Genomic DNA, 72089 nt, shown 5'->3' with positions numbered 1-72089 from the left:
ATGAAGTATGGGAGATTCTTCAAGAAGGAGGTTTGAATGTTTTTAGGGAAAGGCTTTGTGGCAAAGACCCTACTGTCACTAATCATTTCATAAGAAAATGGAAGAGTGGTAAGATTCTTGTTGGCACCCAGATGATGCAAGTGGATGAGGATGTCATTGCAGAAGCTATGGGTATGGTAAAAGAAGGTATGCAATTTTACAGAGATTGAAGTGTGTCTAACAAGGCTGCGGATAGGTTTCTTGTCATGGATGGTGAAAAAAGTAAATTGCTGAAGGTGGATAATCCCTACTATTCCCCTAAGCGTATTTGAAGGCCATGGAGGTTTGTGTTGTTTGCCACCATCAGCTAGATTACTCTGGATGGGAGATTATGGGCATCACTTTGTGTTTCTCAACCACTTTTGCCATGGTGATAAGGTTAGTCTTCCTTACTATCTTGCTTGCTCTATGGATCATATTATTTGTGAAATGTAGAAATATTCTCAAAGAGATCACACCCTTCACTAGGGTTTAATGGTTTTAGTTTATAAGATGTTGAAACAAAAAATTATTGAGAAACCCATCAATAAAGGAAAACAAATTAGGGATGATGATACTGAAATTGAGGATAGTGGGTTCAATCTCTATTATGAAACTGAGGGTGAGTCTGAAGATTTTAGCAACAAGGGGAAGACCAAGGGAAAGAGAAAGGGGATTGTTGTGGACTCTAAGGAGGAGTCTTTTGATGATAAAATCATAAAAAGTAAGAAGAGAAAGGGAATGGGTAAGCAAACCCAAAGGATCAAGAAGACCAGTAAGGGGATAAATAAGGTGAAAAGGAAGATTATTATTTCTTCTGATGAGGATTATGAGGTTGTAAAAATGGACAAGAACAAGAGTAAGGAGGAAGATGAAATGTTGGATGCTGACCATGGGGAGAACTTGAACACACAGAGAATGTAGAATGAGGGTCAAGAGACCAACATGGGCAATCAAAATGTCTGCTAAGGTGCCATAGGTAATGATAGCATCAAGGGTTTTTGTGAGGTCATTAGCAAAATGGTGAAAGAGATTGGTGATTTGAAGACTGATGTCAATATGATCAAAAGGGCAACCATGGGTGAGAAGCCTTTCTCTGAGAACATCGAAGAATTAATGGTTGCTATTAACAAGGCTGAGGCTATTGAGGCAATGGTTAGTAAAAGTCTGGAAATAGAAAAGAAGGTGAAGGAGCTGGAAGGAATCAAAGATGATAAAGGTCTGGAAATTAACTTGAACAACCTGGTCAATAGAGTGGATAAAATGGAGCTTACTGTGAAGAGGATTGCTGAAATTTTTTTCCAGATCCTTAAGGCCACTATTGACCATGTTAATAGGCTGATAAATAAATTTGAATAGATTAAAGGTAGGGAAGATGAGAAAGATCAGACAAAGAATATTGGTCATGAAAAAAGAACAAGGGCTAATACTTGGAAGTAGGTGGGCATCAAGGAAAAAGAGCTCGATGATATAAAGAACTCTGCGGTCAATATGAAGCAGATGGTGGTTCACATAGAAGAACTCATAAGAAACATCTAGTTGTCTTTGTCTTTGCATTGTCTCTGTGCTATCTTTGTGTTGTCCTTAGGTTGTCTCGTGATCCCTTTTTGTTTTTCTGGGATCTGATCTTTGTATGGGTATCCAGTCACTTTTATTTCTTTCCACTTTCATGCTTTCTCTTTCTCCTGATATGTAATCAAGGTTTCGGGTTCCTTCAAAAACCTATTTTTAATTAATCAAAACCTTAGGATGAGGTTGATTGATTGATTGATTGTATTGATTAGGATTGATTAGGTTGATGTGATAAGTCCTCAAAGGTGGAAGGATAATTATTATGAGAGAATGAATTGATGAAAGGCAGAAGAAGGGGAAGGTTAACCGAGATTGGATAAAGATATTGGTTGGGGATTGATGATTGTTTGGATGGAGACAAGGGGATAGGGATTTGATAGTTTCAAGGTGGAATTTGAAGGGTTCAATTAGATATGGGAATTTTGGACTTGTTTGAATTGGCAAGAGATATCAAGCAATGAATACATATTGACCAAGATAATGCTTTATGATAAGCGTGAGAGGGATTGGGTGCCTAGATTAGCCCAAACAAATTTTATAGGTATATCACAAATGAAGACACTTGAAGTCAACACAAACTAAGGTTGGAAAGTGGAAACCACTTGATAAGAAATACCTCACTCAGGCGGAAAAATAGAGATTCTGGTAGCACTAGCTCCCCTCCACAACACTCACTTCTTGGGCATGCCAGATTCTCTTACCCCAAAGATCCAAGGATCTATTAGATAAGGACTTTATGTCTCATCTTGAGTGGATACATGAGGAGTAACTTTGAGATATGATCTGCATCCCCTACACTATCAAATGTAGGATTTTGGCTACTAAAACTGGTGTCTAGTGTAATTTTTGAGGGATCACCAATCTGACGACGAATTCTCAAAGCAAGCCACTTAAGGCTCTAACTGAGATTATCAATGCAGGGAAGGCCACCACATACGTCAAATTCACTCAACACTCCAACCGCCCAATGAACTTATTTATATAGCAGCTCAAAAAACCTACTCGAGATCACACCAAGAGAGTTGATATCCTTGACATGTCCCAATTCGAGATACCCTTGTGGGGTGATGAAATCTCAAATCAAGAATACCCCTCAACTACAAAAATGAAAAAGAGGGTGTTGTTGATCAATTATTTTCTTACACCCAAGATCCACGAAGGCGAGGGGAGAGGATACTAGAGTGCAATGGTGGGTCCACCCGCCACTAAATGTGCAAGCCCACCAAATACAAAAGATAATGGATTATTTTAGTCCTGCATGTTCATAATTTTCTAACTAGGAATGCAATAAGCAAACTAATCTAGTGGGAAAAATATGTCTTGGACCAACGTGATGCAACAAAACAATTAGTAGTTTTAGTTTTTTAGTCTTGAACAAATGGTGCAGACTTGCAGGACTTAAAATTTGACCAAAATACAGAAAACCCTATGAGCACAATAGACGCGCTGATATGCAGGCAGACGCGTAGAAGTGCCTGAACATGCGCTAAAATGCCTACATATGCATCAAAGTAGTGTTTGCCTCCTAAAAAAAGGAAATATAGAAATGCACGATTTAAAACAATTAATAAAAATTATACCTGAGCAGTTGCGCTGAAATAGAAGTGCCTGTGCCGAACTACGAGCATATGCGTTGTAACATAAATGATTAGTAGGAAACATAAAATTTCAAAAATTCAAATTTTAAAATTGATAGAAGGCGGGAAATGGGTATAGTGGACGCATTGAACCAAAACACCCACGCACGCGTCGATTTCACAGAATTGTAAACAAAATAGAATTACAAAAAAAAATTGATTTTTAATTGATTTTCAGATTTTTTTTAATTTTAATTTTTTATTTGGATTTTAAGTGCTTAAAATACAAAGTATAAGAAATTACAATCTAACAATCATGATTTTTTTTTACTAAGGTGGACATGCTAGAACCAAATCAAACGCACCAAAATACAGCCTGCAAAAAATGGCGGGTTAGCAAATTTGAAATTCAAAACACATGCGCTGATTTGTAGACTATCACACTGATCCATAACCTGCGACTAAAAATCATGAAAAACCTACAAAAAATGTTAGATTTTCGAGACATGGGTCCCACCAGGCATGCCAGAATGAACCAAGGGAAATCATGCAAGGCATTAGAGGGTAAGTTTAAATACAAATAAGCATATAAAACCAAATGAGAGAAATAAACTAACTAATTTATACCTTGCAAGAGAAGATCTCTCTTGTTCCTCCGATTGAGCGAATGATGAAGTAGAAGCGCCCTTGTGCTCCACTTGTTTGGATATGCTCTTCTTGATGGATGTGGAATGCTCTCCAAATGCACAACAAGATTAGTGGATTAGGATTGGATTTGGATTATGATGGATAAGGAATGGATAGATCTGGATGAAAAATGATTTGTCTTGGATGAGGGATTATTTGGATATTATGAGGACATTATGTGGATATGATAGAAGAAGATAGAGGAAGATAGAGGCAGCATAAGATTAGATTAAGGTTCCATGTAGTAATTTGTGAGGAAATGAGACTCCAATTTATAGATTGGAGGAGGCCAATGGAGGGTCAAGATTGATTTTGATATGAAGGGTTGAGATTGATTTGGGATGGAAGACATGGATCAAGGTGTATTGGGAAAATAAAAAGGAATATAAAATTCCTTGGGGAAAGGGGAGAGGAATTAAAAATTCCAAAATAAAGGATGTCTGGAAAGACTAAATGGATAAAGGAATTAAAAATTCCTTAGGAAGAGGATGCATAGGGAGATTCAAGGAATTTGAATTTCCTTGAAAGGATCAAAGGTGATGTGACATTAGAAGAAGAATACAAAATCAAAGAATAATGATAAGTATGATTAAGGAAGAATTAATTAGGCTAAGTGGGGATTAGGAAAGGTGATTTGTAGGAATCACATGACTTAAGTTAATTAATTAGAGTTAATTAACTAAGAGGAATTTAGAAGACTTAATGATTTGGTTAACTTTAGAAGAATAGGGAAATAATTAATTTATTTGATAAATTAATTATTGGACTATAGTGACAAGATTGATTAAATTTGATTTAATTAACCTTAAGAAGAAGGGAATTAACACAATTAAACTAGTTAATTATGATGATAGGCTTAAATTAATAAAACCTTAATTTAACTAATTTGAGGTGTCTACAGGTACTATCAAAGATAGGTGCTTTAGAGGAGGATTCACTTCTAGCCATTGTGTTTAGAAAGCATGATCTACCCAAACCTAGAGAAAGCTTTTACACTAAGAGGGGGGTGAATCGAAGTATTTTAAAAAACTTTTAACTATGTGTGTAATTACTACTACTGCAAATTAATTGAGAACACACACACATAAGAGCACATCACATAACACCAGATGTATGAGGAAAACCCAATTTGGGAAAAACCTAGGTGAGATAGTTGTTGGAGTCTTCTGCTTCAATCCAACCTCACAATGAATAATAGATTACAATGTTTAGGGCACTAACCCAAGGAGAATCAATGCCTAAAACTTTAGGGCACCAACCCAAGGAGCACCAACCCTTGATTTTATGAGAACCTACTCAAAGGAACACCTACCCCTGCCCTAAGCATCCACTCAGAGAAATATAATAATTGTTCAAGTTTACAATACAATAATGAAACCTTGTTACAAATGAGTTTTGTAACACAAATTTCTAATATCATGAGAATGACTTTCTCTACCTGCTGAATTTTTTCCTCTATTTCTCATCCATCCTCTGTCTGGTTATCTCCTTCTCTCTGCTACAACATTACTCGCTAGAATGCTCTGTTCTTACTTTGTTTTCCTCCCTTTTTATTTTTGCAGCTATACACTCTACCTCTCTCTATCACTCAATAATCACACTTCCTTCAGTAACAACAACACAACTCTTACAATCTTATCTCTTTTTTATCGACTCCTAAAGATATCTTCATTTCCACCTTTGTCACTATTTCAACTACCACACCTTCCAAACTATCAAATCACATTTTTAGCTACTGCTAGATTAGATTGACTCTATACACATAAGATTCTTTCTTCTACAACAATCTTCATTATTTTATTCAAGTCGATTGTCTTGGAGGTCTGCAACTCTAGAGATACCATTCTTTGTCCAATTTTTCTTCTGATCATTCTCTGTACTAAGTTGCTATTTTTTGCAAGCTTGATCTGTCCAACAGATCTAATTTTTCCTATGTTGATTTCCTTGAGCCCATCAACCATCTACAACTCGATCACCATTAATGCATTCTTCATCCTCTCTGAAAAGTTTGACAACTACCACACTGAAATCCACTGACGCAGACATCAAAATATTTGATATCTTCTTCGATCAGCCAGGGAGCCATATGTCTCCATTTCCTTTGTCTAGATCATTTAATCAAAGTCAGTTTGCCACCGTGTAGATTAGTTTGCCTATCGACATGCAAACATTTTCTTATTCAGCGTCCAAGTCACTTGGTCAATCCTGGTCAATTATCTATGTGGACCTCTAATTTTATCACACATGGCCACAAAGTCAATCACAATCTTCAATTTTCTTGGCAAAATACCTCTTTCATCATTTTGATAGGTATCCATTGATTCGCTTCATACATACCATGTCGTCAGGTCAAAATTGGTCAACACCCAGATGGACTATCGAGTTTCTCAGATCCTTTGAACTTCATACTATGGCTGATATTCATGTTATATTCCTCACGAGATAAGATTCAAGAAGCCTTCTTCTTTCTTTGTTAACCCACATCTCATTTTCATGGTCTCTCAGCACACGCGGGATAACACTTCAAACTTTAATCCTTTGCTTGTCCTTGTCTCGCACTATATTCTTTAACACCATTTTTCTTTGTGGGATAAGCTTTGTCTTCCCTTGACAAGCATCTTCTTGTCTCATTTCCCTTTCCTTGTCCTCACAAAGACACGTGGGATAAGGAAACTCTTCTTTTTCCTTTTTACTCTTATCCCATAGCAATTCTCTCACTTTTGTGAACCCTCGTGGGATAAGGGTTTCCTTAGCATCCCTTTCTTTCTCTTTGTCTCACGAGACCACCGCATAGCCATCTGTCTTATGTAGGATACAATTTTCTTCACGACATGTTCTCACTTGTTTAGCCCGCACAACATTTAATATGCATCTTAGCCTATGCGAGATAAGGGAATCCACAAACTTCCCTTTAACTTCTTGTCCCGTGCACCGTTTGTTTGCCACTCTTGACACTGCAGGATAAGAAGGAACAACTCCTCGCTTTGACCACTTCTGAATTTCTTATCCCATACAACCTGTTAGGATTCCCAAAGATACTGAGAGGGGGGGTGAATTAGTATCTAACCGATTAATGGATTTTCTTAACTTATTAAATGAATTGCATGCCAAAATAGTGTACTCATTAACCAGAAATAATGTAGTAAATAAGATCAATAACCACAACATAGAAAGCACACCATAACACAATATTTTTAATGAGGAAACCTGGTGTGGGAAAAACCTCAGTGGGGTTTGTGATCCACAATATTCGCTCACTAGCCAACAAGTGAATATTACTTACAATAGGGGCATACACATGCAGGAAGGCCAACTGCCTAAAGCTCACTGCTTAAATACAAAAGGGAAGTCTCATTGACTTACAAAAATGGATTATGTAAATCCAATATCATGTACTGCTTTGGTTCAGCATCTGCTATGCCAGGTTCAGTACCATTTTAAGCTCATACAACTTCCATAAACATTATTCCACAATCTGCCTATTACTCCATACATCCATTACATTCCTAAATGATCTATAAGATCTCATAATTATATGAGTCCTATTACAATTCTCCTTGTCGGATTTACAAAAATATTTTACAATTCAATACAAAATAAAATCATGTCGGTTGGGGTGCCAATAAACATCTTTGTCGGTGCCTGTGCCTATGCCTGTGCCTGTGTCGATGCCTGCCGGTGCCATAAGATTGTAAGGTTTCCATAAATGACAATACCTTCAATCACCTAGAATTTCTCATTGGAGTATGCATTTTCCAACAATCTCCTCCTTTGGCATTGATGGCAACACTCATGAGAAAAAGCCAAAATTGTATCCAAAAAGTGTTGTCCAAAAATCTTACCAAAACTGTGTGCTCCCCCTAAGCAGATAATCTCTTATGTCATTCTCCTTACTCTTTTTATCATCCTCTACTACTCTCCCTTTGGCATCAATGACAAAGGTTGTCATTCAATGTCAATTGAGTGTAGTTCTTGTCGGGATCCCTGTAACCGGTTGGTTACAATCTGATACAGATCCGCTAATGCAAAATTTAGGTTGTTATAGAACCTCTCACTATCCTTTAGTGTTGCTTCTATCCTTTGGATTGTACCAGTGAGTATGTGCATTTTCTCTTCCAGTGTCTTAATACCTAGAGCAAGAGCCTCAGAAATCTCTTTTCTCAAAGAGATGAGGATATCTAGTTTAGGACCTAGTCTGCATTTCAGTTCTTTTGCCTTCAACTTTAATCTCTCCTTATCTTTTTCAATTTTTTCAATTTTCTCCTCATAGCCGGTGATTTATTGTTCTAATACCTATTGGGACTCATTAAATTTGAGTGAATTTGAGAGGCCTATTTTCAAATTTTTGCTCTGCATTTCCAAATGATCATAAAATGAGCGAGTTTGAATGGCCTAGTTAGAGAGAGGGTAAAATGGAGCCAGTTGATTTTCAAAGGGGAAGGCTTGGGAAATATGTCCTACACCTTTCATTTGGCCTATGTAGTGTGTTGCAACTTTCAGTTTTCAGTTTGGATCAGTCTATTAGGTACCCATTTCAAGGGGTGAGCTGAAAGTGCATTTTAGGGGCAAATGCAGATTTTACTAAGTAGCCTAATTTGGGTGTTTATATCTTTTTCCCTGTTGATTTTCATGATGAAATTAAAAATGGATTGAATTCTATGCATAAAAGTGTGCCTTTGTGCAAAATTTCAATTCTCTAGCAATCCATTTGCTCATTTTACCAAGCTTAATCTGTTTGCAGTTTGTATGGTTTGACAAGTCCCTATTTCAGGACCTAGTTGGAGCCCTGTTTTGTATAAATGTAAAATTTGCCTCAGTGAATGTCATGCTAGAATGTTTGTCCTAGGCTATTTTTGGTATAAATGAAAAGCTATGTTTCTAGTTTCAAGCTCTTGCCAATCCGTTTGATCGGTTTTCAAAAGGGTTTCTTAGGCCATCTGTTTCAGTGATCCGTACTTTCATTGTCGTATCAGTTAAAGTAGCCGTTTTCATGAGCACACCATTTGCACCTAGTCAGCCTTTTGGTCAAACTGAGCATTCAAAGATTTGATATGTACTTCAAGGTACCTATGTCTCAGATTTGAGGGTCTATAGAGATTGTTTAATATTTTCAAGAAAGACATCATGAGTTGCCTGCGCATTGACTTCATCAGGTCCGCAGTGCCGACAAAGTCAATTGGTCATTTTTGACAATTAATATCTCTTCACTCAAGATTCATCTTGAAAAACTGTTTGGTAGAGTTCATGCTTGTATATCAGAGTACACGCCTGTTAGATGGTGAGGTCCAGAAAGGTGTTTTGACCGGTTTGAAAATTACGTCTTCGCGATTAAATGCGATAATGTGGCGTAAGTGCCTGAAAGTTACAAAACTCAGTTCGGTGATCCGAAAATGGTGCCGATCGATTCCAGAGGTATGTTTAAGGTTCCTGAGGCATTTCTAAGGCCAGTTGCATGAAAAAAAAAAAATTAGTCCGACCCACTTTGGGGCCCGACCTGGCTCATGCCCATGCATTATTTTTATGGCGAAAATGTTCTCAAGTAAATGACTTCATGATGCATAAAGATATGGGATTTTATAGCAATGTTATTATAAATTCTTATTGAATGTTCTAGGCCTGATATGGAAGAGGAAGAGATTGACATGGTCAATAAGATAATTGACAAATGAACCTTAGACTTGAAAACAACATACTGTATTGTCATTAAGAATGTAAAAGATTGAGGTTTGGAGAAGAAGTTAAATATTTTCAAAGCTAAGTGAACATTAACTGCAAGAAACCAATAGATTTGCTTCAATAAAATAAGAATGGAATGCTAACAACAACAAATGCAATGGGCATCTAAACTTCAGCAAATGCATTGGCTGCTGAAAGCCCAAATTCCATTACTTTTTTAAATTTCTCCCAGTGTAGCAATGAATAAAATCATTAGAAAACAACAAGAAGTTGCAATTGACAAATGAATGCCAGTCAAATCCCTCTTTCACATGGCAGCTATGTTTGGAAAGGGAGCATTAAAAAACTCAAGAAAATTCAAATGGTGTTAAAGCATTCCTCCTTGTTGTGCATTGAAACCCCAATTGCAATGTGGCGTGGCTGCTAAAAGACCAAATAAACCTCTCCAACAAATGCAATGGCTAGCAAAGAGCCAAATTCCACAAATTTTACCAACATCTTCCTCTGTGGTGAAGGGGATTAAAACATTAAGCAAATGCACATAGACAACCATTGAAAACTCTCAGCAAATCCAATTAAATGGATTAGAACCTTCAGCAAAATGGTAAATGGGGCATCATAGAGTCATTAAAATTTCAAAGCAGCTGTAGTTGGAAGATGTAAAGCCAATCCAAAACTAAAAGATACTCCAAACAAGTGCACTTCCAGGCAAACTTGAAAACCCCCAAATACATGTAGCTGGAGATGGGGCAGAATGTTGTTGGAAGGGCATTTAAAATCAAAGAAAATGATGTTAGTAGGTGTATAACCATCCTTTCCTCCCATGTAGCAAGCAAGAAAGGAAAAGAAACTTCTAGGCAAATTTCATTGGCAGCCATTAAAACACTCAAGAAAGCTTCAGAAAATGCATTTTTAGGTAAAACACATTATCCCACATTCGCTGTGGAGGGGAAAATTTTAATATTTAAATACAACACTCCACACTACCATAGTGTGACAGCCTCAAAGGATTTTGATGAATGGTGTCGGCTGGGCACCCAAGTGGACCCCACGCGCGCACGTGCTTCTCGAGGTGACTAAGGAGGCTGACAAGTGGTGACTAGGTGGACCCCACATAGACATGGATCCCACGTGCTCAAATGACAAAGGTTAGGCGAAGGTTAAAGAGTGAGAAAGTTCAAGATGATCCAATGGCTCGCGTGACTTCGTGACCCAAAAATGCAAGCTTGTTAGCCATTGCGAAATGGCAAAAGGCAGGTGGTAGGTCCAGGTGGAGGTCCAGCTCACAGGTCCCACTGACATGGCAATGAGGTGGCATTGAGGTGGCATACAGATGGCAGTCCAGTGGTGCATAGGTGGTAGTGACGAGGTAGTCGAGGTGGCTAATCAGTGAGGTGTCATCCCAGTGGATCCCATCAGCCAATCGAAGACTACCATGTGGCAGGACGTCAAGGCAAAAAATGAATGAAAAATCAAAGTTAAATATATAGTGCAAACTATATAAAAAAATTGAAAAATTTAAATGATGGAGGCATAAAAGGATTAATTCGCCCAGGGGCTATTTTTGCCTAAAATGACAAGTATTATATACCTTTGGAAAGCCCTCGAAATGAGGAATGTAGTTATGAAGTTTGTTTCAACAAATCTCAGATATTTTGAGAGAAGTTTTCATGGGAAAGAAGGAGACATTTTTGCAGCTAGGGAAAAAGAAGACACTTGGCATGTTCTGATGAATTCTGATCTTTTTCCCTCTCCTTCTTATTCTCAATTCTTCTCAATTGTAAGGGTTCTAGTTTTTGAGAGATTTTCTCTAAGGGAGAAATTCAAAATTGCAGGTTCTAGTTTTATGCATTTTGATCTTCTTGGTTGCAATGGTTGATGTTCCTATTCTTTGTCATGGAGTAGATATATTTTGCAGGTTGTATCTTAGTTTCAGGTCACATATATGTAAGACATATATGCAATGTAGTAGATTGTCTTCAGACATTTCTTCAAATTCAATAATATATGTCTTCAAGGAAGTTTGGGTTTATATTCTCAAAGTGAGAGTGTAATTCCTGTTCTTAGGCATCCTTTACAAAAGGGATTTAAATTCTATGAGTAAAAATTGGGGATTTGGGTTAATGTTTGGATTATGTATGATCCTTTGATGAATTCAGAATGTGTTAATGTTAGGCTTTAATATAGGGAAATCTTTTCAATAAATTTGATATGCAGCTTGGATTCCATCTGTAGTTATTTGTATTGACTCTATGCCCAGGATGAGGCACTGATATGTTACAGCTAGAGGTTGGATCATTTTAAAAATCAAATCAGAATTTAATGTCTTTTCTTTCTATTTTGTGGTAATGACCCACCTATCTCAAGCTCCAATGTAGTTGAGAGTCAATGTAAATGTAGCTAGTTTGCAGTACTTTCCTTATTGTTGAGCTATGTTTGAGATTTCTGCTTTAATGGTGATGTTGTGCATGAGTTTAGACTGTATTTGAAGTGCATCATAGGTAAACCCACCTAGGCCTTGTAGAGCTTGAAGAGAAGAAGGATTAAATATCCTTGTTAAGTTGGTCCAGTTAGTCCTTTGAAATCATAGTTGAGGTTGGCTACCTTTCAAAATTTGGTTGTAGATTATACTAGTTGTTGATTTTGTTGTTCAGCATAAAAAAGAGCCAACACTACCGATATGGAGTCTGATGAACCTATTACATTATTAGCAATATTATTGATTTCCTTCTATGCTTTGATGATCTCTGTATCTATATCCTCTGTCAAAATGTTTGTCTTACATGTATCTTTGTACAATTTCTTGAAGTCCAAAATTGTCTTTCCTAGTGCCGGTAATAATGTATCAATATGTTCCTTACTCTTCTTTACTGTCTCCTCAAAGAATTTTTCCTTCTCTTTATTTATTTTCTCTCTAAAGGTCTCCTCATTGATCTGATAAATTGTTAGTAGGTTTCCGGTTATGTACTTAGACAATGTGTCTAATTGACTTAAAGAATCTTTGTTTCTATGTTACACTTGGGTGCAATCATCTTCAAAATTGGTATGGTGTCATCAATTGCATTGCAGTCAGTTATTTTCTTAATTGAATCAAGCAATACCTCTATTACATTGATTGGCCGAAATTCTGTCAGTGAAGAACCAAATGGTTGACCAACTGCCTTAACGATCTATAATCCGCCGGTGAGAGGAGAGTCTTTGTTTATGGTGACCTCTGGTAGGTTAGTTTGAGTCTACATTTCTACTAGCAAGGGTTTAGGTTTCTCAGCTGATGCTGGTGGCATAGTCTTTGCATTAACCTTTACCTCATCCTTCTTCTCTTCTGATTTCTCAATGTGTACCTCAGTCTATTTCTCAAAACTTTCCACTGCCGGTTTCTCTGATTGTGACTCTATGTTTTCTACCTATTTCTTTGTGTTTACCTCTGAATTGTCTACAATCAGTATCTCAATAGATTTGAGAGTGCTATCAGTTGCTGGTTTCTCAGTAGGTACATAAATCTAGTAACCAGGGGATCAGTTGACTATTCAATTTGTTGCTCAACCCCAATTTCAATATTGCCAACTATGTCCTCAACATTTGTCTCAACTATAATGTCTTCTACTGGTGGCTCAGTTGCCACATCTCTCTTCTCAGTTGTTTCCTTTTCAACCATAATGTTGACTTCCTATGTGTCAATATTCATTATAAACAACACCTCTGAATCAGGATTTTTGTCCTCATGTGTTGTCTCCATACTCTCAACATTATTTGTTACCGGTGGTATATCAACAGTTTCTGTCAGTGGAGTATCAGAAGGAGGTGGGGGCAAGTCATCTATTATCTTTATGCTCGGAGGTCCACCTACCTTACTTTTACCTTTATCCATTTCCTTTTGATAGACTTTAAAGGTCTTTGGTCATTTAAGCTCTTCTTGTTTTTCTTTCTCAACAAAGAATATATCCCACTTGTCTGTTGTTTCTTCTGATATATCATTAACTCTACTAGCCATTAATGCTACATGTCGGTGACCAGTTGAAAATACTATCCGGTTTGCCTCACTTATTAATTCATCAATCTCTTGGGTTGAATTCACTGGGTGAACTACAAGTAGTTTTTCTATCTTCATCTTTTTATCTAGTTCAACAATTGCTACTCTTCTTGGTTCTAACCTTCTATACAAGTCATTGGGTAAATCATCTACAACCTCAATCAAAAATTTCTTGTAGATATCCAAGAGTAGGATAACACTATTTTCTATGCTTTCTTTTTCTTCATTTGAAAATGTGTTATACAACTTGCTAATGTTTGATAAGTTACCATCTTCAGTTATTCCATGTAGAAGATTGTCAAGTGGAGGAACAACTTTTTTTACTTTCTTCTTTCTTGGAGTCATCTTCTTTGCCAGAGGCCTAACTGCCTGTTGTTTCTGTCTTGTTCTCTTAGGTGTAGGAGCAGGTACCGGTGAAGGTTTTCTTTTTCTTACTACCCTTTTAAATTCTACCAGTATTTCACTATTAGAAGAGGTACCAACTGGTGAAAGATGTGTTTCCGGTTGTAATCCTTCTAAGTCTCTCTCCTTAATACCAATTTTGTTCAATATGTCTTCCTTGATTGCTTTTGCCTGCCTTGTTCCTTTTCTAACTATTTGTTCAGTTTTCTTTATTCTTTTTTGTGATTGAATTTTGCTTTCAATGGTTTCTGCATTTCCAAATACTTCCTTTGTTGGTTCTTTAGGGGCTTCTAGAAGTTCTTTAGCATAAGTCTCTATTATGTTCTCATCAGCCTCATTTCCCATTTCTGTAACCCAAACAGTCCTCAGAACCACTGCCTCCATCCAGATTTCATCTTTCTTTATCAGAAAGCATATCTCCTTTTGATACTTATCAGCTATAGCTTGAGATAGCCTTATCTTGGTTTTCATCCTAGCCTTTAGTGCCTCAAAATGTTCATTTATGTTCTTCTCCCTATCATCTCCCATGTTGTTTAGAATATCCAGAAGTTGTTTTCCTACCAGTATGTCAAATCCAAAATCATTTCTACCAATACCAGGAACTTCCTTGGTGATATATAGCAATAGGCATACAAGTAAATTGTCAAATTTGAATGTCCCTTTCTTAACCCCTTTGATTTTCTTCAGATTGTCTATTAGCTCATCTTTTAACCATTCGCATATGTCAATCTTTGTATTGTTGTTTACCATGTCATAAGCACTTTTGATACATAAGCTAGAGATAGAGTTTAATCTGTTGGCATGTGTAACCTTGTATCCAAGAATCATGCTAATTAATTTTACATTGATATCCTTTACATCATTGACTCTCAGGGATATTTTGTCAAAGTTTACACCGGTTAGGGTCATTATAGTGTCATTTGGAATCTTTTTAGTTTTGTTAGGCTTGCTACCGGTGGAAGGTAAGCCTGTCACTGCCCTAACTATTTCTTTTGTTATCTTGTGAATGAAATCCAACCAAAAGAACTCCCCATGTACTCTACTTAATACAATCCTTATAACATCCTTTGGAAAATCAGGGATACTAAGAATCTTCACAAAACCTAGGGTTACAACTATCTTATGTTCTGGTTTCACATTTCCATTTTCATCATAAATTACTATTATACATGTTCATAATCTCTTCAACTCCTAGTTCTTCAATATGACAATGTATGTAAATTCTAGGATCCTCAACATAAGAAACTCCTTTGGGTATTTTTGAAAATGCTCGTAGGGTATCGTCTTTCTTCGCAATTTCAGGAATAATTTTAAATACAGGCCTAGGGAATTTAATCACTTCAATTATAGTAGGATTTGCAATGAATTCAGGTGCAGAGGAGGAAGCCATTGTATAAATACCTTAATCTTCCCTTTAGGTATGAATGCTTGAATGATTTGCTTCACTTGTCACTGTGGATGCCTTCACTCAGAATTTTTGCACTCTAAGGAAATTTGAATTCTTGGTGAATGAAAAAGAGCCAAAACACTTTCTTTATAATGTCATTTCCTTCAACTACCACATTAAATGCCTACCGGTTAAGTGAAACTTAACACATCTACTGGTAAAGAAGTAATTCAACTTCTCACCATCAACCAAGGGTAAATTAGCATGTTTTTCAATTTGTTGCCATACCCCCAAAAAGGTTCTTTTCAGTTAGATGAAGAATCTCCTTCTAGTGGAGTGATACTCTATTCTACCGATGAAGGAATAGCTTCATTAACATTCTAATTTGACTTTCTAATCCATTGTTTTGAGAATTCTTGTATTACCTCTTCAACCTTCTCTTTACCTTTCAAACTGGGTCCTTTGTTATTTGCCGGTGATGCCTTACTTCTACAGAATTTTGTAACATGTCCAATCTTATTATAAGCATAACAAGTCACATTGTTTTTCTGAATAGCTTTTCCATATCCTATGCTGGTATGTGTTCTGTATTGATTAGATAAGTGTCCAAATTTTCCACAAACATAACATCTTACATTCATTCTATAATTTTATGAATTATGACCAACTTTGTTGCATTTAGAACATTGACCAGTGGGTGCATTGGTGTTCTGATAATTTTTAGATCTACACTAATTTTCTCTATGACCATACTTGTTACAGTTAAAGTATTTTCCATTGAATTTGTAGGCATTAGGTTGTCTTACCAGTTTACTGTGATCATGATTGTTTGCAGTACCAGAGCTTTCACCAACTTCAAAGCCGAGACCATTAGTATCTCCATTAGGTTTTTGATTTTTCAACATGTCATCAAGTTCCTTTGAACTTTTCTTGAATTTCTCCTTGTGTTGATTTGCAGTAGCCAACTCATTTTCTAAGATATCTTTATGTCTCATGAGTTTAGTTTTATCATGCTCCAAGTGAATTATATCTATCTTCAACATATCATTTTCATGAGTGAGTCTTAGATTTTCATTCCCAGCATCATTGATTCTCTTAGTCAAGTCATCTTCATTCTTCTTTCGGTCTTCAATGTCTTTACAAAACCTCATAGTCATATCTTGTAGCTCATTCCTCAAGGCCATGTTTTCTTGCTTCATCTTGCTTACAAGATCATTAAGAGTTTCTTTTTCATCATCATCACTTTGTATCTTCTCATGAAGTTCTCTTCTTTTGTTCCTAGTAATAGCGAGATTTTCTTGAAGTCCTTGAATGATTTCTTGTGCAGCCTTTAGATCATCTTCAAGTTTCATATTCTTCAACTTTTCTGCATCATAATCTGCAAGAGTTGTTTCCAATTGCTTTCTCAGGTTTTCCATCTGTATCGGTGTCAGAATCTTCCTCAAGCTTTTAGGCTTTTGAAAATAGAGGACCGGGCTCTGATACCAATTGTTAGGATTCCCAAAGATACTGAGAGGGGGGGTGAATCAGTATCTAACTGGTTAATGGATTTTCTTAACTTATTAAATGAATTGCATGCCAAAATAGTGTACCGGTAAACCAAAAATAATGCATTAAATAAGATCAATAACCACAACATAGAAAGCACACCATAATACAATATTTTTAATGAGGAAACTCGGTGTGGGAAAAACCTCAGTGGGATTTGTGAGCCACAATATTCGCTCACTGGCCAATAAGTGAATATTACTTACAATAGGGGCCTGCACATGCAGGAAGGCCAACTCCCTATAGATCACTGCTTAAATACAAAAGGGAAGTCTCACTGACTTACAAAAATGGATTATGTAAATCCAATATCATGTACTACTTCGGTTCAGCATCTGCTATGCTAGGTTCAGTACTGGTTTAAGTTCATACAACTTCCATAAACCTTATTCCACAATCTGCCTTAATATTCGCATCTGCCTATTACATTCCATACATCCATTGCATTCTTAAATGATCTACAAGATCTCATACTTATATGAGTCTTATTACAATTTGCCTTGTCGGCTTTACAAAAAGACTTTACAATTAAATACAAAATAAAATCTTGTCGGCTAGGGTGCCCGTAAACATCTTTTTTGCTGCCGCTGCCATTGCCTGTGCCTGTGTCGATGCCTACCGATGCCATAGGATTGTAAGGTTTCCATCAATGACAATACCTTCAATCACCTACAATTTCTCATTTGAGTGTGCATTTTCCAACACAACTGTCATTGATCACTTTTGACAACGCGGGATAAGAGGAACCTACACTTTTCTTAACAAAATTAAGTTATCCCACACGACATTTGAGGATTACATTTGATACCATGGTATAAGAGAAATTGCCTTGTTCATTGAACATATGTTATCCTGCACGGTCTCTTCCCTCCTCATGAACATAACATGGAACCCCTGGAAACACATGAGCCAATAACTGCTGCCACGTGGAAAATGACTTGTTGACTATTGCCAACATGACCAACCTTTGAAGACAATGAATTTGGTTGAGACCACAATGAGGAAACTGGTCGAAACCCCTGCACAATATAACATGTATGTTATGCGTGACCTGAAACCTCTGGACATCCCTTGACATCTACTTGCTTCTCTGCAACCATTTGACATCCTTTTGACATCAATGACAATAATGCCAACATGTGGTGTCCTCCCTTGCGCACACTATTAGAGGTTCGAAGTGAACATGATAGAGACTATACTTAACACAAAATGAGGGCCCACAATACTCAAGATTGAGAATGACCACTATAGACATCAACAACATTAGAGAATGTCCAAAAAGAAAGGATCATCAAATTCAATGTTAAGTCATGAAAAGTTGTCGGCAAAATCAACAAGAAATAAAGTGTGACAATTGTCACCATAAAGAACAAAATAGATGAAGAAAGAATTAAAAAAATAGAAGCCAAATTAACTACAATGACATTTCATTCAATCACCAATTGACTCAAGGAAATATAGCCAACTCATCCAAATCTACATTACGAGTTGACCACTATCGGTCACAACAAAGGGAATAACTGCTAAACAGTCTCCAAGGGTATAATGCCCTAAATCTATTATAGAGTGCACAACAAACATTTAAGACTATAAATTTATTTTCATATCCTTATTACTTTATTATCTTTTAATGCAATGCCACCTGTAGACGTATAAAAATGACCACTTTCCTAAAATGAATATTTAATGTTCATTTTATTCTCATTCTTCTATTTAATTAAATCTAATTTAATTAAATCATCCACATTCATCTATTTGATTAAATAAGTTATTCAATTTATTTAATTAAGTTCACCTAGGCCTCTCATATCATTTAATTGAATAAATCACTTTATTGAACTAAATCCCCCTTTTACCCTTTTTAATTAAATTTACATTTAATTAAATTGTTCAATTCAAATAAATAAATCTAATTTATTTAAATCCCCCACTTGCATCTATTTTGTTGAAATAAAGGAATTCATTTTAATTAAAATTACCCTCCATCCACTTGCATTCTCCTACATCTCCCACTTGCCTCTCTAAACCCCTTCTAAATTCTTCTAATCCCTTCTAAATTAGCCTAACCCATCTACTAAATATTGTCACAATCCTAAGCAAAGGGAAGTCACTTCTAAAAACCTTTAAAGTCTTCAATAACCATTAAAGGCTTTATGTCCTCAACAACTTAATCATTTAAGTCTCTTACATAGCCATTAATGGTTAACTCAACCTTCTTACATGGTTGGAGACCTTTTGCCTAACTCAACCCTCATCTAACCCTAGGGTCTCATCAACAATTCATTGCTTTGACCATGGTTATTTCTTTAACCCTTGCACAAGAGTTTATCCTTTAGGTAAAAGCTTTATCCAATGGGTAATCTTAACCTAACCTTAACCCTTACCTTCTAAGGTAACCATGAGGTCTTCTCAAGCATTTAATGCTTCTTGCATCTCCTCTCAAATAGTCTTATGTTGAAAATTGTCACCATTTCATTGGTGAGAATTGTAAACATGGACTGATAACTTTCAATCTTGACCCTTCATTGCCCTATTTTTCCTATAAATAGAGCTCTCTTTTCTCCATTTATCATCCAAGTCTTTAGCATCAAACTTATAGACATTTTTCTAAGCATCTAATCTAAATCATTTTAATCAAGCATTTAGCCTCTCTTTGATAATCTTCATAGCATTTTAAAATAGGCATTTGTATTATTACATAATAATCATCTTAAACTAGTATAGCATGTTAGGATAGTTTTGTTACTAATCCTTTCATATTATCATCATATGCATGCTAGTTTAGTTCATCTTTTTTTAATATCATGCACATTAGATTTGCATTCATGTTAGATTGATCAAACATCCCTCATTCTCTTGATTGTCATCCCTAAGTCACTTTACTCAATGATCTGAGAGAAAAGGCATTGGCTTAAGGGGTCTTGTGAGATAGAGAACAATGGAGCATCCCTTGGGAAGTTGAGCTATTCCATATAGCTCCATAACTTGCACCAAGAGTCCCATTGGTGTGTGGACTAGTCCTGAATTCATAATATTCATTTCAATGAACCACTTTTCTCGCATACATTTCTGGCGCCCACCGTGAGGCATAACCCCATTTATCAAATTGTTTTTGACGTAGGACTAACTTTGTAGGTACATGGAAAACTTGAATCAATGTGTGGATACCATTCTATAGCGCATCCGGTCTTTACTTTGGCACATCTGACTGACTGTTTAGCACGTTGATACCATACCATAGCGCATCCAAACTTAACTTTAGCACATGTCATTTCTGCTATTTCCTATAGGTCTTGGCGCTTTAAAACACCAGTGTAGCGCATTTAGACAACAACGTAGCGCATTTGGACTCTTTGCTAGCGCATCTAGTCTGTAGATTAGCGTGGGACATACACAGAAAGAAAAACAGAATTGTAACAAAAATGAAAAAATTAGACTTGTAAAAGTCTACCTTAAAATTATTGTTTTCTAACTGGTTTTTGTTGCAGGTAACTAACGTTTGTTTGCAGGATGTGGAGATTTTCCTTTTAATAAGTTAGGCTTGTGATTAATTTTTTCTATTTCTAACTTGGTTAAGTTAGTTATTTAAAATTTTTCTTCATTTCCTCATTAGTAAAATTGAACTCATTCTCTTTTGGAGTACTTAAAAAGAACAATAAACAAAACCTTACTTTGCTTTCATAGGAAGAGAAAACACTTCATTTTTGGGTTTTAAAAAGAACAAAACAACTTTTATTTGTGCAGAGTTTAAAAATGACCTTCACCATCCTTTGGTGTTTAAAAGGATCCATTTCATTTCTTTCATAAAGTTAAGAACCTCATTTTCAAGTTCTAGATAAAGCAAAAGAGGGAAATTTTTTCCCTATCAGATTCATTTTGTTAACCATCTCAAAAATTTGCTTTGTTGACCCGGATTTCATTACTTAGCTTAAAAAATCATTGATTTGGAAGTTAAAAAGAACACCATGCCTTTTTGGAGCAACATCTCCCACTAGAAATAGCAAATAACTAAATTGTGGGATTAAAATGAATCATTTAAATGGTCGGTGAGAGGGGAATGACCTAAGTGGGAATTGGCTTTATTTCCAAGTGTTCCAACCCACTATAATCAAAAGTGGAGGGTGATGAAAGTCCCTTTCAATGGTTTCACACAATGATTAGCCTTCCCTCAATATCTTTACGATACATAAAGCCTTTGTTCTAAAGGTTGGGAAGCCTCCCGAGGGAGTTTATCACTGACGACTGAACAGAAAGATTGATTACAAACCTTAGAAATAGAAACCTTGAGCTGAGTCAGTATCCAGACATCTTCAATATCATAGTGCAAGGGTGGGGAAGAATCCACCCCCAAGATTACTCACTATATATCTCCCAAGATAGCTACTCAATTGTGAATCAATTCACTTTGGGTTAATTTCTAGAAAAAGGCAAAAAAAATGGGCGCCCCCTAGGGGGGTGACGTAGCTGTTTGAGCTAACGGAGTAGCGAGACTAGTGGGCTATAATATTGTTGATGACCCTTGAATAAAGAGTCTTCTTGAATTGTATTATTTGTATCCAAACCTATGAAAACATTGGGGATTCGAACACATCCTCGTAGAACATACACTCTTTGTTTAGAATAAGAAAAAATGGTTGTCTTTTTCATGTTGTGTTTGCATTTTATACTTCAAAAAATCATCTATCAAACTTCAGAAAGTGTTAAAATTTCCAAAAAAACCCACAAGAAAAATGAAACAAGGCAGTTTAGCGCATAGGAACATCATCCTAGTGCATCTGGAGAAAACTTTAATGCATAGAAGCTGAAACTTAGCGCATTCATTCTCAAAACCAGTGCATAATAGTCTAAACATTTGGCAACTAAACATTAGCACTTTGGGGGCAAATTGTAATGCTTTGAGTCTAAGCTTTAGCACATAATTAGGACAGATTCGCGCATAACCATTCCTGAAATAGCAAAAGTCAAAACATTGGTTTAGCGCGTAACATAGGCAGCTAAGCGCATTGGTGGTTTTAAACAACGTGTTTGAGTCAAACTTTAGCACATCCAGTCTCTATCTTAGCACATAGATAAAACTATGAAAATAGAGAGCAAAATTGAACCTTCTTGAAAAATTTTAAACATCAGTTTCAAACACCCTTTTGGATCTTTAGTCGACTTCATCAGGCAAAACTTGAGTCAGAATATCAAAACTATTCCAAACAATCAAAGAAGTCATTCTTAGAACAAAAGTTGTCAAAAATCCAAAACTAGCTAAGGATAACACTTTCTCCTATCAAAATCGAGTAACATCATCACACTGATCGAAAGGTCCACCAATTAAAATGTATTCCATCATCAAAACATACCTAGTTTAAACCAAAGTTGTCAAATTGAGTTTCCATATCGGGAAGGCTCTTATTCCATATCATTTGACGCACTTTATCGTGAGGGGGCATCTAAACCTTCATTTGATAAAAGTAGGCTTAAGTTTTCAAACAAAGTATCATAATCCAAACAAATCAAAGGAAACCATTGATCACCTATGTATGACAACTCATATTTTGAGAAGAAAAAGTCTTCATCACAACACTAAGTTGAAGAAAAGACAACCTAGTTCCCCGAAACTTGCTAAATGAAACAGATTTCTCTACATCGATCGCCAACTCTTCAAATCTCATCGCACATTTCTCCATCATATGCGCTTATATCTTCAAGACAAGTCAAATGAATTTGACAAAGAGCCATTGAGAAGTAGAGCTTTTTGCCAAAAATCAGCATTCAGCCAACACTTAAATCGTCGAGGAAAGATCAATCCGCTTTCTTCCCAGAAGTTTGCATCACTTATAACATACCTCGATTTGAACCACAAACTCTTGAACAACACATAGATGAAGAATTCATCCCCTTTGTCACAAAAATTTTCTACTAGATGCCCGTTGTCACTCGCTCTCAACGAAACAAGCAAAGTGAACCACAACCAGAGTCCAGTATGGGTCGAAGATTATCAAATCCTTTTGAGTATCCAAATCTAGAAGACACAAAGATTTCTGAGGAGCTCCCCCAAGAGTTCCAAGAAAGCGCTTCATTTCAAAAACATGTGGAAAAAATCATAGAGGCCGGCAAAGAAAAATACTTGCTCATGCAAGCAAGCAAAGGAGCTTGGATCCTAGAAGACTTTGATATTGATATTTTTAGAACAAGGTCTCAAAATTATACTTATCAAGAACAACAAAGAGAAGAGGAAGCATGTGACCTTGAGCAAAACATACCTGAGCCAAACATACCAGAACACACACATACCCGAACTAGGGATAACGAAAGGGAAGAACTCTTCCCTCGACAAACAAATGCACCCTTGGTTTCTCTCACACAAAAAATGTGAATGCTGCAAAGACAAATGCAAGACATGCAACAGGGTACAACAATACGGTATTCCTTAAATGAAATTTGTCCTTACCCTTTTGACAGAAGGTTAAACATGATACCTTTTCCCCCAAATTCAGATATTCCCAAATTTGACAAATATGATGGTAAGAGCAATCCTCGCGATCATGTTCGGGAGTTTTGTACCATGAGCCTTGAATTTTCCCATTATGACACCTATTTGATGAGGCTATTCCCAAGAAGCTTAGGAGGGCAAACAATGGAATGGTTATCCAAACTCACACCTCCTGTCAGATCTTTTGATGAGTTAGTCAACAAATTTATCACTCAATACGCCTACAATATTCAACATGCAATCACCATGCTGGATGTCTGCAATACCAAACAGAAAAACAATGAAACATTCATGGTGTTTCTTCAACATTGGAGATAGATGGTTTCAAGATATCCTCGAGATGTGCCTGAAAAGGAAAAGATGGAAATTTTCATCAACAATCTAAATAGTGAGATGAGTTACATAATCAAGCTCCAATGCATACTGTCTTTTGCCAAATTGTTCAAAAATGGAATCCAAGTAGAGGAAGCATGTATCAAGAAAGGAACATTGAATTTTTTTAAAGAAGGAACTAATTCATCCAACTCTCATTTCAATAACCAGAACAACAGCAACAACAACAACAACTTAGACAAATCCAGGTTCTGGACCAGAAACAAAATACTGGAAATGAAGGAGGAAATGATGCTAATGATGTAAAGTCCAAAAAACCACTATTGGCTTTATCAGGTAATCCTCAAGCTACCAAGAATCAAAAGGGTGCTAACCAAGGCACTAACACTTATGCACCGAATACTAATCCAGAACCTTCAAATACCAGCAATACCAACAATACCCAAAACAACAACACAAATCGAGGACCTAATTTGAATTCAAGGGTTAACACCAACAACTTTCCAAATAAATGCATTTACACACCATTAGGGCAATCATTAGAATCTGCATTTAGAGAACTCCTAGAAAACAAGATTATCGCATTACCAACTATAAACAACTTTGAACTCCAGGTCAAACCACCTTGGTGGAATGACTCACACTTCTATGAATTTCATCAAAACAAGGGAAATCAAACAAATGATTGCATGAGGCTTAAAAACATTGTTCAAGACATGATTGATAGAGGTGATTTAACGGTCGATGGTCTCAAGACAAATGGTGATCATGGTGCCTTTAAGAATCCTCTTCCAAATTACAACAAAGATAGAGCTTCATCATCAAATGAAACACAAGGAGCTCACATCAATTACATATACAATAACACCATCAATCATATATCAACATATGACAATCAAGTAAATGTCATTAAAATCAAGGACAGATGCAAACATAAATCAATCAATGTAACCACCAGAGCTCAAAAATGTGTCTTGAAAGGGCATACATCAGTAGCAACCACTTTCCCCAAGACTCAATGTGATTTGGTAAGTCAACTGCACAGAACTCTTGCTCAAATATGTATACTTGAGTTATTAAAACTTTCACCAAAACATAAAGACATCTTGGAATAAGCACTATTGGAAACAAATGTACCTCAAGATCTAGATATTGACAAATTTCAAGCCATGGTGGCTCACATGACAGGGCATCATAATCTCACCTTTTCTGAGCATGATAATATCTCATTGAGACATCCACATAATACTCCCCTTAACATTGAAGTCTTGGTCTACAAACATCAAGTTAAAAGAGTATTAATAGATGGAGGAGTTGGGCTGAATATCTATACCTTAAAAATTATCCATGCATTAGGCTTCTTTGAGAAGTCTATTGATCCACACAAAAAGATCACCATCATTGCATATGATGATGAAGAAAGACTATCCAAGGGAACAATAATATTACCTATTCAGGTAGGACCGATAAAAAGAGACACTATGTGCTAAGTCTTAGACATAGACCTCACATATAATATTTTATTGGGTCATCCTTGGATACATGAAATGCAAGTTGTACCCTCAACTTACCACCAATGTGTTAAATTCCCTTATAATGGGCAGGAGATTTCTATATCAACAGATAATAACCCCTTTCAACATTGCAATGCTATGGGGGCAGCCCAAGACAACTTGGTTCCACATAACAGGGAAAAACAAACTTCCTCAGTGCTAGATCATCATCAAGAAAAGCTCAAATCTTTATCCATGGATTTCAAACAAAAGATGAAAATCAAAGAGAAAGGCATGGGAAAATACTCTTTTGATCCCATATGTCTAACCAACTTACCGGCATCACCAAAATCTCATGGGCAACCTTCTGCATCAACACATCAAGAAACACAACCCATCACCAAGTTTGATGGCAAATTTATCCAATTGGGTACACTAGCACATGAATAAGAAGAAAATGACATCCTTAGTTGGGTATACAAGGATGAAGTAAAGTCAGAGCTACTAATATGGAAGTAGCTATACCAACACAATAGTATGGGAAGTGATACCTGATCATGCAACAAATGGGGTACAATGGCGAAGGACCTATTGACAAGTGTCAAGAAGACATCACAGAGCCATTGGATCCTTCTTCATAGTTTTCTACAGACAAAAAAGGATTGGCCCATGGACACACTCTATCCCCAAAGAAGAAACCAAATAAATATCAAAAACCTCAGTGGAAAGCAAAGAAAAAATACAAGGAGGACTCATGGTAGGAGGCACTACATGAATCAACAGAAACAATAAGGAATGAGAACACCAGGAAAAAGAGAAACAACAAGAGGAGTTGGCCATTCAAAGAGAAGAAGCATCTTATGCAGAAGTACATCACATTCACGAACCTATTCCAAACAAGGTAGAATCACCCCCTAAGGAAATCACTACTCCCCAAGGAGAGACAGTATATGAATAGATGGAAAGAGTACAAGCGAGATACAAAATCAACGAAAACTATCAGACTAGTATCAATCATCAGGGACCCCCTTTCACCCTACAACATACCTTTCAATAACACTGAAAGACTCTGGGACAACACTTCTGAGATTGATTCTAATGACTATGAATGGGGCAGTTGTTCAAATGTTATTGAAGATATTCCTAAGAGTACTAATCATACACCCCTTTCTCAAGAAGGACAAGGCACAAAGTCTAGACTACTTGAATTTGGTCCACAAAATATCTATGAAGCCAAAGAAAACGAGCAGCAGCATTACAAGCAAGTCTACACTGAAGATGATATCATCAAAGACATCGATAATATCATTAACTTATTCAATATCCTAACCGACCTTAATGATACCTCTATCATGACAATTACCTCAGTTGAACTCGACCCACCCAATGACTCTTTACCACTCATCTTTCCTGATCTCATAGACTGGGATGAACCTGAAAAAACATGACATACCTATTTTCCCAGATGATGAATCCATTATCCATTACCTATGTACTGTGAACCCAGAAACAGACTCTACTAATGAACAAAGTAATGACATCTACAATCAAGAGAGTGCCAAGTCTCTCAATTGCAAAAATGAAAGAAATAAAGGATCTACTGCTGAAAACTAGTCAATGGCAGCACTAGATCGCAAAAAAAGTAAAAATAAAGGACACATTTGAGGGCGAAAACCTTTTTAAGGCACCTAAGGATGGGAGACTTGATAGTATTCCTAAACACTATTGGGAGCAATCACCCATATTGATTGAGCCCACTCAATCAATCAACATTGGTACAAAAGAAGCAGCCAAAAAAATACACCTAGCAGAATCTCTGACAGATGAAGAAAAACCAAAATTTATCGAATTCTTCAAAGAAAAGAAAATTAATTTTGCTTGGTCCTATGCAGATATGCCCGAGATTGATCCACACTCAATCATGCATCACTTATCTATTGCTTTAGGAGCTAAGCCAATCAAGAAAAAATTGAGAAAGATGAATCCACATGTAGTACTAATGGTAGGTGAACTAAAGAAACTATTAGACATCGGATTTATTTGACCTATAGACTATGCTGAATGGATTTCAAACATTGTGCCAATTTCAAAACCAGATGGTAGCATCAGGATATGTACAAATTTTAGGGATGTTAACAAAGCTTGTCCAAAGGATGACTTTCCTTTAGCCAGCATCGACATAGTTATAGACCTCACAACAGGCCATGCAATGCTATCATTAATGGATAGTTTTTCTGGCTATAATAAAATCAAGATAAAACAACGTTCACCTATCCTTGCAGAACATATTTTTAGAATGTCATGCCTTTTGGCTTAAAGAATTTTGGGGCAACTTATCAAAGAGAAATGACGACGATATTTCATGATATGATGCATACCTTCATGGAGGACTATGTGGATGGTTTACTAGCTAATCCATTTACTTGGGTAGAACATCTAGGCATATCAGAGAAAATATTTGAAAGATTGGATAAATTCCAAGTCAGGCTCAACCCTAAGAAGTGTGTCTTTGGGGTAACATCAGGCAAATTATTAGGCTACATCATGTCAGCAAAAGGCATTGAAGTGGATCCAGCAAAGGTACAAGCCATCGATTACATTAGCAAAACTTTAAATGGATATGAGCTGAATTATACATTCATTGAGAAGGCTTGTTTAGTGGTGGTATTCGCCTCTCAAAAGTTCTGACATTACATGCTAGCTCACACAATCAAGCTAGTAGCGAAAGTTGATCCTCTCAAGTATTTACTCAACAAAGCGGATCTCACAAGAACACTAGCTAAATGGGTCATGATTCTCAGCGAATTTGATATCCACTACACAAAGCATCGGGCTATCAAAGGACAGGTAATTGCAGATCAATTAGCTGAAGCACCACTACCAAATAAACAACCAATGGAGGTCAAATTTCTAGATACGGATGTCCTTATTGTTACCACCAAGCAATGGACCCTGTACTTTGATGGCTCCTACACTCAACATGGCTTAGGTGCTGTAAAGCGGAAAAAATCGAACCCTAGTTGTTCTCCCCTCCCCAACTCCAAGGAGAGAGAAGGGAGAGTCACTAGGGTTGATGGTTTTCACTTAGGGGAGAATTTACATTCAAAAGAGGTGTTGAAACCCACAAGATCCAATCCCATGCAATGCAAGATTGGATTCTATATGAGTTTCAAGGGTTGTGACATCAAGGATACCCTCTTTTGTAAAGAATGTAGATAGAAAGATTGAACTAGGAATGCATGTAAAGTAGGAAAGATTCGCTTATAAATAGAGATAGGGATATGGGATGAAGCTGCGGACCTAGAATTAGTAGTAAAATGTCGAGACAGTGCTATTCTACAAATTTGAGCGAAAGTTGATGGGACGATGGCGCTCGGCGTGCACACGGTCCTCCGAAAAATCCGCGAAACGAAGGGGGATCTGTTTGTCTCTGCACAAGGATTCCAGATCTTCAATTACAGCCATGTACCTGCAACCTACACACAGAAAAGAGAGGACGATTGGGGGGTTAGAGATGAGGGGTTTTCCTTTAGGTCAAACCCCAGTTTTGGAATTAACCAAGAAATGAGAATGTTGTAAATGTAAATGTTTGTAATGTAAACAAGTACTAATACCTTGTTGTAAGAATGTTTGTATTCTTACATGCGAAGGTGTAATGTATGTAGTATGTTGTATGTTGTATGTGATCTCCTCTTCAATGGTTGAATCCTTGTCTTGAATGCAACACTTAGCCTTGAATGGAGACTTAGAATGCTCAATTGCTTGAAGGAATGCTTGACTACTTGAATGTTTGAATGTTTGAATATCGCTTCCGCGTCTTGTACACATATGTCCTTCCTCTTTCCGACCTCCTCAAATGGGAGAGGAAATGTAGTTTATATACTTGTCAGTTAGGGCTGATAGACTAATTTTCCTAACCTTAGGCCAACCAGGAAACATTATTTCCCGAATTGCAAACTTAAAGACCCAATGCCGAAAAGAGACCAGGCCCAAAATAGGGCCAGGGACCAGGGCACTAGGCGCCATGGTCCTGGGGGACCAGGGCACTGGGCGCCATGGTCCTGGGGGACCAGGGCGCTGGGCGCCATGGTCCCACCTCCTGGGACAGTAGGGTGCAAGGAGGGATCAAGCCAAGGTGCAGAGAAATGCAGTTTTTGATGTCATGAACAAGTTTCGGGGTCTCCATTCAGGTTCCGTGTTGCATCACCATCGTGAAGACCCAAATGCAGTCAAAATTGCAAGTGTCACAATTTTAGGACGCTACATTTAGCCCCCACTTTAGCGGGAGTATAAGCATACCCTCATACTTCCGGTAAAGTACAAGGAAACAACATTGAAAAACTTTCACCACATCAAGGAGGCAAGATACACCAAGCCCCCAGTGGACTAAGGATCTTACGACTTCGATTGACAAAGTAAAAGGGAAGATCATGAGGGAGAACCATGACTGTCAGTAGTAAGGTTCCCTCACTATGAGTCATGCAAGAAAGATATCAAAAATTTTCCAGGCAAAGCTAAATTTGTCAAGAAATTTTCAAGTATCTTGAAAAGATATGAACGGGATGTATGCCCCCCTACGTTAAAGCGATCGCACATGCCTCACCAGGGGTGATTGCTTTAAGGTAGTGATACATATAAGAAAATGAAAAAGGGAAAGGAGCAAGTTATCACAAGGATTTAGCCCCCAAGTGTGAGATAAGCCCAAGGATAATAGACACAAAACACAAAGCACAAGGTGACTTTGCTTTCCTCGGGGTCAGTATGCTGTATGATAATTCATGTATATCATATGTATGTATGCATAATTGTTCTTCATTCCCCAATCAAGGAAGGTCACCTAGAAGAAGGGAACACATGTGTCTTTTGAGTCAACATGAGAGAGACCAAAAGAGATCTCAATGTTTTGCATCATCCTCAAGTAGACAACACTAAGGACAATAAATAGAAGAATGAGAATAACACATAGAAGAAGTAACAAAAGAGCTCAAGAGAGGAGGAGAGAGTCTGCTATGCTAATGAAACTAGTCTAGCATGTCATCTACCCCCTGATCTTGCTAATCAATATTTCGGGAAGGTAGGAAACACGTTAGAGGAGGAACATCCAACACAGCAGATGGAGCTATCACAAGATCTAAACAAGGGCTATGTTCATATCCCAAGCCACGGTGTTCTTGTCTAGGAGCTAGGATAAGTGCTTTAGAAAATTCGTTAGATAAAAGGTTATCAACATCAACATATTCATACTCACTATCAGAATGAACAGGAGTAACATTTTCATCTATATCATCATCAAGATTTATTAAAATAGGATCTTTAACTTGCACAAGATCAAGACCATCATGCATCTTATGTTTAGGAGATTTCGGCTCAATCGTCGGCTGAGGAGAAAATGGAATAATACTGGCTGAAGGTGTTTTTGGGGATTGCAAAGTTTGAGAAGCAGCTGCCTGAGCTCTAAGATGACGCTTTCATCGGCGTTCACGTGCAGAACGATTTCATCTAGTCTTAGTAGGGAGTTGAGAAGATTGAGGAGGAGGAATGTTCTCATCCTTATCACTTGGGTGTTTAGGTTGTGGTCTCTTAGGTTGAACAATAGGAGAAGAGGAAGGTCTCTTCTCTCCATAATAGGAAGGAGGAGGAACTACTCCATATAAGGGAGGAATACTTGGTTTAGGAAGGAGACCAAGTCCATCATGACGAGGAGGTATAGGTCTACTTTTAGGAAGTTTATTAGATATAGGCATAGTCACATCCATAGGGATGGGTTGGGAATCTTCTTGAGGAAAGACATTAGTTTTATCTTTGAAAGGAAGAACTTCCTTCTCAAGAACGATAGGAATGTCAAGTTTGGGTGTTCTAGGTTCACTTAGAGATAGGATCATATCTTTTTTCCACTTTTGATAAGATTTGAAAAGATGATCACTTCGCGGAGGAAGAGATTGGAATTGTTTAGGCCAAAAGTAATCAATAGGAATGCTAGAAGTTCTTTCAGCTGGTTTAAAGAGACTATGGTTGACAGTAACAACTTCACCATTATGGAAAAATTTCAAACACTTGTGAATAGGAGAAGCAATAGCTTTCATGGAAGATAGCCAAGGATAGCCTAGCTTCACACGAAATTGTTCGGACGATGGAATAATAGCAAAGTCCACATCAAGGGATTTGTTATGGACCTCAATAGGTAATGTAATAGAACCAAATGCAAGAGAAGAAAATGCATCAAATAATTTCACAACCACATTTGTTTCATCATAGATCACTTGATTCAATTGCAAAGTAAAAAGAAATTCTTCAGTAATGATATTAACCATACAAGAAGGATCAATAAGCACTCCACAACAAGGTGTATTCTTGACTTTTGCAACTATATATAAAGGACCATCAGGTGCCCTGATAGTTTCACTGGAATCAAATGTTATAGAAAGTTCTTTAGGGATTTTCTACTGTTCCACAAAGTTAATCACATTCAGAGTCATGGACACAAGATCATCAGGTGAGACAGAGGAATCATTAGTATCAATCGCATTAGAGGTATGAGAAGGTAATGGATTAGTAAAAATCTTAAGATTTTGGTTAGGAGGAGCTAAAGATGTGTTGCCTTTATCATTCACTCCAGAAATAGAAATAGTATTATTATCAATCAAATCTTGAATTTTACCCTTTAAAGCGAAACATTTTTTAGTATCATGCCCAGGTTGAGGATGAAATTGACAAAAAGATTTGTTATCAAAATAGGGTGAATTAATCTTTGTAGGATCTATTTGCTTTATAGGAGGAAGAGTAAGCACATTTTGTTCCAATAACTTATTCATAATACTATGCAATGATTCATTCAAAGGAGTGAACTTTCTTTCTTTCTTGAAAAACTTAGAAATAGGAGGCACACCTGATGCCACATTCACATTGTTGTTGATGATGTTTTCATTGAATTTAATGGACTCTCTATTCGGTTTAAACTTCCCAAATGGTTGTTGACTACTATCACCCTTATCACTCGGAGCCATAGGATTTGCTTGTTCCATTTGACTCATAGTCAGTTGATAATTGTGAAGAGTTGCGCACAACTGTTGGAAAGAAGTAAACTCAAAAAACAAAAGTTTTTCTCTAATATCTTTTTGTAAATTAGAAATAAAGATCCTTTGAATGTCATTGTCAGGTTCTGGAAAAGAAATTTGAGCATACAAATGCTTATATCTACCAATGAAATCAATCACTTTTTCTTTAACACCTTGTTTACAATGCATTAAATCAATCAAAGTAACTTTAGGACTTACATTGTTTTGAAATTGTTGAATGAAAGCATTTGCAAGTTGTTCGAAAGAAGTAATAGAATAAGAAGGCAATGAGCAATACCATTGTAGGGATTTATCTCTTAATGTTCTAGTAAACAGTTTTGCAAGCAACCTTTGGTCATAAGCAAAATCAGTACATATTGTTTGAAAGGTCTTAACATGTGTTAGAGGATCACCCTTACCATTATAAAGCTCCAAATGTGGAATTTCAACATGTTTAGGGGGGATAGCTCGAACAATGTCAAGAGAAAGTGGGCTCACAACATCAAATGTGGGCACACTAAACTTAGATTGATTCATAGAGGCAATTTGTTGTTGTAAAGAAGAGACAGTTTGTGCAAGATTGTTAATGGTCACTTCAGTTGAAGAGTTCATATTAGACGTGTTAGATTGTGATGGAGGTGTTATGTTATTGAAAGAAGGTAGAGAGTAAGGTGGTGGGACACTATGATAGTTAGTCATAGGAGATGATTGGAAAGGAGGAACACTACAAGGAGGAATGGAATGGTTAAATGAATTGCCCCCTTGCGTCATGTTCATTTGTGGAGATATAATAGGGACACTCATTGAAGGAATGAATGAAGAAGTTGGATTGAATGAAGGAAGAGGGTTGATTGAAGAAGAAGGATTGCCCCCATGACTTGTGATCATAGGAGGAATGTCTTGTATTGAAGTAGTCATTATGTTTGATGTAAAAGTAGGTATACTAGCAATAGAAGTTGTCAAAGGAATAGAATGATTAACTTGAGTAGGAGGTTGTGTATAACCTAAGGTTTCGGCACAACTTTTCATAGGCATCACATTAGAATCCACAATGTGTGCAATACCACGCAAAATATCAATTCCATTCTCATCACTTTGAACCATACATTTTAGACCCTCAATTAATGAAAGAGCTTCACTATCAGGGTATTCTTGAGACATCCATTGTCGAAAATCATCAAATTGGTTATCCAATTTTGAAAGTTGTTCTACAGAAACCTCATGGAGAGCTTCTTCATCATTAAGAGGATTAGAGGAATGACCCATGTCCTCGTTAAAAAGGCCATTCAAATTAGGTTCCATCTCCTCGGTAATTACACCTTGGAAAGACTTAATTCTAAGGCTTCGTCTACGGGAATAGTGTAAGTAGGGCTTATTGTTGTAAAACTCATGCACTAAAGAAAGAGAGAAGATTTTGAATTTTAGAGGTAGCAAATTTCAATAAAACTAGCCAATCTCCTAGATTTAAGCTGTTAAATACAATCAGGACAATCTCCCGAAATTTCGAAAAAAATGTCTGGGACCGTGGCGAATGGAGTGCACATGGTCCTCGCAACTTTTTTTGAAATTTTCAGGGATGAAAGTTATGATGATTTTAAAGCTAATCTAAAAAAATTGAGTGATTTTACGATTTGTAGATAGGCCAAATTAAAGTTGCAATCTCAAAATTGAACCCTACCAAGATTGTTGAAAAATGTAAAATTTGAATTTTGAAAAAGAGGGGGAAACTGAAATTTTGAATTTTATGATTTTAGAAGGAATACTGAAAGCAATGCAGGCTTTGAAATTTAAAAGTTGACTCGATTTCATGCAAAATTTGAATTTGAAAGTGAAAATCAAAGTTGTTGCAATTAAACACTTAATTTCAAAAGTCACAAACTGCAAAAATTTGAATAAAACACTAAAATTTCGAATGAATGCTAACACACTTTTCAGATTTAGGATTGTAAGAAACACAATTTTGATATGAATTTTAATTTCAACAATTTTTGAATGATTAGAAGCCTTTATCCAAGCAATCACTAGACCAACTTTGACTTTAATTTTGAAAGTGTTAAAATTGATAAAATTAGCCAAAATTCTGGATTTTAGCTGAAAAATACAGTAAGATCTAGCTCCCGAAATTTCAGAAAAAATGTCGGGGACGATGGCGCTCGGGGTGCACACGGTCCTCGCAACTTTTTTCCAAATTTTCAGGGATGAAAGATATTGTGATTTTATTGCGGAATCCAAAGTTACAGCCGATTTGGAGGTGTTTTGATTAGTGAAATTATCAGTCAAAGGTTGAATCAAGAAGGTCTTAAAAATTAGGGTTTTGACATTTAACCACTTAATTTTCAGAATTAAAGCGCAAATATGAATTGACAATTTGCAATAGAAGGGTAGATCTGAAACAAGCATTAACAATTAAACATTTCACAAGTTTAATTACTTAAAAAGAAAATTTTAGGGTTTTTATGCAATCAATCTCTAAAATTTGCAAAAGATCAAACATGGAAATGTAATTAAGGAAACAAAATTTTTAGATCTAACTATAAATAATCAAAATGAGGATGTTCATGTCGGGTTCACCAAAATGTAAAGCGGAAAAAATCGAACCCTAGTTGTTCTCCCCTCCCCAACTCCAAGGAGAGAGAAGGGAGAGTCACTAGGGTTGATGGTTTTCACTTAGGGGAGACTTTACATTCAAAAGAGGGGTTGAAACCCACAAGATCCAATCCCACGCAATGCAAGATTGGATTCTATATGAGTTTCAAGGGTTGTGACATCAAGGATACCCTCTTTTGTAAAGAATGTAGATAGAAAGATTGAACTAGGAATGCATGTAAAGTAGGAAAGATTCGCTTATAAATAGAGATAGGGATATGAGATGAAGTTGCGGACCTGGAATTAGCAGTAAAATGTTGAGACAATGCTGTTTTGCAAATTTGAGCGAAAGTTGACGGGACGATGGCGCCCGACGTACACACGGTCCTCCGAAAAATCCGCGAAATGAAGGGGGATCTGTTCGTCTTTGCACAAGGATTCCAGATCTTCAATTACAGCCGCGTACCTGCAACCTACACACAGAAAAGAGAGGATGATTGGGGGGTTAGGGATGAGGGGTTTTCCTTTAGGTCAAACCCCGGTTTTGGAATTAACCAAGAAATGAGAATGCTGTAAATGTAAATGTTTGTAATGTAAACAAGTACTGATACCTTGTTGTAAGAATGTTTGTATTCTTACATGTGAAGGTGTAATGTATGTAGTATGTTGTATGTTGCATGTGATTTCCTCTTCAATGGTTGAATCCTTGTCTTGAATGCAACACTTAGCCTTGAATGGAGACTTAGAATGCTCAATTGCTTGAAGGAATGCTTGATTGCTTGAATGTTTGAATGTTTGAATATCGCTTCCACGTATTGTACACATATGTCGTTCCTCTTTCCGACCTCCTCAAATGGGAGAGGATATGTAGTTTATATACTTGTCAATTAGGGCTGATAGACTGATTTTCCCGACCTTAGGCTGAGCAGGAAACATTATTTCCCAAATTGCAAACTTAAAGACCTGATGCCCAAAAGAGACCGGGCCCAAAATAGGGCCAGGGACTAGGGCGCTGGGCGCCATGGTCCTGGGGGACCAAGGCGCTGGATGCCCTAGTCCTGAAGGACCAGGGGGCTAGGCGCCATGGTCCCACCTCCCGGGATAGCAGGGTGCAAGGAGGGATCAAGCCAAGGTGCAGAGAAATGCAGTTTTTGATGTCATGAACAAGTTTCGGGGTCTCCATTCAGGTTCCGTGTTGCATCGCCATCGTGAAGACCCAAATGCAGTTGAAATTGCAAGTGTCACAATTTTAGGACGCTACAGGTGCCAACATCTTGTTCATCACTCCTGAAGGACACACCATACCAAGATCATATAGACTCATGTTTCCATGCATAAATAATATTGCTGAGTATGAGGCACTGGTCACAAGAATCAAAATGGTCATGGAATGGAGAATCACAAAACTAAAAGTCTATGGAGACTCTCAACTAGTCATAAATCAGATCAACAATGACTATCAGATAAAAGATGACAAGTTGTTTCCATGCAAATGAATGGTGGATGACTTCAAACAGTATTTTGTACACATCACCTTCGAGCAAATACCAAGGTTGGACAATAGAGCAGTCGATGGAATGGCTACTATAGCTTCACTACTACAAATTCCAGAGCAACAAAGTTGTTATGAGTTTCTGGTAGAGAAACTGTTTTCCCTAGCCGATGACAATTTTGCATCCAATATTATCTATGTTTTAACCAGTTCAGACTCTCCTTTATACAAAACAATATATGAGTACCTTAAAATCAATATTCTACCCATTTACCTATCTCAGAACCAAAAATGCAACTTTATCCGACAAGTTTCTCGTTATACCCTAACTGCTGATACTCTTTACCGTCAAGGTCTAGATGGTACTCTTCTTCGTTGCCTTGATCGTAATGAATTTGACTCTGCTTTACATGAGCTTCACGAAGGTATCTTTGGGACACATTCAAGTGGTCCTACTCTTGCTAAAAAAATTTTGAGAATGGGATATACTGGCTGACGATGGAAAAAGACTTATCAATTGCAAAGAAATGTCCTAAGTGCCAAATCCATGGCAATCTTATACATGCACCAACATAGGAATTGCAGCCATTTACAACATCTTGGCCTTTCTCTCAGTGGGGACTTGACTTAGTAGGCAAAATACACCCTTCATCTTCAAATGGACACAAGTTCATTATCACTACAATAGAGTATTTTACAAAATGGATTGAAGCAGTCCTAATAACCACAGTAATTGGAAAACAAATTGCCTCTTTTATTCTTAATTATCTGATCTATAGATACGACATTCCCAATTCTATCATCATAGATAATGGACATCCCTTCAAAAACCAAGATGTGCAAGAACTATGTAAACAATTCAAAATCCAACATCATTTCTCTACACCTTACTACCCATAGGGGAATGGTCAAGTAGAGGCATCAAATAAATGAGGAGTATCGCGTAAACAGATTACAAGAACTAGAGCTTCTAGATGAAAAATGATAACATGCCTATAATCACCTCAAAGCATACTAGCAGTGCATGTACAAAAGCTATAACCACAGAGTCATCCCTCGACATTTTAAATTCGGTGATTTTGTACTCGAAGAAAATCCCAAAAATCAACAAGATCGAGAAAAGAAGGGGAAGTTTGAACCTATCTGGTTGGGCCCCTATGTCAGCATCTCAATTTATGGATTAGGCACCTATCAGCTAACAAATTCAAAAGGCGATGTGATCGATGAACCAACCAACAACATCCATCTGAATAAATACTATACTTGAGTGGTCTAATGCATAGAAAAAGTGAAAAATACAAAAAAATCAAAAAATCAAAAAAATACAAAAAAAAAAGTTGCAATAAAAACAAATGGTGAAAACCTGGCAACATGCGCTACTTGTGAGGGAACAACTCCTCTATCTATCTTTTCTCATATCTTTTATATCCGAAGTCAAAAACCATTGGCCATTGCCCAACACTTTATCAAAATAGCATTATTCAGGACATACTTAGCATAGTCACTATCCTTGCTTATTTGAATATCAGTTCGTCATATCCCACCATGGCTTGGTAATCACTTTACATATCCACATCAATTGGTATCTATAACTAGGGGCAGCATTCTTCTGACTTCGAAGAAATTTCAGCAAACAAGCAAACAAAAATCGCAATTCTATCAAGAAAAAACTCCAGCAGCCAAGAAAACAAAAAACTGATCAACTTAACAACTTCAAAAACACATGATGGATGATTTTCTGAAGTATAATTTTTTCACATCTTGCATGAATTTTTCACTATTTTCGCACTTAAACTTTTTTTGAACTATTGGATTCCCTAAATTTTCTCAACGATTCATCGAGCTAGAGAAAGTTGTTAGGGACTCCAATATTTTTTTTAGTTTTCTGTTTGTGAGGCGATCACTTGTACTGTGTAAAGACTTGTCTCAAGAAGTGATTCAAAACATATCACTGAAGACATTGTTCCACTTTGCACATACGAATGATTTAATCATGTCTGTTTATACGCAAGAAACACTCAGGACATCTTGGTTCAATTATACCTTGACGCTTGTGCCAGCTTGCAATATCAAAATTCATGTAAGTTTTTCTCAGGTCATTATGGTTCAATTATACCATTATGCTTGTATAAATTTTCAACATATCAACCGCTCAATGATGATCAACCCAAAGAAAGAAAAAAATGTGACTATACAAGAATGACAAACGAGAGAATGATGATGATCAATTAGTTGCATATCATTTTACAAATTAGTTGCATATCATATAAATTTGCATTTAGTCACAGCATATCATTATCATACATCTCATTTTCAAGATACATCTCAGAGCATATCATTATCATATATCTCATGGCATATAATTATCATACATCTCATTTTCAAGATACATCTCACAACATATCATTATCATACATCTCATTTTCAAGATACATCTCACAAATCACATCATTGCATCATGAATCATACAATCATATCAATCAACATCAAATCAAACGAATTTATCTAAGCATTGCATCATCATCATAGAACCATCACATCAATGCATAAATCATCATCCATAAAAAACACATCACATGTGGATCAGAAAATTGGTGTCGTATATATATATATATCTCAAAAATGGTCAAATATACAAAAGATGTCATGTCTATCAAAATACAACACAATGATCAAAATACAATGGAGACAAGTCTCTCAAGTATGACTATCTCCTGAGGCTGATGGTCTTGTAGCAGATGTCCTGACACCTAGATCTCTGGGTGGATCATGTTGAGATGACCCAGTCACACCTCTGCTCTCCATCCTCAAATGAGTCCGCATGGATCAACTGGATCTCACCGCAGCATAGCTAGGAGCTATGTGATCTCTAGGAACCACCTCCTCGTATAAATGCCTGTAGTACTCAGCCTCCTTGGTTGCATACTGCATCTCTCATAGAACCACCAGCCACCACTCTCTAGGTTATCCTTGACCTCTTACCAATTTTGTGATTTTTAAATCAATATTGAACTCTTGGATCTAGTTTATCCATCTGCATCTTCTCCCAGTAGTCTCTGTTTGTCTGAAAATGTCTTTAACAAAAGTATTTGGTACAAAGGTGATAACGGTGGCACCAACTAAGTAAGGTCTAAAGGATTTCATAGCTTTCACAAGAGCATAAGCATGTTTTTCATTCAAATCATAATTCAATTCTGATACTTGTAATGTTTTACTAAAAAATGCCACTGGTTGTTCATGACCCTCATCATTCTTTTGTAACATGACAGCAACAATAGTATGAAACAAGGGAAATGAAAATACTTGAAAAGGTTTTGAGAAGTCAGGTGATTTTAAAATAGGAGCTTCCTTGATGGCTCTTTTGATATTTACAAAAGCTTCAAGAGCTTCATTAGTCCACTTTATTTCAGCACCCTTTTTTAACATTTTAGCAATAGGCTTTATGATTACAGAGAAATTTGAAACAAACCTTCTCACAAAGTTAATTTGACCGAAGAAAGATTGGATCACTTTAACAGTTTTGGAATTTGGATTTTATCAATAGCAGCAATCCTTTCTAGATCAATTATAACTCCATCTTTTGAGACAATATGACTTAATAATTTTCCTTCAGTAACCCCGAAGTGACATTTTTTGGGATTCAAAGATATGCCATATTCTAGTACTCTAATAAAAAAAATTTCCAGATCATTACAATGATTTTATGCCTTTTTAGAATAAGCGGTCATATCGTCCTGATACACTGCCAAGATACAATCAATCATGCCCTCAAAATCCATGTCCATAGCTCTCTGGAATGTAGCTCCTGCATTTGTTAGTCCAAAAGGCATTCTAGCATAAACATAAGTACCCCAAGGTGTAGTGAAAGTAGTTTTGAACTTCTCTACTTCCCTAACTTTGACTTGATTGTAATCCGAGAAGCCATCCATCATAGATAACAACTCATTCCTTGTGACCTTCTGCAACAAAGCTTCCATATTAGGCAAGGCATAATTATCTTTCAAGGATGAAACATTTAGATTTCTGAAATCTACACATAGCCTAATATCTCTATTTTTCTTTCTTACTAGTACTAAATTTGATACCCATGTTGAGTGCCTTATAGGCTCTATAATCCCTGCATTTCTCATTTTCATTAACTCCTCCTTCATCTTTGGATCCAAGGTAGGATTTATAGATCTTTGCCTTTGTCTGAAAGGTTTTGCATTAGGCTTCAGAGGTACTTCATGTTGGAACAAATCTTCCCTGTATGCCTTAAGATCATCATATGACCAAGTAAAAACATGCCTATACTTCCTCATCAGAGCAATCAATTCATTTTTTATTTTTAATGTAAGCTTATTTCTAATGTATACCTCTCTTGGGTTGCTTTCACTTCCCAAGTTTATCTTTTTGACCTCCCCACATCCTCCTGAATTAGGCTTGAAATTCATTATGTCTTTGTCATCAAACATCCTTTCAAGCTCTATTAATCCTTTTGGAATTTAATTAGTTTTTAGCAGCAATATTTCTTGCCCAAGTACAGTTGCTTTGTCATTTTTGTCCTCCACAAGTCCATTCCATTCAATCCGTTGGTGCTCATATTGATCTTCACAAAATAAAAATTTGAGTAAATCCCTGTCATCATCAAAAACTTGCTAGTTTTTTACATTATCAGGCACTGACAGACTGGTTTTAATTTCCATTTGGGTAATGTCATCCAAAGGGATGTTGTTGTGCTTGATAGCCAAGTTTGCCATGAAGTCTGCCCAAATATTATTGGATCTCTCAGTCCAATTGATGGAGAAGGCATCAAATAATTCAATATGATCCCAGACTTCATTCCTATAGCTTTTTAATTTTTCATTCTTTGCAGCAAATTTTCCCCTAACTTGTGAAATGGCCAATTCTGAATCACCATAAGCCATTAGTACCTTGATACCATGCTTATTTGCTAATTTAAGACCTAACAATAGGGCCTCATATTCAGTAATATTATTATTACATTCAAAAGCCAACAAGAAAGAGTATTTTTTTTTTTTTCATTAGGTGCAATAAGTACAACTCTTGCTCCATTTCCTTCCTTACTGCAGGGACCATCAAAAAATAATTTCCAAATTAAGTTTTCATTTTGTTTGACTTTTTGTGTAACTTTACTGAACTCTAAAGGTTTAGAAATACTTACCTTGAAGTTGTCCATATCATAATGGCAACAATGAGTTGCTTCATTAGGATCAACTTCTTTTATGAGATACAGGGATCTTGGCTCTTTGTTTATCCTCAATGTTGTACCTTTGACTAGAATAGTAGCATAAGATAGATCAAGTTGAACATGACCACCCACAAAATTTGACCATTGCCTAGACAACAACATTACATAATTCGCTGGAACTTGTACCACAGTAATGTCTATTTTATATGTAGTGTCCAGACAAGCTGGAAACCTGAACTCTACATCCTTCATGATACCTACCATGGGTATAGATCTATTGTCCATGGCATAACACTTACCATAGGGTGTGTCAACATGCATCCTAAGCTCCCTCATGACATCTTCAGGCATGATGTTCACTACTACCCCTGAGTCTATCATACAATTCCTGACCATTTTATTGTTAATTAACAATTTCAAATAGAATGGATCAACCTATGTGAGGCTTTTTGTGATAGATGTGCCTAAGTAAATTACTGGAGGATCCTCTTTTAACTTAGCATCATTTTTATTTAGATCCCCAGAGTTTGATATAATCTTCAAGGTCTCATCTTTATATTCTGGAAATTTCATTAGTTCAAGCAAGAGCATAGAAATTTTTACCCAAGACAATGCTTGAGACATAAAAGTTACACAGTTTGAAGAAGGCTTACTAATTTGGTTTTTCTCCATTGGCTTGAAAAGTTTTGGCATTTCAATTGGCTTATTCTTTTCCAGCTCTGTCCCTTTTTTGGGCACCAACATCCTTACCCTTGGCTGCATTACTGCTGGTTGCACCTGATTTTGTGACCTTAGCGAAGATGCCCGCTGGCTTGCCCTGTTCATTGTTTACATTCTTGTTCCTCTACTGGTAATTACTTTTTACTTGCTCCACAACTGCAATAGTGAAAGCCTTTTTCTCCTCTTCAGTCAGGTTTCTCAAAGAGGGCGTTGCTTCTTCTTGAAACAATTTTCTTAAGGCAAGGATATCTTCATCATTAAAAAAAACCTGTTGTACACCATATTGTAAATTTTCTTCTTTGATGCACATCAGAATATTCTTCTTCTTTAGATAAATCCTCATTTCTTCCTCAATATGGATCAGATGAGAGAGCATTTACAGTTGGTTCATAATCCTCATTTTTATCTTCCTCTTCTATCAAGCCTTGGGCAATCATGCACTGCTCTGCAACATGAGGTAGATTACATACATCACACCATGGATATTCATCTACAAAGTTTGTAGTTTTCTTTAGTGGGTCAGGAGTCTCTTTGTTGGTGTTTGGTTTCACTAGTTTTCCATCTTTCCAATTTGTATTATAAGGCATGTCATGCAACCTTGGCCTATTGTAACTTATTTGCTTATTTTTCCCCTATGGTGGCCTTTCATTATGATTTTGTTTACCTTGTAAGTTCTTGAGCATGTCCATGATTTGGGTAAGATCATCTTTCCTTGGAACCTTGGAGTTGTACAGCTTTGGATCATCTCTCCTAGCAACTTTTCCAGCCACCTTCCTATTACTTTCAATAGTAACAACCATTTTGAACGATTGTTGTAAAGTGTTAGGTCTATGAGAAAAAATCTCATAATGAGTTTTACTATAAAAAGCACTTAAACAAAAGTTAATAAAAAATGAATCAACTGGTCTGACATCTTTAGGTATTATATTTAATACTTTATTAAATCTTTTATTAAATTCAAAAACTGATTCATTTTTATTCTTTTTTATACTTGTTAGTTCATGGGAGGCAGATGAAGGATCATTGTGGTCTCCAAATTCTTCCAAGAATAGCATCACAAATTCTTGCCAACTGCAAATACATCTGTCAGGAAGGCTTCTATACCATTCCCTTGCATCCTCTATCAAGGACTGAACCAACAACTTCATGAATACATCTTCATGAGGAATCTCAAATTCTTCGATGATATTTTTTACATTGATAACATGCTGCTCTGTTGAATCAACTCCATTTCCAGAAAATTTTGGGAATGATAATCTCAAATCATTAGTGATCTGATTTGGGTAACCAACAATGCCAGTGAAATCCAATTGTTCGTACCTTTCAATGATTAAGGGTTGCCTGCCAACATGATGATTGCTTTGATTGTTTACTAGTCCATTATTATTGCCATAGTTCCCGTTATTACCATTGTTTACGCCCCTATTATTATTGCTATTATTGTTAGCATTGTTCCTACATCCCCCATTGCCACTTCCATAATTTCCATTGTTACCTCTATTTTGTCCATTATTCTGATTGTTGCCACACCCATTATTTCCTACATGGTTACCCCTATTTGTGTTAATCTGGTCACCATAATTCCCCCCCATCTCCATTCCTTCTTCCATCCTCCGGCCTTTCTTCATTCTAATCCCTATGCACATCCCTCCATCTTCTATTTTCATTTACCAATGGGTTGTCATAGGTTACAAAAGGTTGGTCACCTTTTCTCATATGAGGAGGACTATATTTTGGAACTACTTGTCTACTTGTTTCACCTCTCTCTTCTTCTACTTTGTTTGTCTTGGGGCTTGAAATATTACTTCTCTCTATTCCTAGTTTCTGTAACACCCAATCTAGTTGCCTTTTAAGTAACTTTGCCATCTTGGCATCATCAACACTCATACTAGCCATTGTAAGAATAAGATCATCCCACTATTTTTCTTCCTATTCCTCAGCATTCATGATCTCATCATGGCTATGTCTATTATCCTTTGAATTTATTTTATGAAAAGGATTTTCTTCTCTGTTCTCAGATTTGCCAGGAGACGAAGAGTCTTCCTCCCTACTAGGAAATCTCTTATATCCTTCAAATACCATGTTTGATTTTTTTCCTTTGTTCATTTTCTTAGGGCTCAACTGAACAAAATCTTTCTGTCCTTTGTGTAGAGATCTCCTTCCCTGCATAAATCTTAATGACAAATTTCTAGGAGTCTCTCTTATTTTCTCAACACACCAATCATTACTCATGTATTACATGTAGAGTCACCACCTCCTAAGAGGAATAATAGTTTTTACTAATCTTCTGGGTTCTTTCCTCCAACAGAGTGAAATGAAACCACCAAAAATTTTAAGTACTTCTTATCACAACTCCCCAGTAGAGTCATCAATCTGTTGGTTCCCAAAACCACAGGTTGGAAAACTCAAGGATTTGCCAAGCCCTTAACTGATCCAACAAGCCTTGGCCAACAAACAGGGATGGTCAAAGACCAAATCCCTCTACACTTAAGGCTCCACTGAACCTAGGCGGGTATACTTATCCCTCTCAAGCACAAAAGAGTTATTTGAAGTGGATTTAAACTTTGGCAAGACAACTTTATGCAAGAATGGTAATAATTTCCTGCTACTACTGAGTGCTTTTATTAGAATGCTTTTGAAATTGAGAACTGAATGTAAAGATAATTGTGTATAAAGATTGTTGTATTTTGGAAATAAAATGCTTTCAGGACATTCAAGAAATATGCAATAGAATAGTTCAAAAGGTTTTAGAAGAATGCTTTTCTCTCAAGGACCTTATGCATATCAAATTAGAATCTCAAAGAATGAATTATAGACTAGTGCCTCTATCTCAGAATACATAAGATACTTTGTGGACAAACAACTTTATCAACTCAGGAGACAATATTAATAATCATTATAATGGTTCAGTATGTGTCACATAAAAAATAAGAACCCAATCTCACATTTAATGTAAAAACATATGATTCACATTACAATAAATTCTTAAGCAGATTTATCAAGAGGACAAAGATGTTTCATCAACATAGAAAGTAGAAAGTGTATTTGAAGTAGAAACAATGAGTCTTGTATATTAATCTCTGAGAAATGACAGTACACAAAAGATACACTTAGAGATACTTCATTACAATTTTCTTGCACAAATATGGTACTTCATCTTCCTATAAAATTTCCTAATACATATGACTTTCAGTCCCTACAACAGTATGATGATTTTTTTGAAAAACTAAAAACTGTCCTATTTGATACAAAATGACTTAATAAAAATACATATGCTGAAAGACATGAATGAGAGGACACACCCTTTCATTATCTTAACAACTAACTGAACAAAAATTAAAAGCCTAAATAAGATGTCAATTACATTACACAAACTAAAGCACAACACTAAGTCTTTCGATCCAGTCGTCGTCCATATTTTTTAATATGCCACAAGTAGCCCAGTTCCTTATATGTTGTAGTGTTGAAGATTGCATCTTTGGCTGCATTCTCGATCACATAAAAATTCTCCAACTGACCAGCCATGTCATTCATGTCAAGGACATCTGCTCTGGCAATGGCTTGGGCTGCACTAAGAATAGACTTGCACTCAGAGATCCATACAACTTTGTCTTTGATCACACCTGCATCATCCACTAGACTGGGAACCCCATGCTGAACAATCTCCTGGCATTCATCAAATTCAAACTTCAATTCCTTTGTAATTTCCTCATGTGTAGCAAGCAGACCCTACACCTTCTTCTTCACTTTCTCTTTGGTTGATGCATCCTGTAGCAACATGTTGAGTCTATCTTGAATTCTGGTGTGAGTTACCATATTATCCATGTTCCTCTGGTATTCACCCCAAAATTTATCCAATGCTTTCTCCATATTAGCATATCTCTTGCTTAGGATTATACAAGCGATATCGGCCTGAATGCTTCTCACCTCCTTTTTCAACTTATTGTGTTCATAAGAGAGCTTTTCAAAAAATTTCTTCCATTGGCCTCCTGAATTTATAATTTGGGGAACTAGGAGCCCACTCCTCTTAAGGGTCTCCTCATATAAAGCCTTATACTTATTCTTTTCTGCTATCTCATGTTTCATTTGGGACTTATTGAATTTTGAAATATTAATACCCATGTTAGCTGTGATCATAGGATCTACTTCTCCGACTTTCAAAGTCATCATATGACCAAAAGCTTTATCTACATCAATAATTTTTGGCCTTTTGTTAGGAGGATATAAGGCCCACAATAACATTTCTTCCTCCTTTGGATCATATCTTGATCCAATAAAAATATCTTGCACTCCTTGGATATTCAATTTCATATCCTTATTGTCTGAATGTAACAAAGAATAAAAAATGAACGAAGCACTCAGGTCCCATCCTAGAAACACAATTATTCCTACCTCAACTAGAAATTGCTTACCCTTTTGTGGGGTCATAGTCTCAACCTCTGTGTCAATGTCTTTCTTCAACCTCTTCATCATTTTTGATTCATTCTCAGGGGTAACATTTGGCACTGCTTCCCTTAATTTCTTACCCTTGAAGTGATACATGAATGATTTGAACTCCTTGGACTTAATGAATTGATCATCAGATACAAAAGAAACATGCTCTGCCATTCTTTCATCTGTTTCTGCATTCAGGGCAACAATAAGTCTATTCTCTTCTTCTGAGTCCTTCACCTTCTCAGGTGCATCGAGCTTGGGGACTACTTCATTTTCCCGTGAATCACTTTGGGTTGGTTCTCCCTCCATCCTTTCTAGTCTTTGTCTTCTTTCCTCTAGCTTCTTCTCCAGGGTCCCCATAACTTCTGCAAACTCTTCCACCTCTTTATTTTTGCACATGTCCTCAAATTCATCTTCCTGATGGAAGTAGTCTCCCAACTCCCATCTTTTCCTGCTTGAATGGATGTAACCTTCAAGATCATAGTGTGTTCTAGATGTATGCTAAACAAGTTGTATTCATCCACCAACTTTCTATCAATGGCCTCATATGCCCTGGTTGATAGAATTTTGAAATCCTAAAAGCGAAGTGTGCCAGGTTGGAAAACTTGTTTGTGTGCTCCTTTGAAATGTTTGGTATTTGACACACTTAAATGCCATACAATTTCCAAGAAGGTGATCCTATCTGGTGCAGGCTTTGGTAGCACATATGGATAACCCTCAAATCCATAACATTGAACAAAAGTGAAATCTTGGCATGAGTACCAATGACCCTAGTTGTGATTGACCTTTGGATTTTGGTGCTCATGAGGCCTAAGAAACTTCTTGACCTCCTCAGAAAATGATTCTTGTCGAGGCTCACCAAAAAGAAAGAAGATTGGTTTAACAAATAAGTCCTCAAATTTGAGGTAATGGGAATTCACAAATCTGAAATCCCAAAGGGAAACCCATAATTGCACTGGTTGCTCCTTTCCATCATTCTCAACTATATTTACATTCAATTCTTTTAGCCACAACCCTCTAAGTTTCTCATAAAATAGAACAATATGCATCAATAATGAATAATGCTTAAAATATTTGTCTGGATTATCCTTCAGGTTCAAGAAACCCTCATGCAACTTGTCTATCAGGTATGAGGTGAAGTCAAAAACCCTAGGCTCATGCCTCTAAACTTCTGCTGCTAGAACCAATGGTCCTATGTTTTCCACATCAGAAGCTTCAACTCCTCCCACTTGACCACAGACCATATAAGTATATTGCAAATACTTCTTGAAAATAGTCATTTTATAAGGAGGACCATCTTCCTCTGTTAGTCTCCCTTTCTCCGCTTTGTGGACAACAAGATTCTAGCCCTGGTATGTAGTGTCCATCTTCCTATACTCCTCTTCCAAATCTACAAAAGATAAAGGCACATTCACCTCCAAATCTACTGCAAAAACTTCCTGAATTGTAGCCTTTGCAAAGTGTACTAGAGTAGTCCCATTAGGCAACATAATGCATCGCTTGTTTGCATCATAATGTCTTACTAAAAGCTTCAACAATTCAATGTTGACAAACACATTGGGTACTATAAGTTTACCTAGACCAGTTTTCCATGGGTTTGAGATTGGCATGGGCTCATCCCAATGGAAGTAATGGAATGGGAACAATTCATGCCCTTGCACTATGGTGAATACATCCCTAATCTCTCTGTATCTATCCTCCAACTAGTCATGGATAGGCAAATTGACCTTAGCTCTGCATGACCTAGCTCCTAGAGATCCCATTTGGTCTATCATGTCCTGATTTAGCTTTCTTCGGACCTCACTGACCTCACCCATTGATTTCTTTGTCATGGTACTAGATATTTTGGCAACCTTTCGATTCCCCTTTGAGCTTGACCCCTCCATGTCTAAAGATTCCTTCACTCTATGCTCAATAACTTAGAAATTTTCTCAATAGGCACTTGATATCTTTCTACAATAATTTCATGAGAAAAGCTGCTCTGCAATACTGGTTATATGTCCCAAGGAGTCCAATCTTGCAATTGATTATTTTAAATCTTGATGGATTTGCTTTGTGTGGCAACTGATCTACTCAATTGATGCATTTAATGGAAACCATTTTGTTAGTTCTTCTCCATCAAGACGTCCAATGGCTAATTGACAAGACTCCTCCCGATGATTCAAATGTTTGGCGCCAATTATTATGACTTTACTGCTTTTTTCTTTTTGATCAGCACAAGCTATCCCGACACACTTATCGATTCTTGGGATATCAATTTTTTCTCTATCCCGATGGTTCATTTCATCCCGATGGGCATCACTTCAGTCTTGGCTTTGCCTTTTGTTCCAACACTCCATCGGCACAACTCTCCCCAATGCATTCACCTTTGGTTTCCTTTTACTGAACTCATCGAGTGTTGGCATAGTTTATTTCATGTCTTTCCAATGCCCCGATGATCTCAATATACCGATCCGCATTCTGACTAAGACCACCTACATTATCGGTATAACTTATCTCAAGGAACTCCTCTCACTTGCCACTTGCCTAAATGGTTATGTTGGGTCTCGGCATAACATAAAATTTCTTCTTCTGATGTCCCAATGAAACCTTATTAGATGCTTCCTTTATCGATATAACTCACATCGATGCCCCTGCAAGTGCTTCTATCTTCATCGAGGGTCAGAATAGCCTTTTTCTATTCCTCCTGAAGTCCTGATGAGTTCTCGATGCCCTTTTGTGTTTTATGCTTTTGAGTTTGTTTTATCAATATAGGTAATACCGATAGCTCCGCCTTACAATTCTCCATGTCATCGGGGATCGGTCTAGCAATTTTTGCACTACTTCGATATGGTTCTTTTTTCCGATGGGCTCGCCTTTAGTTTCCTTTAGTCATTGGGTATCGGGATAAAACTTTCTCCTTACTTTCGATTTCCTGATACTATATGATAAGCTTTGCTACACCATTATAAGTTATACCAATGGTTTCATAGGCTATCGGTATAGTAGTTTCTTTGCTTTGCTGATAAGCCGATATAAGTCGATAGGAAAACAACCGCCTTTTGTTTCATCAAAACAAGCTATCCTGATGACATGAATTTCTCAAGAGCGTGCACTATGCTGAGTATTTTTAAATGCTCCAAAGCATCCGCATGTTGTTTCATTGGTATAAGTTATGCTGATGCTCCTTCTCTTTCTCACCTATGCTATTTCATCGGGACTACTTACACCAATGATTGAAACTTTGCAATTTAGCACAGATGGATCATCACTGTTGAATATCAGCGATCACCAGTATTCTCATAGGGTCTAATACATATTAGAAGACAATCTTGGATCATACCATAATGATTTCTCTGCTGACAAAATGCCTTCATAATGGATTCCTTGTGCAGTCTATAGTTAGTGCATGCCCTTAGTGTGCTCGAGTGAGACCTTGATATTCCTGAGATAGTTGATCCCTAGAGAAATTTACTTGTGCCAATAAGGTTCCTACACATGCAAACTAGTAATAAGTGCTCATATGATAGAAGAAAAAGACCTTTACATAGCATAAAATATTTTGTAAAAATATGTGCTAACAGTACCCCCTATATGTTGGGTCTCAAATCAACAGGTTGGATGGGTTCTAAGGAAATGCCAACTTCTATGATCAAACCCTCCAATTGACTTGGCCAACTTATAGAGTGAACCTATTTGGTTACTAACTCTCTCACCTTAGGCTATGCAGGACCTAGGCGGGTATACCTACTCACTAGTTGTTCCTTCAATTAATGCTTTTTATAGTAGATTTAGTGTCTTAATCTGATATCTCCTAGTCTCAGAATGGCATAAGTTTCTCAAACAGATTGATTTCAGATGTGTGTATTGATCTATGTATCTTACAAAGGTATATATGTTACACTTTGGCTAAATTACCTTACTATACCTACTCTACTAATCCTAATGCTTAAAGGTAAAGGTAATTGGGATGGTTAAAGGGTTTGTTTACAAATGATCAGTGCCTTTCCTCTTATTTGGGCTACAAAGTCTTATATTTCTTCAAGACTTATTGTGTAAACTTATGAGACAGTTTTTAAACCCACCCCCTCTCGATGAGTCTGTCAGTTATTGTTTCTTATGAGCTCTACTTCAATGTCTATATTGTAAACTGCTTGAATGAATTTAACCCTAACTTTTAAGAGACCATCCAAGGAAGAAATATAGGGAACAATTACAATTCGCGAGTAAATCTTTTTTTTCCAAATCTACAATATGAAACATAGAATTTTACTAGAAGAATGTGAATAACCTTATCTCCTTTAGGTAATATCATAAGCAACTGCCTTCTAAAAATATGTTAACTCTCAACACATATGAGAAAGAAAATGCAATTGGTTATTTTTTATAAAAAGTTTAAAAGTACAAAATTGCCTCCACCTCTTGTATCTTTCTATTCTCTCCTCTTTACATTTTACATCACACATATATGTGGTTGAATGGTTTTCATACCCCTTTGGGTGAAAAGACACCCCCCTTTTAAATAAAAATAATTCCAAATCCCGAAATTGCCTTAGTTTATGTAATTAATTATCACTTTACAAGTTGTTTAGGCATATTAGAGGTATTTTAAGGCTATTTTATGGGTATATCATGGATAAATGGTCTTTAAATGATGTAAATGCCCCCTTTGGTGCTTTGCAATCCATTTTTTATGCCCATTATTGTGTTTATGTTGTGGTTTCATATTGTGTAATAAATATAAAACACATTACTTGTACCTATTCAATATATATATATAGAGAGAGAGAATTTTTCTTATTCCTTGTCTTGGAATCTAGAATTCTGCAAATTGCAAAATTTAGGGTTCCAACAGTGGCTCTGTCTGGGGATGCATGCCCCATGTAGGCATAGAAAGAATCCATCTATCTCTGGTAAAGTAGACTGGATGTGTCAAATCATCTCCCTTATGTAGATTATGTCAAAACTGAATGTAGTGGCCCCAAGCCCCAAAAAATGAACACTAATTCTTTCCTCTATCAAACATCTGATTCTCATCATGAAGTAGTATAAAAACTTTGAAATTATTGATATCACCTGATTGGCAATTCCTGTCATAAGATGCATCATCCATCCTTATTTTATAGGGATTCTTTATTTCACCTGGATTACCATTATCCCCTATTCCATAGGAAATGGTATTTATACTTTTACAAGAGTTTGCTTCTTGTGGCATCCGCATATTCTTCATCTCTATTTTATTGGAATGCTGCATATTATCTAACTGGTACCTCTTTTCACCTTTTATTTTATCTCTATGTGATGTACCTTCCTTTTGTAACTCTCTTATTTTTGTGGTCCTTTTATCACGTGACTTAGTCATATTATTACCCATGTTGTCTTCACACATGTTTGTATTGTCCATACTGTCTGAAATTTTTTCTTCTTCATCATATAAATGATTTGAGAATACATGAAAATCCTTTTCACACATACCATGGTAGTAGGGAATATGATTTTCCTCTATCACTTCATCACATAAGGGGTTTGAAAATATTTGAAAGCCATTTTCAAATTTGCATACCTCTTCTTTATCAATTGTATCATCAAGGTACTCAAGTATGGACTCACTTTCCTCTTGACTGGTATAATATTCTTCATCATTTAGCAACACTTTCTTTAGGTTCTGACTTGTACTGACAAACATCATCAATTTATTCTTCATTAGATGGGACTTCGAAAGGGATAACTGATTCCTCTATATATTCATCTTCATTTGCATCTCTTATGTTGATGTTACTCATCTCATGCAAATCATGTAGTTTTTTATTCAATTCTTCAAGAATTGAACATGCTGATTCCAAACTATCAGACCCACATTCTCTCATGATCAATTCCTCCAATATAGATGAATTAAGTTGTATATTATCAAGCATTTGGAAATAAGTCACCATTATTCTGCCAATCAGTTTTTCTATAGATTCACCTTCCTTTCTTCTTATGTTGTAGGTTGCATTGCCACAATCATAATTCGATTGAATTTGATTTTGGTATGGAGAACCAATTGAAGGGCTAGCGACTGAAGTGTTGTCCTTGATTACACCGTAGAATTCTTCCATTAACCACCACTCAATTTCTTGCCATGATGAGATACTTTGTGGGGTTAACAAGCTGAATGACTGCTCTGCAACATCCTCCAATGTTAGCACAAACCATTTCATGATCGTTTCTTCTAAGTAGATTCTGAAGGTCTCAATAAACTAATAAAATGATTTTAGATGCCCAATTGGTGATTCCCTTTCATCTCCATGGAACCTCGACATACAGATATTCAACTCACAAGGAAATGCATATGGATACTCAGGGATGTTACCAAAATCCAATGGCTTAAAACTTCTTGGAATATTCTTGCCTCTTTGTGGCTGTGGTTGCCACTGTGCATATTTTTCTGAAGATGCTTCTCCATAAAAATATGGATATTGAAACATACTGAATGCTACTGATCTTTTTCATTTAATTTTCCTTTTTACAGAGTCGCCACCTCTTTCATAGAGGACATAAGTTATTTCTTTCTTATGAGTTCTCTCCCACAATAGAGTCTTAATAATTCTTCCCCAGTAGAGTCGCCAATCTATTGGGTCTCAAATCAATATATTGGATGGGTTCTAAGGAAATGCCAACTCCTATGATCAAACCCTCCAATTGACTTGGCCAACTTATAGAGTGAACCTATTTGGTTACTAACTCTCTCACTTTAGGCTCTGCAGGACCTAGGCGGGTATACCTACTCACTAGTTGTTCCTTCAACTAATGCTTTTTATAGTAGATTTAGTGTCTTAATCCGATATCTCCTAGTCTCAGAATGGCATAAGTTTCTCAAACAGATTGATTTTAGATGTGTGTATTGATCTATGTATCTTACAAAGGTATATATGTTACACTTTGGCTAAATTACCTTACTATACCTACTCTACTAATCCTAATGCTTAAAGGTAAAGGTAATTGGGATGGTTAAAGGGTTTGTTTACAAATGATCAGTGCCTTTCCTCTTATTTGGGCTACAAAGTCTTATATTTCTTCAGGACTTATTGTGTAAACTTATGAGACAATTTTTAAACCCACCCCCTCTCGATGAGTCTGTCAGTTATTGTTTCTTATGAGCTCTACTTCAATGTCTATATTGTAAACTGCTTGAATGAATTTAACCCTAACTTTTAAGAGACCATACAAGGAAGAAATATAGGGAACAATTACAATTCGTGAGTAAATCTTTTTTATCCAAATCTACAATATGAAACATAGAATTTTACTGGAAGAACACGAATAACCTTATCTCCTTTAGATAATATCATAAGCAACTGCCTTCTAAAAATATGTTAACTCTCAACACATATGAGAAAGAAAATGTAACTGGTTATTTTTAATAAAAAGTTTAAAAGTACAAAATTGCCTCCACCTCTTGTATCTCTCTATTCTCTCCTCTTTACATTTTACATCACACATATATGTGGTTGAATGGTTTTCATACCCCTTTGGGTGAAAAGACACCCCCCTTTTAAATAAAAATAATTCCAAATCCCGAAATTGCCTTAGTTTATGTAATTAATTATCACTTTACAAGTTGTTTAGGTATATTAGAGGTATTTTAAGGCTATTTTATGGGTATATAATGGATAAATGGTCTTTAAATGATGTAAATGCCCCCTTTGGTGCTTCGCAATCCATTTTTTATGCCCATTATTGTGTTTATGTTATGGTTTCATATTGTGCAACAAATATAAAACATATTACTTGTACCTATTCAATATATATATATATATATAGAATTTTTCTTATTCCTTATCTTGGAATTTGGAATTCTACAAATTGCAAAATTTAGGGTTCCAACACTATCCCTATTGCTATCCTAGGCACCGGTGGAGGTAATACATCTGATCTCCTCCTCTGAGTCGACCGCCTAAACTCATCCATCCCACCCACAACTGCTATAACCTCGCCCGCCCAGCTAGTTCCACCAACTCTGATCACCAAATCTCCCCTCCCTCCCTCACCAACTACTCACCTTACTACACCAATCCTCCCTCCATCTCCACCCCCTCTCCTCCATCCCATCCTCTATATCCTCATCTCCCTCTACCACCTCCCCCCCCATCTCCTCCGTCATATCCTCCACCATCCCCATATCCCTCCTCAAGCTCCTCTCCCTCATCTCTCCATCTCCCTAGCCTCTCAAGCTACTCATCCTCATCATCATCAAAAGCGGGAATCATCTCCGCTGGATCTAATATCCGTGCTACAACATGGGCCATGAAGAGCACTACAAACTCCTCCATCATCCCCACATCTACCACCCCGAATCCGTAGTCCCATATCTGTCTGCCCAAATTCATGTACTCCTCTACCACCGCTGCACTATCAATAGTCAGACCCCACTCTGACACATCCTGCCTCTGACAAGCATATAAGCATGCTCCCTATGATATACCCTTCTATTGACCATACTACCGTTGAACTCGGCTATGCAAGAACCTCTCAATGACAAAAGGTGTTCACCCTATCAAGTATCATGATATATATACATAGGGCATCTGTAACCCATCCTCAGCCCACACCTCACATTCCATATATAGTCTCCAGATAACCGTATCAATGTCATCAATGAGAAATTGTAGGTGATTGAAGGTTTTGTCATCGATGGAAACCTTGCAATCATATGATACCGACAAGACAAAATACTGGCACTGGAAATGACAAACTCTACACTGGCACACAGAACACCGACAGTGAAAGGAAGGATATTGGCACCCTGGCTGATAGGAATTTTGTTTATAATGTATTTTGTAATTAATTGTAAAATCATTGTAAGCCGACATGGAAAGTTGTAAAATGACTCATATATGTATGAGATCATTGTAGAACATTTTGTAATAAGGAGATAGGCGAAATTATGCAGACCAAATATGAGAATTATAGGTTAAGGGTTTATGTATGTAGCAGAGCTTAAACCGGTACTAGATCTGGCATAGAAGATGCTAATCTGAAGTAGTACAAGATATTGGATTAATATAATCCATTTTTGTAAGTTAATGTGACTTCTTTTATAATTGAGCAGTGAGCTCTAGGCACTTGGCCTTCCTGCATGTGCAGGCCCCTATTGTAAGAGTAATATTCCCTTATTGGCCAATAAGCGAATATTGTGGGTCACAAATCCCACCGAGGTTTTTCCCACACTGGGTTTCCTCATTAAAATACTGTGTTATGGTGTGCTTCTCATGTGGTTGTTGTTATTCTTGTTTACTGCATTATTTCTGGTTTACCGGTACACAGTTTGAATATGCTTTTCATGTTTTAAGTCAAGTAAATTTATCAACCGGTTAGATAGTGATTCACCCCCCCCCCCTCTCAGTATCTTTGGGAATCCTAACAATTGGTATCAGAGCCTGGTCCTCTATTTTCAGAAGCCTAACAGCTTGAGGAAGATCTTATCACTGGTAGGGATGGAAAATTTGAGAAAACAATTGAAAACAACTCTTTCAGACTATGATGCAGAAAAGGTGAAGAATATCAAACTTGAAGATGATCTAAAGGTTGCTCAAGATATTATTCAAGCACTTCAAGAGAATTTTACTATTGCAAGGAACAAGAGAAGAGAACTTTGTGAAAAAATGCAGAATGAGGAAAATGAAAAGGAAACTCTTAATGATTTGATAAACAAGCTAAGACAAGAGATCAGTACAACAAAGAATGAGATGCAAGATATGACTATGAGATTCTGTAAAGAAATTGAAGATAGAAAGAAGAATGAAGAAGACTTGGTTATAAGACTAAATGATGCTGGAAATGAAAACACAAGACTCAGTCATGAAAATGATATGTTGAAGATAGATCTTATGCACACACAAAATGACAGAACTGAACTCATAAGATAGAAAGGAATCTTGGAGAGTAAACTAACTACTACAAATCATCACAAGGAGAAATTCAAAAAAAGTTCAAAAGAACTTGGTGACATGCTGAAGAATTAGAAACCTAATGGTGATACAAATGGTTTTGGCTTTGAAGTTGGTGAAAGCTTCAGTACTGCAAACAATCATGATCATAGCAAACCGGTAAGACAACCTACTGCTTACAAGTTTAATGGCAAATGCTTTAACTATAACAAGCATGGTCATAGGGAAAATCAGTGTACATCTAGAAATTATCAAAACACTAATAAACCCACCGATCAATATTCTAAATGCAACAAAATTGGTCATAATTCAGAAAATTGCAGAATGAATGTGAGATGTTATGTTTGTGGGAGATTTGGGCACTTATCTAATCAATGCAGAACACATATCGGCATAGGATATGGGAAAGCTATTCAGAAGAACAATGTGACTTGTTATGCCTATAACAAAATTCGACACATTGCAAAATTTTGTAGAAGTAAGGCATCACTAGCAAATAACAAAGGTCCTAGTTTGAAAGGTAAAGAAAAGGTTGAAGAGGTAAAGCAAGAATTCTCAAAACAATGGATCAGAAAGTCAGATCTGAATGTTGATGGGAATACTCCTCCACTGGTAGAATAGAGTAACACTCCATCGGTTGGAGACTCTTCATCTAACTGAAGAAAAATCCTTGGGGGCTTAGCAACAAAATGAAAAATTTGCTATTATTCCCTCGGTTATTGGTGAGAATTTGAAATTACTTCTATACTAGCAGATGAGTTAAGTTGTGACTTAACTGGCAAGCATTAAATGTGGTAGTTGGCAAAAATAACATTATAAAGCAAGTGTTTTGTCTCCTTTTTCATTCACTGAGCATTCAAATCTTTGAGAGCATGAAAATTCCCGAGCGAAGGTACTCCAAGCAAAGAAGTGAAGCAATCTATCAAATCATTCATCCTTAAGGCAGATTGAGGTATTTATAGCTATGAAATCTTCATCCACTCCTGAATTTATTGCAAACCCTACTGTTGTTGAAGTTGTTAAGTGACCTAGACCTGTATTTCAGCTAGTTCCCGAAATTGCTAAGAAAGATGATAGCATAGGTGCATTCTCTCAAATCCCTAAAGGAGTAGTATATGCTGAAGACCCTAGAATGTATATAGATTTTCATATTGATGAACTAGGTGATGATGAAATTAAAAATATATATAAGACTGTAATTTATGATGAATCCGGAAGTGTCAAACCTGAACGTAAGATAGTAGAAACCTTAGGTTTCACTGAAATTCTTAGTATCCCAGATTTTCCCAAGGATATCATAAGGATTGTGTTAAACAGAGTACATGGTGAATTTTTTTGGTTAGACTCTATTCATAAAATCACAAAAGAAGCAGTAAAAGTTGTAACAGGGTTACCCTCCATCGGCAACAGACTTGACAAAACTAAGAAGGTCTCAAATGGCTTAGTGACAAACCTAACTGGTGCAACATTTGATAAGAGATCTCTAAGGGTAAATGATGTAAAGGATATAAATATCAGATTTATCAGTATGATCTTAGGTTATAAGGCTACACATGCAAATAGGTTAAACTCAGTTTCTAGCCTATGTATTAAGAGTTCCTATGATATGGTAAATGATAATGTAAGAATAGACATATGTGAATGGCTCAAAGATGAGTTGATAGACAATTTGGGTAAGATCAAAAAAGACAAGAAGGGAACATTCAGATTTGGAAACTTACTTATTTGTCTGATGCTATACATAACCAAACAAGTACCCAGTATTGGTGCTAGAGATTTTGGATTTGATATACCAGTAGGAAAACAACTATCAGAACTATTGAACAATATGGGAGAGAATAGGGAGAAAAACATAAATGAGCATTTTCAAGCATTGAAGGCTCAAATGAAGACTAGAGTAAGACTATCACAAGCTATTATGGATAAGTATCAAAAGGAAATTTGTTCTGTGATCAAGAAAGATGAAATTTAGATGGAAGCAGTTGTCCCTCGAACTATTTGGGTAGCTGAAATGGGCTACGAAATAGATGAAAACATCATAGAAACATATGCAAAAGCCCTCCTTGAAGCTCTAAAGGAACCAGAAGAGGAAGTTTTTGGAAATGCTGAAACAATTGAGAGTACTATACAATCAAGGAAAAGAGTTAAGAAGGTAGAAGCAACTGTAAGGAAAGGAAGCAATCAAGGAAGATGTTTTGAGACAAACTGGTATAAGTGAAAGTGAGTTGGAAGCACCTCAACCGGAAACTCATCTTTCATCAGTTGGAACTTCTTCTGAGAGTGATATACCTGCTATATTTAAAAGGGTTGAAAGAAAAAGAAAACCCTCACTAGCACCCTCTCCTACACCTAAAAGAACAAGACAAAAGCAACAGACAGTAAGGCCTCCAGCAAAGAAAATGACTCTTAAGAAGAAGAAGGTGAAACACACTATTGCTCCTCTAGACAAACTTCTTAGCAAAATTACAAAGGATGGTAAGATGGAGAACATCAATAAAATGTACAATACACTATCAGCTGATGATAAGGAAAGTATAGAGAACAATGTAATTCTACACTTAGATATATACAAGAAATGTTTGATGCAAATTGTTGATGAAATTCCAAATGACTTGTATAGGATATTAGAAGCTATAAGATTATCTATTGTTGAACTAGATAAAAAGATTAATATTGAAAAATTACTGGCAGTGCATCCAGTTAACTCACCTGATGAAATAGACAAATTAATCAGTGAGGCTAATTGGATAGTATTTTCTACTATTCACCGACATGTAGCACTAATGGCTGGCAGAGTAACTGAAGTATTTGAGGAAATAGTAGATGGATGGGATATATTCTTTATGGAAAAAGAAAAAGAGGAAGAATTACTCAGACCTGAGCCTATCAAAGTATATCAAAAGGACAGAGATAAGGGGAAAGGTAAGGTAGGTGGACCACCAAGCCTAAAAATAACTGACAATGTGCCCCCACCTCTTTCAGATACTCCACCGATAGACACTACTAAAATTCAACTGGCCACTGAGAGTATAGAGACTCTGGTAGAAGATACAAACCCTAAATCAAAAATTTTGTATACAGTAAATGTAGACACTCAAGAAGTTAATGTTGTGGTTGACAGAGAAACCACTGAGGACAAAGAGAAGAATGTGATTACTGAGTCACCAGCTGAAGAGGTTGAGATGAACACAAAAAAACCAGCACAGACAGAGCAACTAGTAGAGGATACCACTGAGAAACCGATAGAAACAACAGATAAACCATCTAAAGAACCGGCTAAGGAAAGTTCAGAGGCACAAATTGAGGAACTAGAAACTGAAAACTCAGAGAAACCGTCTGAGACACAATCGGAGAAACCCAAACCATTATAGGTTGAAGCATAGGTACAAACAGAGATAGTGCCACCGACACAAACTGAAAACCATAAACCTTTGTTTGTGGAAATGCAAACTCAGACTGACCTACCAGAGGTCGAACCTAGCAAGGAAATAACCACAACCGGTAGCATGGTTATTGTAAAAACTATTGGACAAACATCTAGTACATCTATGATAGAATTCAGACCTACTAATGTAACAAAGGTCTTATTAGATTCAATAAAGAAAATCACCGAATGCAATGCACAAGCCTATAAGGCTATTGATGATACAATACCAATTCTTAAATTGATAGCACCAAAGTGCAGTGTTGAGAATAAAGATTTTTTAGACCAACTAGACAAATTGTCTAAGTTCATTACCGGCAACCTATTGACTATTGATTTAATAAATTAGGATACATTTAAGAAGAGAATGATAAAAGAAAAAGAGAAATTATTTGAGGATATTGTAAAGAAAAATAAGGAAGAAATGGACAGCCTTTTACCGAAACTTGGAGAAATAATCTATGACTTCAAGAAACTATATAGGGACACTTGTAAAATGAATGTATTAATAGAGGATCTTGACAAGGTGATCAGAAAAGCATAAGAGAAAATAAATAATATTGCTGCCAATCTAATTGGCACATCAAATTCATTTTTGGAATTAGAAAATAAAATTGCAGAGCAGGAAGAGAAAATCAAGAAACTAGAGAAAGACAAACAGGGAATAAAGGATAAGGCAAAGGACTTAAAATACAGACTTAGTCCAAGACTAGAGTATCTTATTTCTTTGAGAAAAGAAATATTTGAGGCTCTGTTTCCCAAACTAAAGACACCGGTACAATGCAGAGAACACAAGAGGCAATAAAAGATAGCAAAAATTTCAGCAATGGTATAAACTTAGTTTTGATAGATATCTTTCAGATTGTAACCCACCGGTTACAAGAATCTAGGCAGGAATCCACTGATAGCGAATGATAACCTTTGTCATTGATGTCAAAGGGGGAGTAGTGGGATGAGAAAAATGATCAAAAAAAGGACATCATCTACTCAGGGGGAGCATATAGTTTTGGAAAGACAATTTTGGCAGACTATTTTTGGATATCATTTTGGACACCTTTTTTCTCATAAGTGTTGCCATCAATGCCAAAGGGGGAGATTGTTGGAAAATGCACACTCCAACGAGAAATTGTAGGTGATTGAAGGTTTTGTCATTGATGGCAACCTTGCAATCGTATGATACCAGCAAGACTAAATACTGGCACTAGAAACGACAAACTCTACACCGGCACACAGAACACTGACAGTGAAAGGAAGGATACCGACACCCTGGCCGACAGGAATTTTGTTTATAATGTATTTTGTAATTAATTGTAAAATCATTGTAAGCCGACATGGAAAGTTGTAAAATGACTCATATATGTATGAGATCATTGTAGAACATTTTGTAATAAGGAGATAGGTGAAATTATGCAGACCTAATATGTGAATTATAGGTTAAGGGTTTATGTATGTAGCAGAGCTTAAACTGGTATTGGATCTGGCATAGCAAATGCTAATCTGAAGTAGTACAATACATTGGATTAATATAATCCATTTTTGTAAGTCAATGTGACTTCTTTTGTAATTGAGCAGTGAGCTCTAGGCACTTGGCCTTCCTGCATGTGCAGGCCCCTATTGTAAGAGTAATATTCCCTTATTGGCCAATAAGTGAATATTGTGGGTCACAAATCCCACCAAGATTTTTCCCACACCGGGTTTCCTAATTAAAATACTGTGTTATGGTGTGCTTCTCATGTGGTTGTTGTTACTGCATTATTTTTGGTTTATCGGTATACAATTTTAATATGCTTTTTATGTTTTTAGTCAAGTAAGTTTATCAACCAGTTAGATACTGATTGACCCCCCCCTCTCAGTATCTTTAGGAATCCTAACACAATGTCATCCAACACCCTCCTCCAATGCTTTAGCTTGCCCAGCTTATGCTAGACAACTATCCCTATGTATCCATATACATAAGCCTGACCAACTAGCCTATCCCTGTCTACAAGTGGCCTCACTGCAATAATTTGCTACCAAGCCCACAACTGTAATAATGTGACCTCGACTTATACACTGGTGTATCCTAAGTACACCACCTGATGCAAATCTCTATACATATGGGCCAACATGCAAAACGCCCAAGCAAATCTGCAACCCTGTGTCACCATATCCTCCAAAACCAATCCCCATCCCACTGCTAGTCCCTTTGACCTACTATCAGGACACAGAAAGCCACCTACAAAACCTGCTAGTATCAATGGTAGTGGGGCGTAATCAAAATCTATGAACTCTTTCCAAGGGATATCATATCCGCAAATATGCTCATCATGGAAAATCTGACGAAGCACCTCTGTCCCATCCTCCTCGGTCTACTCATAAGGCAATAGTGCCCCTACCATAGGGCTCCATAGAATCTGATAACAGTCCTCTGAAGTGACTATGATCTCACCCGTAGCCAAGTGAAAGGTGTTGGTGTCACTGTACCACCTCTCTGCCAATGTTGTCAGTAAACCCTAGTTAATGATATACCGAGGCATGTCCAACAAAGAGGACAACCCACATCTCTCAATGATATCTCTATCCGCCTGTGTCAATCGCAAAATTAGGGACCATGGCCTCAGAAATCACTCTTGCGACTAAAGAACACCAAGCCATTCCTATAACAAGAAAAACATGTCCAAATATCAGTTCCCACATCTATCTGATATATCCAATCAAATTCCATATCAAATTGAAACAAATCTATATTAAATCAAGTTCCATATCAAAATCACAATTCCATATCAACTTGAAACAATGAAAATCAAATCAAGTTTCATATCGAACATCAAATCCATATCAAAATCACAATTCCATATCAACTTGAAACAACAACAATCAAATCAAGTTTCATATCGAAAATCAAATCCATATCGAAATCACAATTCCATATCAACTTGAAACAAATCCATATCAAATCAAGTTTCATATCAATAATCAAACCCATATCGAAATCACAATTCCATATCAAATCAAGTTTCATATCAACAATCAAATCCATATCGAAATCACAATTCCATATCAACTTGAAACAAATCCATATCAAATCAAGTTTCATATCAACAATCAAATCCATATCGCAATCATAATTCCTTATTAACTTGAAATAATGAAAATCAAATCAAGTTTCATATCAAATATCAATTCCATATCGAGAAACAACTCAAAAATCCATATTGCATGACTCATATCAGGAACCATATCGAAAATCATAGATCTGAACTCATACCAAACATCGCATTAACAATAGAAATCAAAGATCCAAATCAACAGAAAATCAAGATAATCATTCAATCAATCAGCTTGGAACTTCAAACAACAAAAACAATTTCAAAAATCTATCATCACACATCAGTACAACAGACACAAAATTGGCTACAACACCCATACAGGAACACTTGGCAGACACCTCCCACACCAACCCATCTTCCTTCATCTATTTTTCCCCCACAACATCACCTTTCCTTTCTTTTCTAGCTACATTTTTTGGCCACACCTTAAGAAATCTCCCTAATGTGCTAAGCTTCCACCTATGCACTAGCTAAACTTAGTACGCACTAAAAAATTTACCCTCTGCGCTACCCTATTCCCCGCATGCACTACCTGTTAGCCCTATGTGCTAGGTTACCCTATGCGGTACCCTATTCCCTGCATGCACTACCCTATTAGTCCTATCTGCTATCCTACCCTATGCTACCCTACACCTGCGATGCGCTATCTGATGACACCTAGACACTACCCTAGTTCACTAACCCTACGCGCAAACTGTTTTATCATATGTGCTATGCAAACGACCCGATGCGCTAAACCGTGAGAATTCGACACAAAAAATAAAAAACATGATCAAAATCGACAAAACAAAAAGAAAAAGGAGCAAAATTTAGATAAGTTATAGGTGGACCATATGTGGCAGGCCTCCGGTATCGATGAACGTGCTCGAATTGGTGTGAAGCATAGGGAACCAACATTTTCTCACTCTCCAAATGTCACTCTCACCAAAAGTCAAAAGGTACAAATGATACAAATGAAATCACTTTTCACCTTTTTATAGGGTAAAAGTAAATTAGGGTTAGTAGGTGGGGCATGTATTTTGCTCGTGCTCTCGCTTGTAACCCTAGCAAACATCATTTTTCAGGACATGATTCAATTGGTATGCATTAAACACAAAAGAAAATTTCAAAATGCGATCAAATCTATAACAATCAAATTTTCAATTTTTTGATTCATCTCTCAAGGGCATTATCAATACCATTTATCAAATCTGGGGCACGACATCACATCAATCAAATTCTGGTGACACATCAAGTTTCTTTGAATCAACATGTGCACACACATTACTTCAAAGAGGGACAAAATGTAGACATATAAAAATGACCACTTTCCTAAAATGAATATTTAATGTTCATTTTATTCTCGTTCCTCTATTTAATTAAATATAATTTAATTAAATCATCCACATTCATTTATTTGATTAAAATAAGTTATTTAATTTATTTAATTAAATTCACCTAGGCCTTTCATATCATTTATTTGAATAAAACACTATTTAATTAAATCCCCCTTTTACTCTTTTTAATTAAATTTACATTTAATTAAATTGTTCACTTCAAATAAATAAATCTAATTTATTTAAATCCCCCACTTGCATCTATTTTGTTGAAATAAAGCAATTCATTTTAATTAAAATTACCCTCCATCCACTTGCATTCTCCTACATCTCCCACTTGCCTCTCTAAACCCCTTCTAAATTCTTCTAATCCCTTCTAAATTAGCCTAACCCATCTAATAAATATTGTCACAATCCTAAGCAAAGGGAAGTCACTTCTAAAAACCCTTAAAGTCTTCAATAATCATTAAAGGGTTTATGTCCTCGACAACTTAACCATTTAAGTCTCTTACATAACCATTAATGGTTAACTCAACTTTCTTACATGGTTGGAGACTTTTTGCCTAACTCAACCCTCATCTAACCCTAGGGTCTCATCAAGCATTCATTGCTTTGACCATGGTTATTTCTTTAACCCTTGCACAAGAGTTTATCCTTTGGGTAAAAACTTTATCCAATGGGTAATCTTACCCTAACCTTAACACTTACCTTCTAAGGTAACCATGAGATCTTCTCAAGCATTTAATGCTTCTTGCATCTCCTCTCAAGCAATCTTATGCTGACAATCGTCACCATTTCATTTGTGAGAATTGTAAACATGGATTGATAACTTTCAATCCTGACCCTTGATAGGATCATCCAATCTTGACCTTTCATTGCCCTATTTTTCCTATAAATAGAGATCTCTTTCCTCCATTTATCATCCAAGTCTTTATCATAAAACTTATAGATATTTTGCTAAGCATCTAATCTAAATCATTCTAATCAAGCATTTAGCCTCTCTTTGATAATCTTCATAGCATCTTAAAATAGGCATTTGTATTATCACATAATAATCATCTCAAACTAGTATAGCATGCTAGGATAGTTTTGTTACTAATCCTTTCATCTTATCACCATATGCATGCTAGTTTAGTTCATCTTTTAATATCATGCACATTAGGATTGCATTCATGTTAGATTGATCAAACATCCCTCATTCTCATGATTTTCATCCGTAAGTCACTTTGCTCAGTGATTTGAGAGAAAAGGCTTTGGCTTAAGGGGTCTTGTGAGATAGAGAACAATGGAACATCCCTTGGGAAGTTGAGCTATTCCATACAACTCCATAACTTGCACCAAGATTCCCATTGGTGTGTGGACTAGTCCTGATTTCGTAATATTTGTTTCAACGAACCACTTTTCCTGCATACACCACCTCTTATGAAAGTCTAAGGAATTATTTTTAATGAAAGAGGACATATACTAGGAAAAGATAAAGTGTCTCACACAAGTTTTTCAATTACACATCATAATCTACACTAAATAATTCTTATACACATAATACAAACACTATAGCTTCTATTAACAAATAAATTAAGGTATTATTTCAATGTGACAAGTTAATCCTATAAGCATACCATTAGATAAGAGGATATACACAATTTCCCTCACCCTATAGCATACACATTTATATAGTGAAAATAACCTTTAACATTCAAGAAATCACTAGAAATTACAAAGAAAAGAAAGACCACATAGAATCATTTAAACATTTCTTGTATTCAAAATTCAAGCATAAGAAACAAATACTCATGCTGCACACAATTATGATTTCTAGAAAGGATTAAGGAGAGAGCACAAAGCATAGATTTCTGAAATCTCCAAGGTTTTAGTGACTCTTTCCAAACACAAATCTCAAAGAACAACTCAAGTTACAAATAACATCATCACACACCATGAAAGACTAATAACAACAATGTTAACTAGAGATCTCAGTGTTTGCAACATGGCCTTTGATACCAGATGTAATGACTGCAGAAATACCCTGGATCTATACAACCAACTAACATACAAATAGATTTTTTTTTTAAAATAACATCATCTAATCAACATATATAATCAATTTCTCATATGCATTATACAACCATTAACAAGATGTACACATATCCATCATGAAGATAAACATAAAAGCATAATCATAAGAACTCATTACGCAAGTGAAAAAAAATACAACTCAACATATAATTTCCCTAGGGTATCTCAATGCTATTACTTACATTATCATCATAAACATAACATCATGTAATCTATTTCATTCTAACACATCTAGAATTTATTCTTAAATATATATATATATATATATATATATATATGATCATTCACTAATCCATCTATCATAAACTCTTCATTAATAATGTTAGTGCCATTAAACCCCTTAAGGTTCATTTTAAGAGCACCAATCCAAATGTTCCTAATCTCAATTACTTATTCATTATCTAAACATTATTATTGCATTTCAAATACCATCTACCACATTCCAAATCAATTTATAACCATAATAAACATACATGTACAACACTAAATACACATCAATAGATCCAATTACATTATTTCAACCAATGAATCAATATCCAGGACACAACAAGATACATCAATATATTCTCTTACAAGAGTCATAACCACATCCTAACACATCAACTCTCATTACATATGAATACATTATCCATTTTACATCAAGGAGAATATCTCTTAATCTATAAATACAAACATCTCATGAATTCTATGAATACATATGCCATAAGAATCATGTACAATTATCTACTACAAGTATCCATTCATAAGCTAAAGAGATAAGAATCCACATCCACACACAAGAGAGTCCAATGAAGAACATCCTAATGGAAGAAGGCATCAAACCACCCGACCATGTGGAACCACCCCCTATGTTGGGATATGACACAAGATCCCACACATACTCTAGATCTAGGATGACACCTAACAACCAAAGGACACAACTAAAACTTCTCAAATTAAATCACATAACAATACCATGATCACAACACAAGGCTAGCTCAAAGAACAAGACACAACATAAGATCTTCAAAGCTACTCAACAAATAAAGGCTCAAGATGTTAGGACCTACATTTAGGGAAGGAATGTCATCACATGACATCACCAATAAGAAACCAATGGAAACCTGTCCCGACATCCATGATACTCATACAAAGCCATCTTAACCTTTGAGGATTTCAAGGGAGTTTATGTTACCTGGATCACCAAGGTCTACTCAACCATTCCTAGATTACTATAAACACCCCAAGGACATGAGTTGAGGTGACAAATCCATTTCTTATCTTATTAAGATCAATAACTACTACCCAACCCAACTATGATTAATTATATATGTTACCACTTTATTACAAGGAAAGCTTCAAATGATCTATTCTGGTGATGGCAATCTAATCCTCATGACCCCAGCCACTCATATGGAAGCTCACTCCCCCTAGCATGCACCTAGACCTTAGGGTAGAAATATGCACAACACAAAATCAAGGGCTCTCAATACATCATAACTGGATAACCAAGGTTTCAACAATGATAATCAAGAGACATGAATAAAATATCTCATGATCACAACCTCACATAGGCAAGCAAGAATCTCAATGACAACATATACAACATTATCCCAAGAAGTAACATCAAGGTAACACTTGATGACAAACACCAGACTGTAAACACTCGATGACAATCACCCGATGGCTAACACAGGACAACAAACACCTGACGAAAAACACCCAACAACAATCACCCGACAACAATCACCCCATGGAAAACACCTAACGAAAAACATCTGACACCAATCACCCAATTACAATCACCTGATGGAAAACCCCCAACAACCAACACCCGATGATAAAAACTTGATAACAAACACTTGATAAAAAACACCCATCAGCCAAACACCCGACAACAATCACTCAATGGCAAACACCCGATGGTAATCACTCAACAACAAACACCTGTTGGCCAAACACTTGACAACAATCACTCGATGGAAAACATCAGATGGAAAATACTCGATGGAAAACACCTGACAAAAATCACTCGATGGAAAACATCAGATGGAAAATACCCAATAAAAAACACCTATCAACCAAAGACCTGACAACAATCACCCAATGGGTGGACGGATAATCACCTGATGGAAAACACCCATCAGAAAAAAAAACCTGACAAAAATGCACAGAGATTACATGATGACAAACACCCAATGGCAAACACCCGATGGAAAACACTCAATAGCTAACACCTGACAACAATCACACGACAGCAAACACCCATCAACCAAACACTCGACGACAATCACTCGATGCCAAACACAAACACTCGATGACAAACACTAGTTAGCCAAACACCCGACATCAATCACTTGATGGAAAACACCCGATGGTAATCACTCAATGACAAACACATGTTGGCCAAACACCTGACAACAATCACCTGATGGAAAACACTCGAGGGCAAATACCCAATGAAAAATACTTGACGACAATCACCCGATGACAAACATCCGACAATAAACACCTGTCAACGAGACACCCGATGACAATCACCTGACAACAATCACCCAATGGGTGGACAAAAAAAACTTGTCAGCCAAACACTTGATGACAATCACCCGATGGCAAACACCCATCAGCAAAACACCCGACAACAATGCAGAGAGATTACTTGACGATAAAAACAAAATGGAAAACACCCAATGGAAAACACGTGATGGCAAACACCTGACAGCAAACATCTTACGACAATCACAGGACTGCAAATTTCCATCGACCAAACACCCAACGACAATCAGCCAATGCCAAACACCCATTGGATAAACACTCGATGGAAATTACCTAACAACAAACAGCTGACGATAGTGCACAAATATTTCTTATAGAAACACTATAGTCCCTACATGAAATATTTATTAAACTTATATAATAAATCTTTGTTGCAATTTCAATATCCTAGCCCGAAGACAATCTTTATGCAAACATAGAGAAAACAAACTTTCAAAATCAAATACAAATATGGGCTAAGATCTCCAACTTGGAAAAAACAAGAGAAGGAAGAAAACTGATGACGAGCAATAATCTGACAACCAAAATCCAAGCCAAGCCAAGAAACTCCACAATCTAGATTCGCAGAAATCAACAATAGTTTTCCACAAAATCTCTTGCAGGCCAACCCCTGAGAATGAACAAAAAACCATATAAATATTTTTCACTCCCAAAACCATAGAATAAGTCTGGCAAAGGAAAATAATTAGATAATATAATATTATATACCAATCCTCTCCAAAAATCAAAGTAAGATTATAAAATAATATTTAATTAACTTACCCCAATATCTCAACCAATCGTAAAATAAAGTAGGTAGGATAAATAATTAATTTAAAAACCAAAGGGGGTAAAAAGGGAAATAATAAAATAATCAATCAATTAATTAAAAAAAACAAGGCACAATAAAATATAAAGGCCCAAATAAATATTAAAGCCACAACTATATAAATAAATATTAAATCTCAAAAGGCTCCAATAATATAAAATCATTAATAAATAAAAATCTCACATTAAATTAATATTAAATATTAATATCAACTATTAATTTAATTTATTATTATAAATTATATGAGCCAAATAATTAATTAGTATTTTAATTAATCAATAATCACAAATCCTCAAGATGACCCAACATAGGATAACATAAAATACCACAAGACAACTCTAACCACAAAACTAATTCTGATAGGGTACCAACTTAAACCTAGAGTGTAGAGTGAGATTTTACACCATCTTTGATCAACTTGTCATTTGGATGAAGACACTCTTAGACCTGTGAAGCCAGGTGGAGTTGATGTCTCGTACTTGCAAATCTGTCACCACCAATACATGTATATACCATAGCATATATAATAAAATAGGCAAATAAGTGAAGGGGATTGCAATGTTTTATCGTGCTCATGAATGAGTGGTATGAAATCATCCCTATCACAAACACAATAGAAGACAACCACAACAACCAAGCACTATCATAATCATCATCATATTTAATATAATCATGAAATATGATTAGTACATAATATGAGACCATAAAATCATGATAAAGTAGACTAAGTTATATTAGTATGGTCTATTGTTGTACAAAAAGGCAAGATGAATTAGGGAGGGGAACTACATCAAATAGATATGGAGAGAGGGAGAGGCAAATAGGTGGATATAGAGTGAGGAAGAGAAATAGCGATAGATAGAGATATATATAGGAAGAAGAGAGAGGTAGAGCTATATGGGAAGAGAAAGGGAGAGAGATAGATAGGGAAGAGGGAGGGAGTGGGAGATATGACAAGATAGGGAGATAGAGAGAGGTAGGAAGAGAAAGGGTGAGAGATATCTAGAGTAGGGAGAGATAGAGAAGAGGGGCAAGAGAGGGAGAGATATTTGTATAGAGAGAGAGAGAGAGAGAGAGAGAGAGAGAGAATTAGAGGAAAATAGATATTTAGAGAGAGGTAAAGAGAAAGAGAAGATGGAAGAAAGATGGAGAGACAACTCAATATATGAATAGGAAAAGGGAGAGATGGAGAGATATACATAGAAGGCAATATAGAGAGGAAGAGGGATAGGGAAAGAGATAGAAATATAGAGGTATATATTAGAATGTGAGGTAAAGTATATTGGTTATGTGATGGGTACATTGAAGAGATCCTTATTAATTTTAATTCACATTGCATCCATGGGGTTTTCCTTTTCCTTTTGGTCTAAATATGGTTTTCTTTTCAGGCAGGGGCATTTCGGACTACAGTTCACGCACACCTCCCACTTCTTGGCATGACGCATCCTTTTGATGGTATCTTTTTATTTTGGCCACAAAGCCACGCCCGAGCGCCACATGGTGTCATATCTCATTCTCCTATAAATCCTTGATCACCTTTTGACGGGGTGCACAATTAAATAAATGTGGTAGCCTCGCGATATTCTAGGGTTTGTAGTTTTGTTGAAAGATGAGACTCCTTGTCCTACCACCATGTGTCCTTATAAAGAAGATTTTTAAGGCTCCACACGTTCAATTTTCAGAAGCACGACACTTCTCATGAGGCAAGCAGTGAAGTGGTTAGCTGCGAATCAATTTTGGGGTGTTGTTCCATTTAAGTCTAGGGATTTTTTTGTAGGGGAACAATTAGGATCCCCTTTTCCTTAATCTGATTAATAGAAAGGTATGCCTATGTGTGCAAAAGGCTGAAGTGGTCATCGCTTTCACAATATTTGATGAATGCGCATAGTGCCAGCTAGTGCATTTTGAGGAGGTTTTCTAGTTTCCAACAGCAGGCGGTTAGGCTCTCCTCTATTTAAAGAGGAATGTTTGTATAATGAGGGGTTCTGAACTTTTATTTTCATGGGAGATATAAAGATAAAGTTTTTAGGTAGGAATTTTAGCCTCATAGATGTTGTCGTGCTTTTGAATTAAAGTAATCAAACTATGCATCAGGCCTCTAGGGCTATTTTGCTCAATGTGCGTTGATAGTTTTCAATGCAATTTTAAATTCAACCCTGACTCTATTAATGTATGCTTAAGCTCTACTGACTGAATCATGTTATACACTCTTTTATTTTAGTAGATGTTCTTATGTGTGCATTATTTCATG

General features: G+C 36.4%; 1 protein-coding gene across 1 annotated transcript; it reads right to left on the bottom strand.

The window, feature by feature from the left end:
* Positions 1 to 42372: 42372 nt before the first annotated feature.
* Positions 42373 to 47081, bottom strand: LOC131857558 (uncharacterized). The gene is made up of 5 exons (XM_059210233.1): positions 46661 to 47081; positions 43569 to 43788; positions 42913 to 43106; positions 42629 to 42693; positions 42373 to 42516 (listed from the first exon to the last, which is right to left on the bottom strand). Exons 1-5 carry the CDS (start codon positions 47079 to 47081, stop codon positions 42373 to 42375), a joined length of 1044 nt encoding a protein of 347 aa, XP_059066216.1.
* Between the last annotated feature and the right edge of the window lie 25008 nt (positions 47082 to 72089).

The sequence above is a fragment of the Cryptomeria japonica genome, chromosome 8 (genome assembly GCF_030272615.1).
Source record: "Cryptomeria japonica chromosome 8, Sugi_1.0, whole genome shotgun sequence".
NCBI lineage: Eukaryota > Viridiplantae > Streptophyta > Pinopsida > Cupressales > Cupressaceae > Cryptomeria > Cryptomeria japonica.
The sequence above is the reverse complement of the archived record's forward strand: the minus strand, read 5'-3'. Positions and strand labels throughout refer to the sequence as shown.

Excerpts from the sequence above, each read along its gene's own strand:
- LOC131857558 (XM_059210233.1), bottom strand. The coding sequence starts at position 47,081 with ATGTGCAAAAATAAAGAGGTGGAAGAGTTTGCAGAAGTTATGGGGACC. Across the intron at positions 43,789-46,660 it reads GACTATGACCCCACAAAAGG|GAAATAATGGGTGTGGCAAC; the intron begins GTAAGCAATTTC and ends GTAACCATGTAG. Across the intron at positions 42,517-42,628 it reads ATGAGGATTATGAACCAACT|GTTTTTTTTAATGATGAAGA; the intron begins GTAAATGCTCTC and ends GGTGTACAACAG.